This window comes from Gossypium arboreum, chromosome 5, assembly GCF_025698485.1.
Source record: "Gossypium arboreum isolate Shixiya-1 chromosome 5, ASM2569848v2, whole genome shotgun sequence".
Lineage (NCBI taxonomy): Eukaryota > Viridiplantae > Streptophyta > Magnoliopsida > Malvales > Malvaceae > Gossypium > Gossypium arboreum.
Window position 1 is genome coordinate 75,183,143 of NC_069074.1, and position 72,089 is coordinate 75,255,231.

The 72,089-nt window shown below is 38.9% G+C and overlaps 1 protein-coding gene and 2 non-coding genes across 3 annotated transcripts; all 3 read right to left on the minus strand.

Moving 5' to 3' along the window:
* Positions 1 to 5,554: 5,554 nt before the first annotated feature.
* On the minus strand, positions 5,555 to 5,661 carry LOC128293475 (small nucleolar RNA R71). Its single transcript, XR_008283656.1, has one exon. It is a non-coding gene; the product is annotated as a small nucleolar RNA R71 (small nucleolar RNA).
* Positions 5,662 to 22,884: 17,223 nt separating this feature from the next.
* On the minus strand, positions 22,885 to 24,620 carry LOC108451654 (uncharacterized). The gene is made up of 3 exons (XM_017749319.1): positions 24,414 to 24,620; positions 23,868 to 24,174; positions 22,885 to 23,111 (listed from the first exon to the last, which is right to left on the minus strand). Exons 1-3 carry the CDS (start codon positions 24,618 to 24,620, stop codon positions 22,885 to 22,887), a joined length of 741 nt encoding a protein of 246 aa, XP_017604808.1.
* Positions 24,621 to 56,761: 32,141 nt separating this feature from the next.
* On the minus strand, positions 56,762 to 56,867 carry LOC128293588 (small nucleolar RNA R71). Its single transcript, XR_008283769.1, has one exon. It is a non-coding gene; the product is annotated as a small nucleolar RNA R71 (small nucleolar RNA).
* Positions 56,868 to 72,089: the final 15,222 nt, after the last annotated feature.

Here is a 72,089-nt window from a genome sequence, read left to right on the forward strand (position 1 = left end):
TAAAGCTGACATGTGTATCTTAGTTGATTATAGGTTTGGACAGCGTGGATCTTAGCTAGTTTTTGAAAAAAGGTGTGTAATTGTACACCCAATTTTTCTACTGTCAAAACGTTGGATAAAGGTGTGTATTCACACCACTATGTTACTGTGAATCGGCAAAAGTCCAAAAGCAGAAAAGCTGAAACTTAGACATTTGAGGCCTCACAAGCATTCGAACGCTCGTGTGGTAAATAGAGCCCACAAATCATGGACGACAGACTGTAGAGGCTGCCACGAGCGTTCTTGTGGGCTTGGACTTTTATGGGCCTCATTGGATTGAGATGGGCTGTGTGGGCCCAATGGGCTCGTGAGCCCCACACGGATAAAATTTATGATAAGTGACAAATAATGGAGTGGGCTATGGTGATCGCATAGTCTCGACTGAATTTGGGCTAAATGGGCCACACTAGGGTGTGGGCCCACTTGTGCCGAGTAATTGGCCTTGGGCTTATTCACACTGTTTTGGCCATATGGGTTATTTGAGTCGTTAGAGACGACAGTAGACCTTTTGAAGGGTCGTTATCTGTATCGAGACCCTAAAATTAGTTCAATGACTGAAATACCCAGGAGGGGTAAAATTGCTATTTACCCTTACCGACAAAATGACCATTATACTCCTAGTCTTAGGTTAATTGATGTGTGTATAAAATACTGCATACACGTAATGTTTATGACACGACATACTACATGGGGTTGGGTTTCTAATTTGGAGGAAGCACTGTATTAGTGGCTTTAGCATGTAATTACTGCTCTAGTGGCTTTGCTACGTTCTCGTTATTAGCGACTTTCTTTGCGTTTACGATAGCTTGACTTATTGCGATATTGGTGTGTTAATTTGGGTAGGTCGATTCAATCCCCACATGGTGTGTTGGTTGGTACGGAAAGTGTGTTGGTTGGATTGGGGTGGGTTACATGACTGCACTGTACTGATACTGAATTGGGTTAAGGCCCACACCGTTACTGTATAGGGCTAAAGCCCAGACTGTTCAGTTACTAAATTGGGCTACGACCCAAACTGTTCTGCATGTACTGTTTACTGTCTGACTGTTTAGGGGATTACACACTGAGTTTTTGCAAACTCACTTTTTCTTTTAATTTTACAGGTATTCCCCAACCTTAGACGATTTGGAGCTGCGAGGGACTCGGAGGTGGCCACACGATTGCGAATGATTTATTTATGAGTTTATTCATTTAAAGATTTTATATTTGGGTTTTACTTATGTAATAAGACCGTTTGTGGGTTTTAATTTTTAATTGGGCTTTGAATTATATATTTTTAAACTGCTAGTCTAGGTAAAGATGAGTTTTTAAAACAATTACTGTTTTCTAAAACACGCATTTTAAGCTTCATCGACTTAAGAAGCTTCCATGTTTTAAATCAATTTAATATAACATTGATAGTTAATAAGGTAAATGTTTTGATGAGAACTTTTGTTAAAAAATAATAAAAGGATTTAAATTTAGAAATAAATTTTTTACTGAAAAGATCAACTCCCGAAAGACACTTCGATGTGACACGCCAGATTCGGCTATAACGTCTAGACCGGGTTTGGGGTGTTACAATCCATTTCACAAAATAGTCCCCCCATTAGCTAGTTCATGCTACAAGGGTTCCAAAAGTACAAAAATGATAAAAAATAGGCATCTAAATCACTTACTTGCAAGAAGATAGCTTGGCTGAAATTTTAAAGCTTCAAAACCCTTACTTTTTTGAAAATTTTAATAAGGAAGAAGATGAGAAAGAGATGATATCATTCTTTGTTTATTTTATTTTATTTCTAGTCAATTTGGTTACCATAATTTACCTAACCATTTTGACTATTTTAATTCCTTGTCTCATGGCCGGCCATCACTCATTTAAAGGCTTAATTTCACTTTAAAGACCCCCAATTTTGGTTCTTTAGCTATTTGGTATATCTATCTAATAAAATAAGACTTTTGCCCTTATGCGATTTAGTCCTTTGTACAATTAAGCTCATAAACGCTAAAATTAATTCACCAAGATTTTCATGCACTCATATAATCATGCTATAACACAAAATAATATTAAAAATAATTTCTCCAGTTTCAGAATAGTGGCTCCGAAACTACTGTTCCGACTAGGCCAAAATCGGGCTGTTACACATTGCTATCACTTTATACTCATTTCTTTTAGTTATATATTCGGTGGGTTGTATCATGTTTATGCTTTTTTCAAGATAACAATTCAAAATTTTGTCTTGACATCCATTTTCCATATCTCGTAATTGGGAGATGTTGCAATGGATAACAATATGTAGATTGACTTGAGCATGAAAACTAGAGAGAAATTTTCTTCGTAATCGACACCTTCTTTCTGAGTATAACTTTTTGCTACAAGTCTGGCCTTATAAGTTTTCACTTTCCATTTGCATTTCTTTTCCTCTTGTAGATCTACTTACAACCTATGGGTTTTATCTCAACTAGTAAGTTTATTAGTTCCCACACTGAGTTGGAATACATAGAATCCATCTTAGCTTTCATAACTATTTTCCAGAGTTTGGAATCAACACTCTGCATTGTTTCATCATATGTGAGTGGGTTATCATTTTCCTGTTCAATAGACTCAATGTTAAGAACTCTTCTACTAGATTGGAAGAACTCAGACCTACGAGAGACCGTCCTACTGCAACAAAGCACCCTATGTTGCTGATCGTTTGTAGGTCCACTATTAGGAGTTGGTTCTGGAACCGTTTCAGTAGGGTTTTGTATATTTCCCAAAATTTCTTTGAGTACCCCTTTACTCTAAGGTTCAAAGTTATTCATGTAACTTTGTTTAAAGAAAGTAGCATGAGTTGACACTATAACATTTTGGTCTTTCGGGTTATAAAACAAACCACCATTTGTTCCCTTTTGATATGCTACAAATATGCACAATTCTGTTTGTGAGTCCAACTTTTTTGCATCTTTGTCCAATACCTGGGTTGGACATCCCTAAATCATATGGAGGTCCTTGCCATGTCACAATTCGTATGGGGATTTCAATGCTGTCTTAATTGGCACATCATTCAGAATATAGCAAGTCGTTTGTACAACATATCCCCAAAAAGAGAATAACAGCTTCGAATAACTTAACATCGAATGCACCATGTCTAATAACATTTAACTTTTTCTCCCTGCCACACTATTCTGTTATAGAGTCCTCAAAGTGGTTAACTGAGATAAAGTCTAATTCTCTATGAGGTACCTTAAGAACTCATTAGATGAATATTCCCTGCCTTAATTAAACCGAAGTGCCTTTATGGGTAAGCCTAGCTGTTTATCTACTTCTGCACGAAACTCTTTAAATTTATTAAAGGTTCATTTTTGTGGTACATTAAGTATACATACTCATATCTGGAATAGTTGATAACTCTTGAAAAGAGTTATATTTAAGGACTCTAAATAGAATTAATTGGTTGTAATTAAGTGAATACATTTGCATTTTAAGGATATTTTTAGAACATTGCATAACAAAGCTCGGATTGTGATATAATGGTCATTATTTGTTACTTTTATCACTTGGGGAGGAAAGGTATGGTTTTGTGTGAATACAGGTGTAGAAAGAGTAAGAAGATGAAGGGGGAAAATAAAGGAAGTGAAATATTGCCGTTGCAAATTGTGAAATTGATTGGCAACAGATTTGCCATGGTAATTCTGAGATGACTCAGCACTTTATTCGTGTCATTCTCAGCTAGCTGTGCGTGTACCAAAAAATCCAACCTAAAAAAAGGAATGAAAAAAAGTGTGCTAAGGTGGGATGGATCTACCTAACAAAGGAAGGAGAGAGAAGAAGAAGAAAAAGGATAGAAGAATTTGTGTGAGAAAGAGACTGGTGATAGCAATCCTTTCTCTGCATAGAGAAAAACTCCGTTGGAGAATTTCAGAGAAAGAAAGGGTTGCAACTACAGAGAGTAGAATACATACGTGAAGAAAGGGAGGAGACATCTATCCTGGATTCACGTATGATTGGAAGATAAAAGAGAAGATAAAGTGTGGTGAGAAATCCTGCAGTTTTGCATTTAGTTTTCCTGATTTCTGTGATTCAAACTTCTTTAAATATTGATGAATGATTTAAATTTGGTGTTTACTTTTCCACCCATGAACTAAACCTTTTTTGGGTTGGAGTTATTTGGGTAAATGTTTATCATCTTTAATGCTCATGATTTGAGATTACCTATATTATTGTTTCATTTAATTTATGCCTATTTTAAATACTTGCATGCAAGCTCTATATATAGCTGATTGTATGGTGTGTTCATAGATGTATTTTTAATTTTGAAAAGGTTAAATATAATGGATCTAGAATCGTTTGATGAAAATGAATATTCGACAGAATATTCGTAGCACTCTAGACATAGATGTTGCAAGTTGTGCAGAGAAGAACGTTCTTTGAAGTTATTAATCCAGAGTTCTGTAGACATATAGTAGCTTAGATTTTTAGCTTAAAATCTAGCTATCAAAAGAGGTAGGTTACAGTAGTAACTCTCTAAGCAGTTGATTAGACAATATTTTTCCATGACATTATTTTGATATGAGCATTTCACCTGAATAATTCCAGCCCTATTCTTTCAACAACAAAATTACTATTGCTTTTCTCTGTAATTTGCCACACATTATATTTGCCATATCAATTCTCTGTTTTTAGCATAAAATTACATTAATTCATTATACCAACATCTTATTCAATTTAAGAGTATTTCCTACTATTTAATATAGTTAATAGGATTATAATAATCAATCTCATACCAATTTCTAATCCCTGTGGAGACAATACTTACTTTTCACTTTATTAATTGAATGACATGTACATTTACACAATTGCATTAGTTATTTACACGTAACAAGTTTTTGGCACCGTTTTTGGGGATCGACAACATTGGTAAAAAGTTGATTTGTTATTATTCTTGTTATTTTTGTTAGAATAGTTAATTAGTATTTTATTTTATTTTTCAGGTTGGTACTAGTGCATGAGAAGAAGTATCCAAGAGGATACATAGTACTTTTTGATCCTGACATTGAAAGGACGTTAAGGCGAAGAAGGAAAGCATTAAAAGAAATGAAGAGGATTATAAATGATCCAATGAGAGAAGATTAGGTACTCCAGAATGAAAGGAATGATGATATTCCTCAAATATTAGATGATAGAGATAGACTTATCAGGGAACATGTAGTGCCTACTTTGGGTGATCTAAGTCTAGGAATTGTTAGGACACATATTTAAGGTCTACATTTTGTAGTAAAACCAATAATGTATCAGATGCTACAGATGGTAGGGCAGTTTAGTGGTTTACCAACTGAAGATCTCAGATTGCACTTGAGACATTTTCTTAAAGTCTGTGACTCATTCAGGCAGCAGGGTGTTCATGAAGATGCCCTTAGATTAAAATTATTCCCTTATTCATTGTGAGATCATGCCAGATTATAGTTGAATGCATTACCATTAGGTATGGTGGCATCTTGAAATGAACTATGTCAGAGATTTTTGCTTAGGTACAATTCTCCCAACATGAATGCCAAGCTAAGGAATGACATTACATTGTGCAGGCAATCTGAAGATGAGACATTATACGAAGCATGAGAGTGTTTCAAGGAATTAATTAGAAAATGCCTAATGCATGGTTTTCTGTATTTGACACAAATGGAAATGTTCTAAAATGGATTAAATGCTCATACACGAATGATGGCAGATGCATTTACTAATGGGACATTGCTTGAAAAATCCTACAATGAAGTATATGAAATTCTGGAAAGAATAGCAGATAATGATTATCAGTACCCCATTACTAGAATTGGTACTGGTAGAGGAGTTGCTGGAGCAATGGAACTTGATGCGATTACATTGTTAACAACTCAGGTATTATATTTAATGAATATAATTAAAACTTTGAAAAGACCTTCTGTAATGCAAGAGATAAAGGCTGCAGAACAAGCATGTGTATACTGTAGAGAAGATCATGTTTTTGGTGAATGCCCATTTAATCCAGCCTCTGCGTATTACATAGGAAATTTTAATCGTAGCAACAACAATCCCTACTCCAACATCTACAATCCATGGTGGAAGCAACATCCAAATTTCAGCTAGAGTAATCAGGGAATCGGAAATGCCAACACTGTTAATAGAAAAAAAGCTGCTAGTGTACCACCTAGACAAAGTCAACCAATGCCGTAGAAAAATGTGCAACAAAGTTCATCATCTTCAACATCAGCTATGGAAGCTTTATTAAAAGACTATATGGCTAAGAATGATGCAATTATTTAGAGCCAGAAAGCTTCTTTAGGAGCTCTGGAGAATTAAGTGGGACAAATTGCCACTGCATTAAGCTCCAGACAACAAGGAGCATTGCTTAGTGACACAGAAAGTTCTAGAGCTCAAGGAAAAGAACAATGTAAAACCATAACACTCCGGAGTGGCACTTAGCTGCCAGAAGTTGTGAATGATACCTTGTCTGAGGAGGAAAGTTCTGAAGTTCTTGGAAGCACAACTTTCGAACTGTATAGCACCCCTAACCCGTATCCATCATCGAAATTGGGTTACGGAGCATTACCGGAGATTACATTTCAAAACAATCAAAAATTTAATTTATATATATTACACAATATCAATCATAGCCAATGAATAACATACATATTGTCCCTTATACGAGCCCTCGAGGCCTTAAAAAAACATTAGAAACAAATCGAGACTAAATAGGGAACATAAAGAATTTTTCAGGAAAAGATTAAAAGTTTCAAAATTGCAAGGGTTACATGGCCGAGAGACACGTCCGTGTCTTAGGTCGTGTGGACATTTGAAGAAGGGACACATGGCAATGTTCCAGCTTGTATAACTCTCTGACTTGGGCCACATGGCCAAGCCACATGCTCGTGTGCCAGGCCGTGTAACTCTCAAAATGCAACCTTCAAAAACCTACAGGGGACACGATTATGTCACCTGGCTGTGTGTCACACACGGCTGAGACATACGCCTATTTCTCTGACTGTGTGGATGAAAAATAGGCCATTTCCAAGCCATATTTCTCACCCATTCATGCACACACCTATAACCAATTTACCACATGTAACAAGCATCTCAAAGTACACCAAAACCATATAACAACAAGCTATCCAAATTGGTACATATTCATACAACCAATATGCACAAAAGGCACCTCAATCACAAAAATTAAACATGTATAACTAAATGCTTAGTTTAGCCAAAACTTGTAACACCCCAAACACGGCCTAGACGTTATGGCCACATTTGTGATGTCACATTGAAGTGAGTTTTGAAAAACGTAGTTCTAATAGTGAAGTCTGTTTGTTTTAAAACCTTATTTATGATCCTTATGAAAAGTGATCTTATTTTATTTATTTGTTAAATTATAGGTTCATTAAGCAAAACATGAATCATATAAAATCATTATTACGCTTTAAAACATTGTTCGTTGTGGAAGCTTTTGAAACCAGAGAAAGCCAATTACCTTTTTAAAACTCGAATCCTAAATCTAGAAGATTAAATAAATCCCTAAATAAAATGAAACTTTAAAATAAACTTATTACATAAAATTTACCCATATAAAACTAGTTTTACTAAATTCAAACAAAACGTAATCAGTGGTGTGGCCATCTCTGAGTCCCTAGCAGCACCGACCCGCCAAGGATTACCTGCACAGATAGGCGAAAAAGGTGAGTTTTGGAAATTCAGTATGTAATCCAAATTTATCAAATAGTCAAACATACAGTGTTGAACAGTCTGGGCCTAAGCCCATATCAGTTGCAATATCAGTGTGGGCCTTAGCCCAATACAATAACAGTATCAGTGTGAGCCTTAGCCCATTTCAGTACAGTATCAGTAATGCATACAAAGATCCTACCCATCCATCCTCTACACTCCACTCCGTCTAGCCCTACACTCCATGTAGGGATAAAATTAACCCACTCATCCTTACATTCCAAAAAATTGTACCAGTCTCGGTACTAACAGTATTTGCAGCAGAGCTGCCAGTATAGGCTTATAGCTTTTCAGTACACTTCCTCCAATGTCATATATCCCAACCCATGCAATGCAACATAATATAAATGTTCATACAATAAAGATGGCATGCTCAATAGTCATACAACATACAGGGGTATATTCGTCACTTACCTCATAGAGGTATAACAGTCATTTCATAGATTAGGGTCCAAGCCCCTACTACAGTCCATGTGGACGCACTCACACGTGTGGCCCATTAAGCTCAATAATGGCCATGGCCATGTGAACTACATAGCCTGGCCCATTATACTTCAAACATCCGTGTGATTTACTCATATGGGACCCACTGCCCGTGGGGCACACATGGCCCATTTCATCCCAACGTGGCTCAACACGACCTACGCCCACGAGATCACTCGTGGTGGTCTTTATAGTCACATGCTTGCTCTTATGCATTTAGATGACCACACGGGCGAACGACACCCGCATGGCATCAATGGTAGTAATTTTTCGGCTTTTGCAGTTTAACAATTTAAGTAGTGTCTGTTACGAAACATGCGTTACAACCAAGAGTTTTCCAAACCTACATTCAGTTACGATAATCTATTAGTCGGTTAATACTAGGGTTAATCATCCCTCTTTATTCCTAACTTAATCTATTATCCAATACTTTCCTTGAACGGATAAGTGATTAGCCCTGTTAAAACTGTTGACGAATGTTTAATAAAGAACTCTTTGATGAATACTGCATAATAAATAGTTTTCATTAATCATGTTTACTTATACATGATCAGTAACAGAGAAAAGGGCATTCGACCAATACTTAGGATTCCAAGCCAAAATACCCCAGTCTAAAACAACAACAACGAAAACACTACCTTCAATCGAGAGACAAACGAAAGATTCTGGTCGCTTCTGTAACACTTGCACACTTCTCTACGCTCGAGAAGTATTGTGACACCCCGAATGTGACCCTAGTCGGAGAGTGGTTTCGGGACCACGAAACCGAGTCACAAGAATAATTAAGTGTTATATTCCGTGCTTATTGTATGTGGAATTGGTATGCGTAAATATTTCGTGTCTCGATTTTTATTAATTAGGTGCTAATTTATAAGAAAGGACTTAGTAGTGAACTTTGAAAGTACGATAGGGAAATATGTGATGACTAATTAAAGCATGCATGCAAAATAATGGACTTGCATGTCAAATTTCCCTTTTACAAATGATGGCCGGCCATGACAAAGTGATATGGGCTAAACATGTCATGAAACATGTTTTGTTGGGCATTAGGGAGAAATCATAAACAAATAAGCATGGGTAAGAAAAGAATGAAAAAAAAAATGTGTGTGAGAGTAGCATTCCCCCATTGCCGTGCAACCAAGAAGAAAACAAAAAATTTGTTCATCCTTTCTCATCTTTTGGCGAAAATCATAAGGAGGAAGAAAGGGATTTTTGCTCCATTTTTGGTTTAGAAGAGAACTAGAAGGAGACTTGGCCATACTTGTACCAAGATTAAGGTATGTATGAGGTTGTGTTTGGAGTTTCATGCATGACTTGGTTACTAACTTGATGTGCATGTTAGCCATGGCTCAAATCTTTGTTATGCCATGGAAATGGTATTTGGGCAAAGTTGTTATGGTGATAAAGCCATTGCATGCTAAGTGTGAAGCTTGATGATGATGCATGCAATGATGGATTTTCTATTCATGAGTAAGATTTTGAGTTTTCTCTTTGTTTTATCATGATTAAAGTTGAAAAGGAGCATGATTGTCATATTCGCCATGATGCATTCTTGAGCATGATTCATGCTTCTTGCATGTTAGTTAAAAATTTGTGTTTTGGATGGCTATGGACACCTTGAAAATTCGGCCATGCTCATATATGCATATATATGATTGCACATTATGTTTGGTTATGAACTAAGTGATGAATATATTGATTTAAAGAAGAAAATGTGGAAGAATGCTTGTGAAATTGCAAGCACAATTGACCTAACACACATATAAGTGCTTGATGCTATATTATAAGTTTTGGGCCACAATGTGCAAAGCATTAATTAGTAGATTGCATGCTGTTTTTGTGAGGTATTAAGTGCAAAATTGACCTCAACATGTACATGAATATTCGGCCTTGGGTAGCCTATTGAAGGCCTTAGCATTTCCTTGATGCTCAAATAAATTGTATTGAATTGCTTGATGTAGTATAAAATGTGCATGACCATTGTGTATTCAAGCTAAAGAGTGGCCATATGACCATTTAAAATCCTTGTCATATTCGCCATAAGCAAGCACAATGAGATTTTAATAAATTGAATTTGTTTGAATTAGCTCAAGAGCTAAGAGGGCCACAATTGGACAAGGGAAGGAAAAGGTGATCGAATAGCCGAAAAAGCCGTTCGACAACATCCGAGGTAAGTCCTCAAGAAGTGACCTTACTTGAATTATGTGAGATGAAATATGGATGTGTATGATTATTGATTATGTGTGTATGAGTATTTGAATTCCACGGGCTAAGTCCCAAGGCGAATATGCTAATGATTATAATTGTGTTTGAGCCTTAGTAACGAAAATGAAATATGTATGTCCAATGATTATTGATGTATGTGTGCATGAGAAATTGAATGATATCGGGCTAAGCCGAAGACAACTATGCTGGAAATTATATCCGGGTTAAGACCGAAGGCAATTGTGCTAGTGGCTATATCCGGCTAAGGCAAGAAGGCATTCGTATGAGTTACTCTATCCGGGCTAAGACCAAGGCATTTGTGCACGTGATTAAATCCGGTTATATTCGAAGAATCTTGGGCTGGAGGTGAGTGTTGGTTGCGAAATGAATTTAATTAGTACACTCGGAAAGCCCAAAGGATAAGGTACGTTATATGTGCATTGGAAAGTCGATGTGTTTGAGCAACATTCGCTCAATCGACTAATGAATTTCAGTTATTGAATTGATTGATGCTTTGCGAACTTATATAATGATGAAGTATGAAGTAAGAATGTGTATTAATGAAATGATGCATTTGGCTATGTGAATGTATTGCTGTAAATTTATAGTTCATTATATTCCTTGAGACTTACTAAGCATAAAAATGCTTACCCCGTTGCTTTGGCTCTTAGTTTTCTAGATTTCGCTCGAGGCAATCGGATTTGGGATCTTGAAGTCGAAGTCATCCACACTATCAAGCCTCCATTTTGGTATAAATTTTGGTTGAACTTGAGATGGCATGTATAGGACTACCCTTGTTTGTTAAATATGTTGTAATGTAAGTATGTACGGTAGTGCGAAAATGGCTCGAAAAGGGAAGCATGAACTTAGACTAATTGCGGGTTGTATGTGTATATTTTGTGTCATGATGTGGCTATGGCTTGGAAATGGGAATGTTGGTCATATGATCAGCCATTGGCATGGTTAAAATGATCATATATGAACCTATGTATGGTAAGGCTAGTTGAATCATGGAGACCACCAAATAGGTAAGTCCTATCTTAAAACAGATGCTGCCAGCTGCAGTGGCATGAATGTGAAAAATCACCAAAATTCATAGGAATGGAATTAGATAGTGAATAAGCTATGTAAATGAACCTTGATGAGTCTATTTTCATATGGAAGAAACGAAACGGTCATAGGAGTTACAGGTTAAGAGATATTAAAGCCATTGTGAGACAGGGCCAGAATGGTTTCTGGGTTCCCTGTCGCAACTTTAAAATTCACTATAAATTATCCAAAAATAATTAGGAGATATACCTTATATGTACAGATTCCATTTTGAGTCTAGTTTCATTAGAAACAAACGACACCAGCATTAAAGCCCTGTACAGAGAGATATTCAAGTTATACCGCGCGAAGGTCAGAGCAGTCGATCCCTGTAACAGGGGTAACTTTAACTAATAAACTGTACCAATTGGCCCGACCAAAAATCCTATAAATAAATCCATGGATGGATATATGAGTATAAATTCAGGGAAAATTTACGAAACCAGTTTCCGAGTTTTGAAACTCGAGATATGATTTTTAAGGCGACAGTGACGCAGTTTTCCAGCCTGACTGGAAATGTCAAATTGGTGGGCAAAAACATGTGAACTTGGTTTGTTAACCCTCGGGTCCGACACGGCGATGGTCTCGGGTTTGGGGTGTTACAATTTTATTGGTATCGAGCCACGGTTTAGTCGATTCTAGGACTACCGTGATGTGTTTGGGTCTAGCTATACATGCCATTAAATGATGAATCGATAGTGTGATGAATTCGACAATTTGACTTCATGTTTGTTTATAGCAATGGATCCCGATCCCAACCGGCGATAGCGATGATGTGGAGAGTGTGGCGCTTTGCTCGCGCAAGGGACAGCGCCGCGGACTCTCAACCTATGGCCGATAATCCTAATGACGAGGCTAGGCAAGCCTTTTATAGTGTGATGAGCGAATGGTTTAATCAATACATTCGAACCAACACGGCTGTTCCACCACCTCCATTCCCGACTAATGCAACCCCGCACCTACAATACCTCCGAATCGACCAAATAAGGTCGGGTAAGCCCCGAATCGATAGGATTCGAAAACATGGGGCCACTGAATTTAAGGCTACGGATGATGATGATGCCGAAGCGAGCTGAATTATGGTTAGATAACACTATCCGGGTGCTTGATGAGCTATCCTGTACACCGATGAGTGCTTAAAGTGTACCATCTCCTTGCTACGAGTCCGCCTACTATTGGTGGAGTACTCGACTTGTGGTGCCTAGAGAACAAGTGACTTGGGAATTCTTTCTAACCGAGTTCAAAAAAGTATATTAGTCGAGATTCATCGACCAAAAGCGGAGGAATTCCTTGATCTTAAGCAAGGTTCTATGTCCGATTACTGACTACGAACGAAAGTTTGTGAGGCTTAGCCGACGCGAGAATGCATTTCGTCCGAAGCTATTATGTAAAACGCTTGAGGATGGGCTGAATGATGATATAAGGATGTTTGTTGGCATTCTCGAGATCGAGAGTTCGTAGTACTTGTTGAGCGAGCTTGTAAAGTCAAGAGCTTAGAAAGGAGAAACAAAAAGCTGATGTGGGGATTGGAGAATTCGAAAGAGGTCCTCGGAAAGTCTCTTCAACAAGCATCGAAGAGATTTCGAGATGATGCGAGCCGGTCTAGAGGCGTTTGGGCTTTTCTAGACGAGGACGCGATCGACCCCTGTGACCACACGAGTCACCTCGATCGCGGTGGCGGAAATGATCGCCGAGAGAGGCGGAGTGTCCACATTGTGGCAAATGGCATTCGGGAGCTGTTGGTTTCGTGATCGCTCTGCTATAAGTGTGGATCGGCCGACCACTTTATGAAGGATTGCCCGAGGATGCATGAGCAGAATGCAAGTCGAGTGCAAACCCGGGTGCTACCATCGCTCGAGGTAGACCACCTAGAAATATGGGCAATGTCGATGGCGGTCGAGAGGATCTAGAGATGCTACCATCGATCTGAGGCTCGTGCTCTGCTAGGACTTATGCCATCTGCGCACGCCGAGGATCTTGCCTCTCGGATGTTATTACCGTACTTTCACTCTTTTCAATACAAATGTAATTGCTTTGATTGACCACGGTTCTACTCATTCATATATATGTGAAACCTTAGCATCCATAAGAAGACTGCCCATTGAGTCTCTTGAGTTTGTAATTCGGTGTCAAACCCTTGGGTCATTACGTGCTTGTTAACAAAGTGTGCAAGAAAAGTCCCTAGTGTTCCGAGGTTCTTGTTTTCCGGCGGACTTAATGCTTTTGCCATTCGATGAGTTCGATGTTATTCTTGGTTTGGATTGGTTGACCATGCACGATGCGGTTGTAAATTGCAAGAGCAAGACTATCGATTTGAAGTCTTGCGAATAATGAAATAATTCGGGTTGAGTCCACGGACTTAAAGGGGTTGCCACCGTAATATCGGCGATGTTGGCCCGAAATATGTAAGAAAAGGGTGCGGCGTACCTTGCGTCGTACTCGATGACAAGGAATCGAGAAGAAACCGAATCTGTGCCCGTGGTTTGTGAATACCGGATGTTTTCCAGAAGAATTGCCGGGTTTACCACATTCGGAAATAGAATTTGGCATCGAATTGGTACCGGTACCACTCAATTCGATAGCTCCGTGTCGTATGGCCCCAACGGAATTAAAGGAGTTGAAAGTTCGATTGCAAGAATTGGTGGATAGAGGTTTTGCTCGCCTGAGTTTTTCGCCTTGGGGTCTTGTAGGTCTTTGTTAAGTGAAGAAGAAGGATGGAACCATGCGATCGTGCATCGACTATCGTCGACTTAACAAAGCGACGATAAAGAACAAATATCCGTTGCCACGTATTGATGACTTGTTCGATCAAGCTGAAGGGAGCCTCGGTGTTCTCGAAAATAGATTTGAGATCGGGCTACTATCAATTGCGAATCCGAGATTCGGGCGTGCCCAAGGCGCCTTGAGCGAGATATGGTCACTACGAGTTCTGGTGATGCCGTTTGGGCTCACTAATGCCCTACGGTATTTATGGATTTAATGAATCGAATCTTTAGACCATATTTGGATTGATTCGTAGTCGTGTTCATTGATGACATCTTGGTCTATTCAAGAAATGAGACCGAACATCTTTGAACACTGCGGTTAGTCTTGCAAATTTTACGGGACAAGCAATTATATGCTAAGTTCAAGAAGTGTGAGTTACGGTTAAGAGAGGTTAGCTTCTTGGGTCATGTGGTATCTGCGATCGGGTATTCGAGTCGACCGAATAAAATTTCAGCCATACTAAATTGGAAGCCTCAGAAATATTACGAGGTTGAAGCTTTTGGGGCTTGCCGTTTATTCTTGACGTTTTGTAAAGGGTTCTCAACGATAGCCACGCCGATGACGGCTTACTCCAAAAGGATGTTAAGTTCGAATGGATGGAGAAATGCCAAAAAGCTTGATCAACTGAAAACTTATTTGGTGAAGCCCCAATTCTAGTGCAACCCGAGTCCCAAGGAGTTTGTTATCTATAGCGACGCCTCTCTACTTGGGTTAGGTTGCGTATTAATGCAAGAAGGTCGAGTTGTGGCCTGTCGTCGAGGCAATTAAAGCCACATGAGAAAAATTATCCGACTCATGATCTCGAATTGGCGCCATCGTATTCGCCTTAAAGATTTGGCGACATTACTTATTTGGTGAAAGGTGCCATGTATACTCGGATTACAAAAGTCTCAAATATTTGATGACCCAAAGAGACTTAAATCTGCGACAAAGACGTTGGCTTGAGCTGTTAAAGGATTATGAATCGATCATTGATTATCACGGGAAAGGCGAATGTGGTTGCGGATGCCTTGAGTCGTAAATCGTTATTCACTTCTGACGATGAATGTGCACTTGTCCGTCCGATCCGACGGTGTGTTAGTGGCTGAATTGAAAGCCAAACCACTATTGACACACCAAATTCGAGAAGCTCGAGAAAGTCGACGACGAGTTGGTTGCAAAAGCGGGCTGCGTGTGTTCGACGAGGACTCGGAGTTTCAAATCGACGATGACGATTGTTTGAGGTTCAAAAGTCATCTGTGTGTCCCAAGGAATTGAACTCATTTCGATAATTCAATGAAGCCCATTGTAGCCAAATGGCAATCCACCCGGAGTACGAAGATGTACAATGATTTGAAACGTCGATTTTGGTGGCATGGTATGAAGCGAGACATCTCGACTTTGTTTCAAGATGTTTAATATGTCAACAAGTGAAAGCGGAACATCGGTGCCTTGAGGATTACTTGACCAATCACGATACCCGAGTGGAAATGGGATCGAGTCACAATGGACTTTGTATCCGGACCGCCATTGTCGACAAGTAAGAAGGATGCGGTTTGGGTCGTGGTAGATCGATTGACTAAGTCGGCCCACTTTGTCCCCGTCGTCGGATTTTCAATGGACAAATTAAGCGGAATTGTCGTTTCTCAGTTGTGAAATTACACGGGTACCTATTTCTATCGTGTCGGATAGAGATCCGAGATTTACCTCGCGGTTTTGGAAAAAGTTGCAAGAAGCTTTGGGTACCAAGTTGCATTTCAGCCGCCTTTCACCCCCAAACCGATGGTCAATCCGGCGGGTAATTCGGATACTTGAGGATATGTTAAGATGTTGCGTCCTTGAGTTTAGTGGTTCATGGGAGCGGTATTTGCCGTTGATTGAATTCGCTTACAACAACAACTTTCAATCGAGCATTAAGATGGCACCTTATGAGGCTTTATGCGGCGTAAATGCCGTACACCATTGTTTTGGTGAGCTTGGTGAAAGCAAGATTTTCGGTGGATTTGATTAGGGATCTGAGCAAAGTGAAAGTAATCCGTGAAAGTTTGAAGATAGCCTTCGATCGTCGAGAAGTCGATGCGCGGATATGAAGCGTAAGGATATCGAGTATCGGTGGGTGATAAAGTGTTTCTCAAGGTATCGCCTTGGAAAAAGATACTCGAGTTCGGTAGTAAGGGCAAGTTGAGCCCGAGGTTCATTGGGCCATATGAGATATCGAGCGAGTCGGTCCGGTGGCATATCGTTTGACTTTGCCCCGAACTCAAAAGGTTCACGATGTCTTCCACGTGTCGATGCTTGACGTTATAGATCCGATCCAACGCACGTGATTAGTCCATCAGAAATTGAAATTCAAGCTAATATGAGTTATGAGGAAGAACCAATTCGTATCCTATCACGAGAAGTGAAAGAGTTGCGAAACAAGCGGGTTCCGCTAGTGAAAGTGTTATGGCTCAAGCACGGGATAGAAGAAGCTACTTGGGAGACCGAGAACTCTATGAGGGAGCGATATCCGAACCTATTTACCGGTAAGCTTTTGGGGCGAAAATCTCTTGAGTGGGGAGAGTTGTGACACCCGAATGTGACCCTAGTCGGAGAGTGGTTTGGGACCACGAAACCGAGTCACAAGAATAATTAAGTGTTATATTCCGTGCTTATTGTATGTGGAATTGGTATGCGTAAATATTTCGTGTCTCGATTTTTATTAATTAGGTGCTAATTTATAAGAAAGGACTTAGTAGTGAACTTTGAAAGTACGATAGGGAAATATGTGATGACTAATTAAAGCATGCATGCAAAATAATGGACTTGCATGTCAAATTTCCCTTTTTTACAAATGATGGCCGGCCATGACAAAGTGATATGGGCTAAACATGTCATGAAACATGTTTTGTTGGGCATTAGGGAGAAATCATAAACAAATAAGCATGGGTAAGAAAAGAATGAAAAAAAAATGTGTGTGAGAGTAGCATTCCCCCATTGCCGTGCAACCAAGAAGAGAAAACAAAAAATTTGTTCATCCTTTCTCATCTTTTGGCGAAAATCATAAGGAGGAAGAAAGGGATTTTTGCTCCATTTTTGGTTTAGAAGAGAACTAGAAGGAGACTTGGCCATACTTGTACCAAGATTAAGGTATGTATGAGGTTGTGTTTGGAGTTTCATGCATGACTTGGTTACTAACTTGATGTGCATGTTAGCCATGGCTCAAATCTTTGTTATGCCATGGAAATGGTATTTGGGCAAAGTTGTTATGGTGATAAAGCCATTGCATGCTAAGTGTGAAGCTTGATGATGATGCATGCAATGATGGATTTTCTATTCATGAGTAAGATTTTGAGTTTTCTCTTTGTTTTATCATGATTAAAGTTGAAAAGGAGCATGATTGTCATATTCGGCCATGATGCATTCTTGAGCATGATTCATGCTTCTTGCATGTTAGTTAAAATTTGTGTTTTGGATGGCTATGGACACCTTGAAAATTCGCCATGCTCATATATGCATATATATGATTGCACATTATGTTTGGTTATGAACTAAGTGATGAATATATTGATTTAAAGAAGAAAATGTGGAAGAATGCTTGTGAAATTGCAAGCACAATTGACCTAGCACACATATAAGTGCTTGATGCTATATTATAAGTTTTGGGCCACAATGTGCAAAGCATTAATTAGTAGATTGCATGCTGTTTTTGTGAGGTATTAAGTGCAAAATTGACCTCAACATGTACATGAATATTCGGCCTTGGGTAGCCTATTGAAGGCCTTAGCATTTCCTTGATGCTCAAATAAATTGTATTGAATTGCTTGATGTAGTATAAAATGTGCATGACCATTGTGTATTCAAGCTAAAGAGTGGCCATATGACCATTTAAAATCCTTGTCATATTCGGCCATAAGCAAGCACAATGAGATTTTAATAAATTGAATTTGTTTGAATTAGCTCAAGAGCTAAGAGGGCCACAATTGGACAAGGGGAAGGAAAAGGTGATCGAATAGCCGAAAAAGCCGTTCGACAACATCCGAGGTAAGTCCTCAAGAAGTGACCTTACTTGAATTATGTGAGATGAAATATGGATGTGTATGATTATTGATTATGTGTGTATGAGTATTTGAATTCCACGGGCTAAGTCCCAAGGCGAATATGCTAATGATTATAATTGTGTTTGAGCCTTAGTAACGAAAATGAAATATGTATGTCCAATGATTATTGATGTATGTGTGCATGAGAAATTGAATGATATCGGGCTAAGCCGAAGACAACTATGCTGGAAATTATATCCGGGTTAAGACCAAGGCAATTGTGCTAGTGGCTATATCCGGGCTAAGGCCGAAGGCATTCGTATGAAGTTACTCTATCCGGGCTAAGACCAAGGCATTTGTGCACGTGATTAAATCCGGTTATATTCGAAGAATCTTGGGCTGGAGGTGAGTGTTGGTTGCGAAATGAATTTAATTAGTACACTCGGAAAGCCCAAAGGATAAGGTACGTTATATGTGCATTGGAAAGTCGATGTGTTTGAGCAACATTCGCTCAATCGACTAATGAATTTCAGTTATTGAATTGATTGATGCTTTGCGAACTTATATAATGATGAAGTATGAAGTAAGAATGTGTATTAATGAAATGATGCATTTGGCTATGTGAATGTATTGCTGTAAATTTATAGTTCATTATATTCCTTGAGACTTACTAAGCATAAAATGCTTACCCCGTTGCTTTGGCTCTTAGTTTTCTAGATTTCGCTCGAGGCAATCGGATTTGGGATCTTGAAGTCGAAGTCATCCACACTATCAAGCCTCCATTTTGGTATAAATTTTTGGTTGAACTTGAGATGGCATGTATAGGACTACCCCTTGTTTGTTAAATATGTTGTAATGTAAGTATGTACGGCCGTGCGAAAATGGCTCGAAAAGGGAAGCATGAACTTAGACTAATTGCGGGTTGTATGTGTATATTTTGTGTCATGATGTGGCTATGGCTTGGAAATGGGAATGTTGGTCATATGATCAGCCATTGGCATGGTTAAAATGATCATATATGAACCTATGTATGGTAAGGCTAGTTGAATCATGGAGACCACCAAATAGGTAAGTCCTATCTTAAAACAGATGCTGCCAGCTGCAGTGGCATGAATGTGAAAAATCACCAAAATTCATAGGAATGGAATTAGATAGTGAATAAGCTATGTAAATGAACCTTGATGAGTCTATTTTCATATGGAAGAAACGAAACGGTCATAGGAGTTACAGGTTAAGAGATATTAAGGCTATTGTGAGACAGGGCCAGAATGGTTTCTGGGTTCCCTGTCGCAACTTTAAAAATTCACTATAAATTATCCAAAAAGAATTAGGAGATATACCTTATATGTAAAGATTCCATTTTGAGTCTAGTTTCATTAGAAACAAACGACACCAGCATTAAAGCCCTGTACAGAGAGATATTCAAGTTATACCGCGCGAAGGTCAGAGCAGTCGATCCCTGTAACAGGGTAACTTTAACTAATAAACTGTACCAATTGGCCCGACCAAAATCCTAGAAATAAATCCATGGATGGATATATGAGTCTAAATTCAGGGAAAATTTACGAAACCAGTTTCTGAGTTTTGAAACTCGAGATATGATTTTTAAGGCGACAGTGACGCAGTTTTCCAGCCTGACTGGAAATGTCAAATTGGTGGGCAAAAACATGTGAACTTGGTTTGTTAACCCTCGGGTCCGACACCGGCGATGGTCTCGGGTTTGGGGTGTTACAAGTATTACCCCTAAAGAATACTAGAGTCATTAGAGAAAGAGATTTGGCATTAAAAGAAAAGAAGGGAAAACCGAAAGAGTAGAATCAACCAGGGACTTACCAGTCGATATTCAGCCAACCACCAAATAAGGGAGAAAGAGTTGTGAAAGACAAGAGAAGAAGAAAAGGTAAATATTTGGTTTAAAAACAACAGAGAAAGCAAATGCTAGAGGCCGAAAAAAAGAAAGGAAGAAGATGGGGGTTCGACAAGGGTAAGGAAATACAGAAAGAAGGTGAGGAAGAGGGAAAAAATTGATCTAGCAACCTACACAATTGAAGAGCCGCCCAAAAGGTCTGATACAAAAATGCATACAAGTCACAAGTGGCATTCGGCTACCAATAAACAACAAAATCGAGAAATGACAAAAGGAAAAGAGAAGAAAAATAGAAAAGAGGTGGGACTATCGAATTGAGAGCACAAAACCAAAAGAAATTTCGGCACCAAGTTGCCTAGCCATCCTACGACCAAATGGCTTAGGAGAGTCCTCATTCGGCACCACTACTACCACAACTTCCAACTTCCTCGATTCTCTCCTAATTTCCCTTTTCACCAAACTCAAACCGATAACTCCCTCATCCAATCCCACTATTCTCTCGTCAAATTCGGCTATTCACTCCCACACAACCACTCCACCCTAAGAGTTTTGGTCAACCTCAACCACCTACCTTGCGAGAGCAGCAAAATATTACTCCCTTGCGCTTAGGGTAGTTCAAACTCAAGACCTCTAGACACACACCATACGCCACATGCCAGATGACTAGCAAGCCCTTCACGCCATGCAGCATTCATATTAATTTAGAAGTCTATTAGCAGTAAACAAGGGTTTATTCAAACAGAAACTAAAATTTTCTCTAAAGCCTAGTTTTGAACCCAGGTCCTCTCAAACTACTAAGGACCCTTAACCACCATAACACATAAATCTCATGCAACATAACATGTCATTAAAATACTGAAGATTTAGGGCATTACAACTCTACCCCCTAAAAGATAATTTCGGTCTTGAAATTTGCCTAATCAAAACAGATGAGGGAAATGTAGTCGCATCGCCTCCTCGGGTTCCCACGTAGCTTCTTCATGACTGTGATTACGCCATAGCACCTTAACCAGTGGAACTGACTTCCTTCTCAGAACTTTCACATCACAGTCTAAAATCTGGACTGGCTCTTCCTCAAAGGTCAAATCCGGTCTAACCTTAATCTCCTCAGTCGAAACAATGTGTGTAGCATCAGAGTGATATCGCCTCAACATAGAGACGTGAAATACATCATGAATCCAGTCCAACTCTGGAGGTAACTCAAGTTGATAGGCAACCGGTCCCACACGTTTCAATATACGATATGGCCTAATGAACCTAGGCCTTAACTTGCCCTTCCGACCAAACCTCAATACCTTCTTCCATGGTGAGACCTTAAAAAACACCAAGTCTCCCACTGAATACTCAATCTCCTTACGCTTCATGTCCGTATAAGACTTTTGTCTGTTCGAAGCTACCTTCAGCCGATCTTAAATCAACTTCACCTTGTCTTCAGTATCAAAAAATAAACTCAGGGCCCAGAATACGCCGCTCACCCAACTCAGTTGAAGAAGAAGGAGTACGACACCTACAACCATATAATGCCTCGTAAGGTGCCATCTGTATGCTAAACTGGTAGCTATTGTTGTATGCAAACTCTGCCAATGGTAAGTAATCCTCCCAACTGCCATGGATGTCAATTACACAACTCTTTAACATATCCTCCAATATCTAAATCACCCTCTCCGACTGCCCATCCGTCTGGGAATGAAACGCAGTACTGAAGTCCAAACTTGCACCCAATACGTCATGTAACTTCTTCCAAAATCGAGAGGTGAAGCGAGGATCTCTATCGGATATGATGGAAACTGGTACCCCATGCAGTATCACAATTTTAGACATATACAGCTTAGCCAACTTCTGCAATGAGTAATCTGTATGAACGGGTATAAAATGGGCAGATTTAGTTAGTCAATCAACGATGGCCTATACTGAATCCTTCTTAGTAGGCGTTAAGGATAGCCCAGTAACAAAATCCATAGTTACTCTCTCCCACTTCCAAAGCGAAATCTTAACTGGCTGAAGCAACCCTGAAGGCAACTGATGCTCCGCCTTAACTTGTTGGCAAGTTAGGCACTCACTCACAAAATTAATAACTTCATGCTTAAGCCCTGACCACCAATACAACTCCCGAAGGTCTCAGTACATCTTATTCCTGCCAGGATGCATGGCATAAGGACTACTATGCACTTCCTGCAGTATAGACTACCTCAAATCAGTATCTTTTGGTACACAGACTCTCCCATGGAAACAAAGTACCCCTTCGCTATTCATCCCAAAATCTAAAGTTTCCCATTCTCAATTTGTCGGAAACGAGAACCCAGTGACTCATCCTCCAACTGCTTACTTTTAATCTATTCAATCCACGTCGGTTTAACTTGAAGTTTGGCCAGTAAACTACCATCTTCGAATAAACTGAGACGAGCAAACATCACCTTCAAATCAGTAACAGGCTTATGGCTTAGTGCATCAGCTACCACATTAGCCTTACCAAGATGGTACTCAATCGAACAGTCATAGACCTTAAGCAGCTCGATCCACCTACGCTGCCTAAGGTTTAGCTCCTTCTGAGTTAGGAGATACTTGAGGCTTTTGTGATCCGTGTAAATGATACACTTCTCACCATACAGGTAGTGCCTCTAAATCTTCAGTGCGAAAACCACCGTTGCCAACTCCAAATCATGTATCGGGTAGTTCGCTTCATGCATCGTAAGCTGACGAGACGCATATGCCACTACCTTACCCTCTTACATCAACACACATCCTAAGCCAACATGTGATGCAACGCTGTAGACAGTGAAGTCCTTTCTAAAATCTTGCTGTATTAAGACAGGGGCCTCAGCCAAAACTTTCTTAAGTCTCTCAAAACTTTCCTGCTGCTTATTAGTCCATTTAAATAGTACCTCTTTACGCAACAACTTAGTCAGAGGTGCAGCAATCAACAAAAATCCCTCAGCAAACCATCTATAATACCCTGCCAATCTTAGAAAACTTCAAATCTCAGATACTGACTTAGGTTACTTCCAATCCAGAACCGCTTCAATTTTTCGAAGATCAACCCAAATCCCCTCAGCAGATACCACGTGACCTAGAAAAGTTACCTCACGTAGCCAGAATTCACACTTGCTGAATTTAGCATACAACTGCTTCTCCCTCAAAATCTACAGAACAACCCGAAGATGTGCATCGTGTTCCTCCTCAGTCTTTGAATACACCAGGATGTCATCTATTAACACCACTACGAATCAATCTAGATAAGTCTAGAACACTCAGTTCATCAAATCCATAAAAGCCACTGGTGTATTCGTTAGTCCAAACGGTATCACTAGGAACTCGTAATGACCATAACGAGTCTTAAATGATGTCTTGTAGACATCAATCTCCTTGACCCTCAGTTGATGATACCCCGATCGGAGATCAATCTTAGAGAAGATCGAAACTCCTCAAAACTGGTCAAATAAATCATCAATCCTCGGTAGGGGGTACTTATTCTTGATAGCCAATTTGTTCAATTGCCAATAGTCGATGCACATCCGCATGGTTCTATCCTTCTTCTTCACGAATAAAATCGGTGCTCCCCACGGAGACACACTAGGGTAGATGAACCCTAGATCCAGTAACTCTTGAATTTGTGTTTTAAGCTCCTCAAGCTCCTTCAGTGCCATTCTATAAGAGGCAATAGACACCGGAGCTGTACCAGGCAAGAGCTCTATTCCAAACTCAACTTCACGGTTAGGAGGTAACCTCGGAAACTCATTGGGAATAACATCCGAAAAATCCTTTACTATTTTGATATCTTTCATAGACGAAATCTCAGAACCTGAAGCACTGACGTAGGCTAAATACGCCTCACAACCCTTACGCACCAATTTCTCAGCCCTAGATGCAGAAATCACATTTGACAGATAATTCCAAAGCTCTTTAATTATAATTACCTTACCACCCTTTTCAGTTCTCAGTATCATCTGCTTTGCAACACAATCCAAATTTGCCTGATGCTTAACCAGCCAGTCCATGCCCAATATTATGTCGAATTCCTTAAAAGGCAATTCCACCAAGTCAGTTAAAAAGATCATTCCTTGAACCTCCAAAGGTACATCCTTAAATAATTTGTTCACTCTCACTGACTACCCTGATGGACTCAACACGGTAACCTCACTCGTAGTGTTTTTACATATCACACCGTACGCCTTAGACATAGTGCATGCAATATAAGAGTCCGTAGACCCCACATCAAGAAATGCAATGTAAGGTATGCTATGAATAAAGAACGTACCTGTAATAACATTTGGGATGTCTTCGTCCTCTCGGTGACGTACAGCATAAACCAGTGTTGGCTGCCTCGCCTCAATATGTCTAGCACTTTTGCCCAGTGCTCCTCGACTATGGCCTGTATCATTTCCACCTCTAGCCAGACCACGGCCTCTCGGTGGCTGCTGATAACCTCTTGTGGCTTAACAATACCCATACCAGTAGCTTGCATCTGATCGGGCCTCCATGGACAATCCTTGATATGGTGCTCTAAAGATCCACACCTCAAACATACCCCTATCCGTACCCAGCACTCGTCTTGATGGCGTTTCCCACAAATAGTACAAGGTTGCGGCCCAAAAGTAGCAACAGGGGCCCAACTCTAACTGGTCCATCAAACTTGGCCTTTTTCTTAGGCCTCATAACTAAACCTGAGGGCTCCCAAACCCTCTTATTTCTACCTTTATCCTTTTCGCGATTATGGCACTCAGCGCGCTTCATATTCTCAGTGATCTTCGCCTTTTCCACTAACACAGCAAAATCTCGCTCCCTTTATGGAGCTATCAAAACTCGTAGATCATCTCTGAGGCCATCCTCAAAATACATGCAACGCTCATACTCAGTTGCCACCATGCCTCATGCATAGTGGCTCAATTACAAAAATCTGCCTCATATTCAACTACGGACTTATCCCCTTGGGTTAGACTCAGAAACTCCCTTCTGCGGGTATTTACATAGCTAGATCCCATATATTTCCCTTGGAATGCATTCTTGAAAAACTCCCAAGTCAATCGATCGGGCTGAGTACCCTCTTTCAATGTAAGCCACCATTGATAGGCTTCACCTCGTAGTAATGAGACCGCTCCTTTTACTTTTTACTCGGGAGTGCAGTCGAGGTCATCCATGATCCTCTCTGTGGCCTCAATGCAATATTCAGCCACATTAGGGGCAACTCCAGTGATACCCCTAAAGATCTCAGCCCCATTAGACCTGAGACGTTCCATTACCGACCCACGGCCCACAGTACCAGTATTGGGCCTAGTGACCTTCTCCAAAATTCGCAGCATAGCCTAGGACAGTGTGTCTTCCCCAGCTGCCCGATCATGTGACCTAGTCTTAGTCACAGGTGAATTCGAAGCATGGCTTAATGCTGAAGACCTAGCTCGAGCACCTCACGGCCTTTGCCGCAGCCTCTTGTACCTCTTCCACAGTACCTCTAGTGCTCATTATGTAGGTATTATCTGTATTAACAGTTTTATGCATCAGTTTTACCGTTCCAGTGTTTATTAACGAATGTTTTATAGAAAATAGCATCAATAATTTAGAGTCGTTTGGTTTCACAGCTCGTAGTCTTACTACAGTTTCAGGTTACCCTAATAAAGGTTTCATTATAGTCTATTATCTATGATAATCTCAATATTTCAGTTAAAACATATAGTAGTTTTAGAGAACTTATAGGATCAGCGCCGAAGACTCGGTAGACCACACATTCAGAAGTATTACTTCAAAAATTCTTTACTATTATTTGAAAACAGTTCCTTTGAAAATTTATGTCTTTTTGAAAAACCCAAATCCACAGCCTAGTTTTGCAACCTGGATCTGATACAACTAAATGTAACACCCCAAACTTGACCTAGACATTATGGCCGCATCTGCAGTGTCACATTGAAATGAGTTTTGAAAAACGTAGTTCTATTAGTGAAGTTCGTTTGTTTTAAAACGTCGTTTATGATCCTTATGAAAAGCTATCTTATTTTATTTATTTGTTAAATTATAGGTTCATTAAGCAAAAAATGATTCATACGAAATCGTTATTACGCTTTAAAACATTGTTCGTTACGGAAGCTTTTGAAACCAGTGAAAACCATTTACCTTTTTAAAACCAGAGTCCTACATCTAACAGATATAAATCAATTTAAATAAATCCCCAAATAAAATGAAACTTTAAAACAACCTTATTACATAAAATTTACCCATATAAAACTACTTTCACTAAATTCAAACAAAACATAATCATTGGTGTGGCCATCTCGAGTCCCTCGCAGCATCGGCCTCCCTAAGGATTACCTGCACGTATAGGCGGAAAAGGTGAGTTTTGGAAACTTAGTATGTAATTAAAATTTATCAAACAGTCAAACATACTGTGTTGAACAGTCTGGGCCTAATCCCATATCAGTTGCAATATCAGTGTGGGCCTTAGCCCAATACAGTAACAGTATCAGTGTGGACCTTAGCCCATTTCAGTACAATATTAGTAATGCATACAAAGATCCTACCCATGTATCCTGTACATTGCACTCCGTCCAGCCTTACACTCCATGTGGGGATAAAATTGACCCACCCATCCCTACACTCCAGAAAATAGTATCGGACTCGGCACTAACAGTATTTGTAGCAGAGCTACTAGTATAGGCTTATAGCCTTTCAGTACACTTCCTCCAATATCATATATCCCACCCCCCATGCAATGCAACACAATATAAATGTTCATACAATAAAGATGGCATGCTCAACAGTCATACAACATACAGAGGTATATCTATCATTTACCTCATAGGGATATAATAGTCATTTCATAGATTAGGGTCAGGATATACTTACCGACTGCCAGTAGGTCAACAATCGTCACGAGCGACCCATGCAACCTTAACAGTTTTAACAGCAAAGATAGGCTCAAGCCCCTACTACAGTCCATGTGGGCCCAATAGCTCGTGGCCCATTAAGCTTAGTAATGGCCTTGGCCGTGTGAACTACACAGCCTGGCCCATTATACTTCACACATTTGTGTGATTTACCCGTGTGGGAACCACGAGCCCGTGAGGCCCACACGACCCATTTCAGCCCAACGTGGCTCAAAACGACCTACGCCCACGAGATCGCTCGTGGCGGTCTCTACAGTCACATGCTCACGCTTATGCGTTTAGATGACCACATGGGCAAACGCCCGCCCGCATGGCATCAATGGTAATAGTTTTCTGGCTTTTTCCATTTAACGATTTAAGTAGTGTGATTACACACCTGTTGTGAAACGTGTGCTACAACCAAGAGTTTCCCAAACCTACATTCAGTCACGATAATGCATTAGTCAATTAATACTAGGGTTAATCACCCTTCCCTATTCCCAACTTAATCTATCATCCAATACTTGCCTTGAATGAAGAAGTGATTAGCCCTGTTAAAACTATTGACGAAGGTTTGATAAAGAACTCCTTGATGAACACTGCATAATAAACGGTTTTCATTAATCATGTTTACTTATACATGATTAGTAACATAGAAAAGGGCATTCGGCCAATACTTAGGATTCCAAGCCAAAATACCTCAGTCTAAAAAAACAACAACGAAAACATTACCTTCAATCGAGAGACAAGCGAAAGATTCTGGTCGCTTCTGTAACACTTGCGCACTTCTCTACCCTCGATAAGTATTACCCCTATAGAATACCAGAGTCATTAGAGAAAGAGATTCGACATTAAGAGAAAAGAAGGGAAAGCAGAAAGAGCAGAATCAACCAAGGACTTACCAGTCGATATTCAGCCAACCACCAAAGAAGGGACAAAGAGTTGAGAGAGACAAGAGAAGAAGAATAGGCAAATATTCTGTTTAAAACAATAGAGAAAGGAAATGCTGGAGGCCGACAGAAAGAAAAGAAGATGGGGGTTTGACAAGGGTAAGGAAATACAGAAAGGAGGTGAGGAAAATGGAAAAAATCGATCTAGCAACCTACGCAATTGAAGAGCCGCCCAAAAGGTCTGATGCGAAAATGCACACAAGTCACAAGTGGCATTTGGCTACCAATAAACAACAAAATCGACAAATGACAAAAAGAAAAGAGAAGAAAAATAGAAAAGAGGTGGAACTATCGAATTGAGAGCCCAAAACCAAAATAAATTTCGACACCAAGTTGCCTAACCATCCTATGACCGAATGGCTTAGGAGAGTCCTTATTCGGCACCACTACTACCACAACTTCCCACTTCCTGGATTCTCTCCTAATTTCCCTCTTCACCAAACTCAAACCAATAACTCCCTCATCCAATCCCACTATTCTCTCCTTAAATTCGGGTATTCACTCCCACACAACCACTCTACCCTCATAGTTTTGGTCAACCTCAACCACTTACCTTGCGGGAGCAGCAAAATATTACTCCCTTGCTCTTAGGGAAGTTCGAACTCAAGACCCCTAGACACACACCACACACCACATGCCACCTGACTAGCAAGCCCTTCACGCCATGCAACATTCATATTAATTTAAAAGTCTATCAGTAGTAAACAAGGATTTATTCAAAAAGAAACCAAAATTTCTTTAAAGCCTAGGTTTGAACCCAGGTCCTCTCACACTACTAAGGACTTTTAACCACTATAACACGTAAACCTCATGCAACATAACATGTCATTAAAATACTGAAGATTTAGGGCGTTACAAAACTTACCATTTTGTACACATATCAAATCCACACTCATATGTACCTAATTTACCATTTAACATTTAACATCATAAGCCATAAATACCAGCTACATTTTTAATACCAAAATGACCATGTTCAACTTCCATCAAAAGGCCACATACATATATCCACATATCAACCATTTCAATCAATCAAAATACCAAATTTACAAGCCAAAACATAGCGGCTAAAGCATCAACCAAAAACACCTATATATGTGCATGTTTATCTAATTATCAATTAACTTGGTTTCATGCCAAAACATAACATAATTGATACATAATAAACATACCATTTTGACCATCTAAAGATACAGATCTAACCATATCCAGATGGTTCCAACAATAAACATGTATACAAACCTTATTTCAATCATGCACATCTATTCAAAACCTTTCCAAAGCATACCATATCTTGACCATGTTGAGGTCAATTCATCATATATCACTTTGGCCATTGAAACATGCTTTAACGCATTATCAAATTAACACATATGAACAAGGCCCCAAAAGTACCAAGGCTACATCACCGCAAATGACATATACATGCCAAACCTATCAACTAACATTCAATCAATCATCAACCATAAGTCCACCTATACATGCCATTCTAACCTTAACCAAGACATCAAAATCTACCGATATAATTTTTGGATAGAGTGATGGATCTCCAACGAGCTTCCAACCCGATCAAGCTTTCGATAATCTAAAAAGTAAGGGAAAAAAAATTTCGTAAGTAATGAATGCTTAGTAACCTTGTATAAACTTTACTCATATCAATCCATTTCAAATTTGAAATTTATACGTATCAAGAATAATCTTATACCAATACCACAAGATTCATGATGTAACACCCCTTACCCGTATTCAACGTTGGAACAGGGTATGAGGCATTACCTGTAACACCCCTAACCCGTATCTGTCACCAGAATAGGGTTACGAGGCATTACCATATAATACACATCATTCATATACATTTATACATTCATAATCAATATCCATTCAACTCATCCACAATGTCCCTTATAAGGTCCTATGAGACCTTAAAACATGCTTAAAAGTGGTTCGAGACTAAACCGATTGCATTTGCAAACTTTGGGGAACTTATAAAATTTTCAATCATTCACAGGTCACATGCCCGTGTGAACAAGCCGTGTGCCTCACACGGCCACCAGACACGCCCGTGTCACAGACCTGCCAAAACAGGGCATACTTACTGACTTGCACCACACGGCTGATGACACGCCCATGTGCCATGGCTGTGAGAAAACTGGAGGGGTTACTGACTTGGGTCACACGGCCAGCCACACGCCCATGTGCCAGCCCGTGTGCCACACACGACCAATAGACACCCCCATGTGTCTAGACCGTGTCAAACCTGTAGGGTATACTAACTTAAATTTGAAGGGTACCCCAGGGTGTAAACCCCTAACCCGCACCCATTGCCGAAATGGGGTTACGAGGCATTACCGATCATAAAACAATTCAGAACAGACTTTCATTTCAAAGTTAATCCTCTAGTAATAATTATTTTTTTTTTTAAAAGCAACTAACATGCTTCCATCCTATAATTCATATAATTACCAAGATTTTATTTAATCAATACAACAAAGAATCATGAAAATCGGATGTTAAATTCATAATCAAATATATGTCATTTACATAACAATCATACATTGTACTATAACAATTATGGCACTCAGATAATTTAAATATAAAATATCTATTATCTTACTATTTTATACACATACTAATTAGTAAGCAAACACATATCATTCCATCTTATAAAATGATATATTCCATTATAGCATTTGTTTACCTAAATACAACACTTGTATATCATAAATACATGTAAGTAATAATCCACTTAGCATATGCCAAAATATATCATCAACTTAACCAATTAAACCACTCAAATAAATTATTCAAAACGTTCCATTAATGAGTCATTGAAAACGATACATATCATATTCAGCTCATGTCTATTTGGCAACCAAAATTTACTTATACATATTAATCGATTTTCAAATAATTATCAAATCCATGTAATCAAACATATCATTATTTTATAACATAAGCATATCCCAATGTACCACAAATGAATAACATTCATTTTACTAATTATTGCATTACATATTATAACTCGAACACAAACATCATTTACTCCATAACCGAAATACCTCCTTTTATCAATATACATATATATCTTGAGTTAATAAATATGTCATACCATTTCTTCTTGTGCAAAGATTATATACATATATGCATGCAGGTGCCGAATCACCAAGATGTCTATAACCCTTTCACATATTTTCACCATATAACCAAGTTCGCAAGTACATTATACTAACTTCCAAATCAATTCATGTTACAAGTTATGCTTTATAAGAATAAATCAATAACCAAATGTAAACATATGTTCAAAGCATGAATCTTACATTCCATGTAATAAACATATCAAACTTATATCATGTTCGGATATAATCAAACAACCTTTAATACCAAATCACATTTAACACATTGACCAAATACAATAATCAAATTCACATATACCTTTACCTATGCATACCATAGCCGAATCAACCACATTTTCATCCATAATCATTAACCATTTCAAAGCATATAATACCTACAGCAAATACTATACATTCATAGCATGTAACATTATAACCATGATGTACATAATCCATAAGCAACATAACCAAATTCAAACATAAAAGTTAAGCCATTTTCGCATGACTTAGATTACATGTAACCATAATTCAAAATTTCGAAGCATAATCCAGCTATACATGCCATAGATTCGGAAATTCACTTATAAAGATACCAAAGACAGTCGATAGTGTGATAAGCTTCTCTGACGATTCCCGAGCTCGCAACTTGAATCCAAAATCTATGAAACAAAGCTAAACATGAACACACACAGAGTAAGCTTCCATAGCTTAGTAAGTCATAAACAAGTAAACACCTAAATGACATAATCAAATCTTTTAAACTAAACCAAATTTTACTATCATAATTACTTTAAATCTTAAGCTTACAATTTCATGTATTTTGTATATACTTTCACATATAAACTGTTCATGGCCGAATGTACATATACATATTCTGATAAACTATCATTCGATTTCCAAGCCAAAATATCTTTATCATAGCTAGTACATATACACTTTGTGCATATATTCATAAATCAAAGGATAACAATCACATACATATTTACATTATATGGCCGAATACACACACACACACACACACATATATATAAGCAAAATATCTTTCAATTTCAAAGCTAAATATCATTATGTGAACACATATACATATACTCGTCAATCAAAATATAACATCATATGCACATACATAACAAAGGCCAAATATACTTCACAAGGCACACATGTTCATATTAGTAACTTACTTACCTAATTTCAAGTAGGTAATAAATCAATTCATACCTGATCATTTTAGTTTTTTTTTGCACATTCGATCACAACCTGTCGCTGCCCGATGAACCATTCAGAATTGGATAGGACACTCAGATAATCACACATATTGTACAATGCCAACATCTAAGACATGGTCTTACATGTAATCGCATATTGATGACACTGTTCCAGACAGGGTCCTACTCGCACACATATATCGAAGTCACATATCGATGCCAACGTATAAAACGTGGTCTTACTCGCACACATATATCGATGCCATTGTCTTACTCACTCATCAGATATCGGAATCCTATATCATGACATATGTATTCTAGCTATTCATAAGGTTCATACGAGGCTTTCGGACGTCGTAACTTGGTCGAAAAGAATTTATAATCATGGATGCCAAACTTGAACACATTCGACTATTAGGTATATATATTCACATATTTAATTTCAACATGTATAATTTGCATTTAATTAAAATTGACAACATCAACTCGCTTATAAACTTACCTCGGACGATGTAAAACAGAGCGGGACGACTAGTCGACAACTTTAGTTTTCTCCCGATCCAAATCTGATTTCTTTGGTTCTTAATCTAAACATATTCAAATTAAACTTGTTCAAACATATTTTCATTCAATTTAGTCCAAAAACACATAAATAGGCAAATTACTATTTTACCCTGACATTTTACACTTTTTACAATTTAGTCCCTATTACACAAAACACAATATATGCAAAATTTCACTACACCCATGTTAGGCCGAATGTTCCTAGTGTTCATACAAGTCTAGATATTTCATTTATTTCACATTTTAGTCCCTCAATTTATCATTTTTGTAATTTAGTCCTAATTACTCAAAATCATCAAAAACTCTAATACAAAACATGTTAACACAAAACATATCTTTCATATTTCATCATCAAACAAAAAAAATCACAAGCTTTAAACAATGGCATAACTCAAAATATTCACCAAAATAAAAAATTCAAGCATGGGTCTTGTAGATAACTTAGCAATGATCTCAAAAAAGTAAAAAATTATCAAAAATCGGGCTAGTTACATGCCTTAATCAAGATCAAGCATGGCCGAAACCTAAGCTTCCTTTTCTTTTCTTTATGTTTTCATATTCGATCACAAAGAAAAATAATGAACATGTAACACCCCTTACCCGAGACCATCGCCGGAGTTGAGCACGAGGTGTTACCAGACTTATCTTACTTGTTCGGGGCATAAATTTTTTTTAAAAAAATTAATTCCCTCGCATTCATCCAATAAATCCCAAAAAAGGGCCTTTGAGGCCATAAAACATGCAATTAGAATGGTTCGGGACCGAACCGGGAAAATTAAAAAAATTTCAATTACTTACACAAATCAAAACAATTTATTTCACTATTTATAATAAAACTGTCCATCTGCGTAATAGTCACTAAATTAATTATAACTCGAGTTACGAAACTTGAAATTTAAATCCATAAATTTTTCCTAAAACTAGACTCATATATATTATTACCATAGTGTTTTCAAAATTTTTGGTTTGGCCAATTAGTACAGTTTATTCATTAAAGTTTCCCCTATTTTGCAATTTAGCGGACCTGACCTCTCTTCACTAAAAATTGATTATCTCATTATACAGAATTCAGATAATGTTTCCATTTGTTTCTAATGAAAATAAACTCACTAAGGAACCTACACATATAAATTATGACTTATAATTCTTTTTTTTAAATTTCTAGTGATTTTCTAAAGTTGGAACAGGGGATCACGATGTAACACCCCGAACCCGAGACCATCGCCGGTGTCGGACACGAGGGGTTAGCAAGCCAAGTTCACTTGTTTTGCCCATCCATTGGACATTTCCAGTCAGGCTGGAAAAACTGCATCACTGTCGCCATAAAAATCATATCTCGAGTTTCAAAACTCGGAAACTGGTTTCGTAAATTTTCCCTGAATTTAGACTCATATATCCATCCATGGATTTATTTCTAGAATTTTTCGTCGGGCCAATTGGTACAGTTTATTAGTTAAAGTCACCCATGTTACAGGGATCGACTGCTCTGACCTTCGCGCGGTATAACTTGAATATCTCTCTGTACAGGGCTTTAATGCTGGTGCCGTTTGTTTCTAATGAAGCTAGACTCAAAATGGAATCTGTACATATAAGGTATGTCTCCTAATTCTTTCTGGATAATTTATAGTAAATTTTTAAAGTTGCGACAGGGAACCCAGAAACTGTTCTGGCCCTGTCTCACAATAGCTTTAATATCTCTTAACATGTAACTCCTATGACCATTTCGTTTCTTCCATATGAAAATAGACTCATCAATGTTCATTTACATAGCTGATTCACTATTTAATACCATTCCTACAAATTTTGGTGATTTTTCACATTCACGTTACTGCAGCTGGCAGCATCTGTTTTAAGGTAGGTCTTACCTATTTTGTAGTCTCCATGAACCAACTAGTCTTGCCTTACATAGGTCCACATATGATCATTTTAACCATGCCAATGGCTGATCATGTGACCAACATTCCCATTTCCAATTCATAGTCACATCATGACACCATATATATATATACAAACCGCAAATAGTTTAAGTTGATACTTCACTATTACGAGCCATTTTCGCATGGCCGTACACATATACATCATAACATATTTAAACCAACAAGGGGTAGTCCTATACATGCCATTTCAAGTTCAACCAAGAATTTATACCAAAATGGGGGCTTGATAGTGTGGATGACTTGACTTCAACGATCCCGAGTCCGATTGCTATCGGCGAAATCTAGAAAACCGAGAGCCAAAGCAATGGAGTAAGCATTTTTATGCTTAGTAAGTCTCAAGGAATATAATCAACTCTAATTACAGCAATACATTCACATAGTTAAATGCATCATTTCATTAATGCACATTCACATAATCATACTTACTTCACCATCCCAACTCTTATGTTCATACACAAATAACGGCTTCATTAAGGCCGATAACTCGTTCCATCATAGGAGCGGATATTCACACTCTTACTCCTAGCGCATAAGCACACACCGCACTTACCTTGTCATTGGGAAATTTCACAAGTGCATTAGCTGAAATTTTCCAGCAAGCTTATAATTTTCAAATCACATACCTTGAGTTTAACCGGATGTCGCTACTCGATCAATCGCCTTGGGACATAGCCGGTTATGGTAACCCGCACCAAGGCCTACGGGACTTAACCCGGATATCACGATTTGCACAAATGCCTTGGTCTTAGCCGGATAGAATGACTTCGCACGAATGCCTTGGTCTTAGCCGGATGTAGCCACTAGCACAATTGCCTTGGTCTTAACCCGGTTATAATTTCCAGCATAATTGTCTTGAGGCTTAGCCCGGATATCATTCAATTTCTCATGCACACATACATCAATAATCATTGGACATACATATTTATTTTCGTTACTAAGGCTCAAACACAATTATAATCACTAACATAATCGCCTTGGGACTTAGCCCGGTATCATTCGAATACTCATACACACATAAATCAATAATCAATACATCCATATTTCATTCCACATAATTCAAGTAAGGTCACTTCTTGAGGACTTACCTCGGATGTTGTCGAGCGGCTTTTACGGCTATTCGATTACTTTTTCCTTCCCCTTGTCCAATTGTGGCCCTCTTAGCTCTTGAGCTAATTCAAACAAATTCAATTTATCAAAACCTCATTGTGCTAGCTTATGGCCGAATATGACAAGGAATTTAAATGGTCATATGGCCACCCTTTAGCTTGAATACACAATGGTCATGCACATTTTATACTACATCAAGCAATTCAATACAATTTATTCGAGCATCAAGGAAAAGCTAAGGCCTTCATTAGGCTACCCAAGGCGAATATACTTGTCCATGTTGAGGCCAATTATGCACTTAATACCACACAAAAACAGCATGCATTTTACTAGTTAATGCTTTGCATATTGTAGCTCAAAACTTACAATATAGCATCAAGCACTCATATGTGTGCTAGGCAGAATGTGCTTACAATTTCACAATTATTCTTCAACATCTTCTTCTTTAAACAAACTTATTCATCACTTCCTTCATAACCAAAACATCATGTGCAAACATATATATACATATATGAGCATGGCGAATTTCAAGGTGTCCATAGCCATCCAAAACACAAATTTTAACTAACATGCAAGAAGCATGAACCATGCTCATGAATGCATCATGGCGAATATGACAATCATGCTCCTTTTCAACTTCAATCATGATAAAACAAAAGAAAGCTCAAAATCTTACTCAAGAGTAGACAATCCATCATTGCATGCATCATCATCAAGCTTCACACTTAGCATGCAATGGCTTTATCACCATAACAACTTTGGCCAAATACCATTTCCATGGCTTAACAAAGATTTGAGCCATGGCTAACATGCACATCAAGTTAGCAACCAAAACATGCATGAAACTCCTAACACAACCTCATACATACCTTAATCTTGATGCAAACTTAGCCAAATCTCCTTCTAGATCTCTTCCAAACCAAGCATGAAGCAAAAATCCTCCTTCTTCCTTAGTTTTGGCTCAAAGAAAGGATGAACAAAATTTTTTCTTTCCTTCTCTACAACTCACGGCAATGGGGGGGATTACCACACTCACACACATTTTTTTCATTTTTTATCACCCATACACCTTTGTTTATTATTTCACCCTAATGCACCAACAAAACATGTTTCATGACATGTTTAGCCCATCCTCCTTGTCATGGCCGGCCACCACCTATAAAAGGGGAATTTGACATGCAAGTCCATTACTTTGCATGCATGCTTTAATTAGTCATCACACATTTCCTATCATACTTTCAAAGTTCATTACTAAGTCCTTTCTTGTGGAATTCACCCTTATAACACTAAATCAATCATCATAAAATGTCATACATGAGCACACACATATTATAGGCATCAAAATAAATTTTTAATTATTTTTATGCCTCGGTTTTGTGGTCCCGAGACCACCTTCCGACTAGGGTCAATTTTGGGCTGTCACAACTCTCCCCACTTAAGAAATTTTCGTCCCGAAAATCTTACCGTAAATAGGTTTGGATATCGCTCTTTCATAGAGTTCTCGGTCTCCCAAGTAGCTTCTTCTATCCCGTGCTTGAGCCATAACACTTTTACTAGCGGAACCGCTTGTTTCACAACTCTTTCACTTCTCGTGATAGGATACGAATCGGTTCTTCCTCATAACTCATATTAGCTTGAATTTCAATTTCTGATGGACTAATCACGTGCGATGGATCGGATCTATAGCGTTGAAGCATCGAAACGTGAAAGACATCGTGAACCTTTTCGAGTTCAGGGGGCAAAATCAAACGATATGCCACTGGATCGACTCGCTCGGATATCTCATATGGCCCAACGAACCTCGGGCTCAACTTGCCCTTACGGCCGAATCTGAGTATCTTTTTCCAAGGCGATACCTTGAGAAACACTTTATCACCCACCTGATACTCGATATCCTTACGCTTCAGGTCCGCGTACGACTTCTGACGATCGGAGGCTATCTTCAGACTTTCACGGATTACTTTCACTTTCTGTTCAGCATCCCTAATCAAATCCACCCCGAAAATCTTGCTTTCACCGAGCTCAGTCCAAAACAATGGTGTACGACATTTACGACCGTACAAGGCCTCGTAGGGTGCCATCTTAATACTTGATTGAAAGCTGTTGTTGTAAGCGAATTCAATCAACGGCAAATACCGTTCCCATAAACCACTAAACTCGAGGACGCAACATCTTAACATATCCTCAAGTATCTGAATTATCCGCTCGGATTGACCATCGGTTTGGGGGTGAAAGGCGGTCTGAAATGCAACTTGGTACCCAAAGCTTCTTGCAACTTTTTCCAAAATCGCGAGGTAAATCTCGGATCTCTATCCGACACGATGGAAATAGGCACCCCGTGTAATCTCACAATCTGAGAAACGTACAATTCAGCTAATTTGTCAATTGAAAAATCCGTACGTACGGGGACAAAGTGGGCCGACTTAGTCAATCGATCTACCACGACCCAAACCGCATCCTTCTTACTTGCGACAATGGCAGTCCGGATACAAAGTCCATTGTGACTCGATCCCATTTCCACTCGGGTATCGTGATTGGCTGAAGTAATCCTGAAGGCACCTGATGTTCCGCTTTCACTTGTTGACATATTAAACATCTCAAACAAAGTCGGAGATGTCTCGCTTCATACCATGCCACCAAAACCGACGTTTCAAATCATTGTACATCTTCAGTACTCCCGGGTGGATTGCCATTCGGCTACAATGGGCTTCATTGAATTATCGAAATGAGTTCAATTCTTTGGAACACACGACGACTTTTGAACCTCAAACAATCGTCATCATCGATTTGAAACTCGAATCCTTGTTCGGAACATACTCGGCCGTTTTGCGCCCAACTTGTCGTCGACTTTCGAGCTTCTCGAATTTGATGTATCAATAGTGGTTTGGCTTTCAATTTAGCTACTAACACACTATCGGATCGAATGCACAAGTGCACGTTCATCGCTCGTAAGCGAATAATGATTTACGACTCAAGGCATCCGCAACCACATTCGCCTTTCCGGGTGATAGTCAATGACCAGCTCGTAATCCTTTAACAGCTCGAGCCAACGTCTTTGTCGCAGATTTAAGTCTCTTTGGATCATCAAATATTTGAGACTTTTGTGATCCGAGTATACATGGCACCTTTCACCAAATAAGTAATGTCGCCAAATCTTTAAAGGCGAATACGATGGCGCCAATTCGAGATCATGAGTCGATAATTTTTCTCATGTGGCTTTAATTGCCTCGACGCATAAGCCACAACTCGACCTTCTTGCATTAATACGCAACCTAACCCAAGTAGAGAGGCGTCGCTATAGATGACAAACTCTTTGCGGACTCGGGTTGCACTAGAATTGGGGCTTCATCAAATAAGTTTTCAGTTGATCGAAACTTTTTGGCATTTCTCATCCATTCAAACTTAACATCCTTTTGGAGTAGCCGTCATCGGCGTGGCTATCGTTGAGAAGCCTTTTACAAATCGTCGGTAATAACCGACAAGCCCCAAAAAGCTCGAACCTCGGTAATATTTCTGGAGGCTTCCAATTAAGTATGGCTGAAATTTTATTCGAATTGACTCGAATACCGATCTGAGATACCACATGACCCAAGAAGCTAACCTCTCTTAACCGAACTCACACTTGTTGAACTTAGCATATAATTGCTTATCCCGTAAAATTTGCAGCACTAACCGCAGTGTTCAAGATGTTCGGTCTCATTTCTTGAATAGACTAAGATGTCATCAATGAACACGACTACGAATCGATCCAAATATGGTCTAAAGATCCGATTCATTAAATCCATAAATACCGCAGGGCATTAGTGAGCCCAAACGGCATCACTAGGAACTCATAGTGACCATATCTCGCTCAAGGCGGTCTTGGGTGCGTCCGAATCTTGGATTCGCAATTGATAATAGCCCGATCTCAAATCTATTTTCGAGAACACTGAGGCTCCCTTTAGTTGATCGAACAAGTCATCGATACGTGGCAACGGATATTTGTTCTTTATTGTCGCTTTATTAAGCTGACGATAATCGATGCACAGCCGCATGGTTCCATCCTTCTTTTTCACGAACAACACTGGCGCACCCCAAGGCGAAAAACTCGGGCGAGCAAAACCTCTATCCACCAATTCTTGTAACTGAGCTTCCAACTCCTTTAATTCCGTTGGTGCCATACGATACGGAGCTATCGAAATTGGAGTGGTACCAGGTACCAATTCGATGCCAAATTCTATTTCCCGAACAGGTGGTAAACCCGGCAATTCTTCAGGGAAAACATCCGGGTATTCACAAACCACGGGCACAGATTCGGGTTTCTTTTCTGATTCCTTGTCATCGAGCACGTACGCAAGGTACGCTTCGCACTCTTTTCTTACATATTTTCGGGCCAACATTGCGATATTATAGTGGCAACCCTTTAAGTCCGTAGACTTAACCCGAATTATCTCGTTATTCGCGCACCTCAAATCGATAGTCTTGCTTTTGCAATTTACGACCGCATCGTGCATGGTCAACCCATCCAAACCAAGAATAACGTCGAATTCATCGAACGGCAAAAGCATCAAGTCCGCCGGGAAACAAGAACCTCGGAACACTAGGGGACTTTTCTTGCACACTTTGTTGACAAGCACGTAATGACCCAAGGGTTTGACACCGAATTACAAACTCAGAGACTCAATAGGCAAAGTCTTCTTGGATGCTAAGGTTTCACATATATAAGATTGAGTAGAACCGGGGTCAATCAAAGCAATCACATTAGTATTGAAAAGAATGAAAGCACCGTAATGACATCCGGAGAGCGAGATCCTCGCGTCGCCAGTATGGCATAAGTCCTCGCGGGAGCACGAGCCTCGGATCTGATGGTAGCATCTCTAGATCCTCTCGACCGCCAACGACATTGCCCATATTTCTAGGTGGCCTACCTCGGCGATGGTAGCACCCGAGTTTCCACTCGACTCACATTCTGCTCAAGCATCCTCGGGCAATCCTTCCTAAAGTGGTCGGCCGATCCACACTTATAGCGGGAGCGATCATGAAACCAACAGCTCCCGAATGCCATTTGCCACAATGTTGACACTCCGCCTCTCTCGGCGATCATTTCCACCATGGCGATCAAAGTGACTCGTGTGGTCACGGGTCGATCGCGTCCTCGTCTAGAAAAGCCCAAAGTGCCTCTAGACCGGTTCACATCATCTCGAAATCTCTTGATTGCTGTTGAAGAGACTTTCCGAGGACCTCTTCGAATTCTCCAGTTCCCACATCAGCTTTTGTTTCTCCTTTCTAAGCTCTTCGACTTTACAAGCTCGCTCAACAAGTACTACGATCTCTCGTATTTCGAGAATGCCAACGAACATCCTTATATCATCATTCAGCCCATCCTCGAGCGTTTACATTATAGCTTCGGACGAAATGCATTCTCGCGTATCGGCTAAGCCTCACAAATTTTCGTTCATAGTCGGTAACCGACATAGAACCTTCTTAAGATCAAGAAATTCCTTCGCTTTTAGTCGATGAATCTCGATGATATACTTTTTTTTTTTGAACTTGGTTTGAAAGAATTCCCAAGTCACTTGCTCTCTAGGTACCACAGAAGTCGAGTACTCCACCAATAGTAGGTGGAATCACGTAGCAAGGAGATGGTACACTTTAAGCACTCATCGGTGTACAAGATAGCTCATCGAGCACCGGATAGTGTTGTCCAACCAAAATTCAGCTCGTTCGGCATCATCATCATCCGTAGCTTTAAATTCAGTGGCCCCATGTTTTGAATCCTATCGATTGGGGCTTACTTGACCTTATTTGGTCGATTCTGGAGGTATTGTAGGTCGGGGTTGCATTTGTCGGGAATGGAGGTTGTGGGACAGCCGTGTTAGTTCGAATGTATTGATTAAACCATTCGTTCATCACACTATAAAAGGCTTGCCTAGCCTCATCATTCGGATTGCTGGCCATAGGTTGAGAGTCCGCCGGCGCTGTCCCTTGTCGGGAGCAGCGCCACACTCTCCACATCATCAGCTATTGCTCGGTTGGGATCGAGATCCATTGCTATAAACAAACTCAAAGTCAAATTGTCAGAAATCACCACACTATCGATTCATCATTTAATGGCATGTATAGCTAGACCCCAAACACCTCACGGTAGTCCTAGAATCGACTAAACCGTGGCTCTGATAACAATAAAATTGTAACACCCCGAACCCGAGACCATCGCCGGTGTCGGACACGAGGGGTTAGCAAGCCAAGTTCACTTGTTTTACCCATCCATTGGACATTTCCAGTCAGGCTGGAAAAACTGCGTCACTGTCGCCTTAAAAATCATATCTCGAGTTTCAAAACTCGGAAACTGGTTTCATAAATTTTCCCTGAATTTAGACTCATATATCCATCCATGTATTTATTTCTAGAATTTTTGGTCGGGTCAATTGGTACAGTTTATTAGTTAAAGTCACCCATGTTACAGGGATCGACTGCTCTGACCTTCGCGCGGTATAACTTGAATATCTCTCTGTACAGGGCTTTAATGCTGGTGCCGTTTGTTTCTAATGAAACTAGACTCAAAATGGAATCTGTACATATAAGGTATGTCTCCTAATTCATTCTGGATAATTTATAGTAAATTTTAAAGTTGCGACAGGAACCCAGAAACTGTTCTGGCCCTGTCTCACAATAGCTTTAATATCTCTTAACATGTAACTCCTATGACCATTTCGTTTCTTCCATATGAAAATAGACTCATCAATGTTCATTTACATAGCTGATTCACTATTTAATACCATTCCTATAAATTTTGGTGATTTTTCACATTCACGTTACTGCAGCTGGCAGCATCTGTTTTAAGGTAGGTCTTACCTATTTTGTAGTCTCCATGAACCAACTAGTCTTGCCTTACATAGGTCCACATATGATCATTTTAACCATGCCAATGGCTGATCATGTGACCAACATTCCCATTTCAATTCATAGTCACATCATGACACCATATATATATATACAAACCGCAAATAGTTTAAGTTGATACTTCACTATTACGAGCCATTTTCGCATGGCCGTACACATATACATCATAACATATTTAAACCAACAAGGGTAGTCCTATACATGCCATTTCAAGTTCAACCAAGAATTTATACCAAAATGGGGGCTTGATAGTGTGGATGACTTCGACTTCAACGATCCCGAATCCGATTGCTATCGGCGAAATCTAGAAAACCGAGAGCCAAAGCGGTGGAGTAAGCATTTTTATGCTTAGTAAGTCTCAAGGAATATAATCAACTCTAATTACAGCAATACATTCACATAGTTAAATGCATCATTTCATTAATGCACATTCACATAATCATACTTACTTCACCATCCCAACTCTTACGTTCATACACAAATAACGGCTTCATTAAGGCCGATAACTCGTTCCATCATAGGAGCGGATATTCACACGCTCTTACTCCTAGCGCATAAAGCACACACCGCACTTACCTTGTCATTGGGAAATTTCACAAGTGCATTAGCTGAAATTTTCCAGCAAGCTTATAATTTTCAAATCACATACCTTCGGAGTTTAACCGGATGTCGCTACTCGATCAATCGCCTTGGGACATAGCCGGTTATGGTAACCCGCACCAAGGCCTCGGTACTTAACCGGATATCACGATTTGCACAAATGCCTTGGTCTTAGCCGGATAGAATGACTTCATACGAATGCCTTGGTCTTAGCCGGATGTAGCCACTAGCACAATTGCCTTGGGTCTTAACCGGTTATAATTTCCAACATAATTGTCTTGAGGCTTAGCCCGGATATCATTCAATTTCTCATGCACACATACATCAATAATCATTGGACATACATATTTATTTTCGTTACTAAGGCTCAAACACAATTATAATCACTAACATAATCGCCTTGGGACTTAGCTTTGGGTATCATTCAATACTCATACACACATAAATCAATAATCAATACATCCATATTTCATTCCACATAATTCAAGTAAGGTCACTTCTTGAGGACTTACCTCGGATGTTGTCGAGCGGCTTTTACGGCTATTCGATTACTTTTTCCTTCCCTTGTCCAATTGTGGCCCTCTTAGCTCTTGAGCTAATTCAAACAAATTCAATTTATCAAAACCTCATTGTGCTAGCTTATGGCGAATATGACAAGGAATTTAAATGGTCATATGGCCACCCTTTAGCTTGAATACACAATGGTCATGCACATTTTATACTACATCAAGCAATTCAATACAATTTATTCGAGCATCAAGGAAAAGCTAAGGCCTTCATTAGGCTACCCAAGGCGAATATACTTGTCCATGTTGAGGCCAATTATGCACTTAATACCACACAAAAACAGCATGCATTTTACTAGTTAATGCTTTGCATATTGTAGCTCAAAACTTACAATATAGCATCAAGCACTCATATGTGTGCTAGGCGAATGTGCTTACAATTTCACAATTATTCTTCAACATCTTCTTCTTTAAACAAACTTATTCATCACTTCCTTCATAACCAAAACATCATGTGCAAACATATATATACATATATGAGCATGGCGAATTTCAAGGTGTCCATAGCCATCCAAAACACAAATTTTAACTAACATGCAAGAAGCATGAACCATGCTCATGAATGCATCATGGCGAATATGACAATCATGCTCCTTTTCAACTTCAATCATGATAAAACAAAAGAAAGCTCAAAATCTTACTCAAGAGTAGACAATCCATCATTGCATGCATCATCATCAAGCTTCAAACTTAGCATGCAATGGCTTTATCACCATAACAACTTTGGCCAAATACCATTTCCATGGCTTAACAAAGATTTGAGCCATGGCTAACATGCACATCAAGTTAGCAACCAAAACATGCATGAAACTCCTAACACAACCTCATACATACCTTAATCTTGATGCAAACTTAGCCAAATCTCCTTCTAGATCTCTTCCAAACCAAGCATGAAGCAAAATCCTCCTTCTTCCTTAGTTTTGGCTCAAAGAAAGGATGAACAAAATTTTTTCTTTCCTTCTCTACAACTCACGGCAATGGGGGATTACCACACTCACACACATTTTTTTCATTTTTTATCACCCATACACCTTTGTTTATTATTTCAACCTAATGCACCAACAAAACATGTTTCATGACATGTTTAGCCCATCCTCCTTGTCATGGCTGGCCACCACCTATAAAAGGGGAATTTGACATGCAAGTCCATTATTTTGCATGCATGCTTTAATTAGTCATCACACATTTCCCTATCATACTTTCAAAGTTCATTACTAAGTCCTTTCTTGTGGAATTCACCCTTATAACACTAAATCAATCATCATAAAATGTCATACATGAGCACACACATATTATAGGCATCAAAATAAATTTTTAATTATTTTTATGCCTCAGTTTTGTGGTCCCGAGACCACCTTCCGACTAGGGTCAATTTTGGGCTGTCACACACGAAGTCACTCTGAACCAGTCTTACAAAAATTTAAATATCTCAGAATATAGACTTCCTTTGCTTGCTATGTTTCTTTATCTCATTCGCCATTTAATTCCATTTCTACAATTTTTAGTGATTTTTCAAAATCATGACACTGCTGCTGTTTCCTAACTGTTCCATGGCCAACTCTTACTCTTTCATAGTTTCTTTGCATCAAACCTCATTTAGGCATACATAATACCAAAACATGTTCTTATTTAGCTATATCATAAGCTAATCATTACCAAGTATTCACATGCCATTCTTTAATCATATCATAAGGAGATACACACACAAAATAGCCAAGTCCTTTTACATGCCATAACTTAAAGTATTTCTAGTCACAAAATACCGAGATAACTCGTTGATAGTGTGAGGCGATCTCTGACGTCCTTTCGATTTTTTGAGTTGGCTTTGAGATACTATAAAAAAGAGAGAAAAAAAGGGAGTAAGCATAAAGCTTAGTAAGTTTGCATGTAAATAAATAACAACAATCTAAATGAATTATCAAGATAACCTGAACCTTTCGAACATGGACTTATCTTACCTTCCCTTTGGTACACTCTTTAAATTTTCCGTTGAACCACTTGGAATACTAAGGATACACGGGTACCTTTCCTTTTTAAACTTACCATTGCCATGGCTTGACATGGTCTTACATGGTATCCTTGCCTTATGAACTCACCATTGCCATGACTTGGCATGGTCTTACATGGGATCTTTGTCTTATCGTAGTTTATCAATGCCATGTCTTGACATGGTCTTACATGATTTCCTTGCCTTGTAAAACTTACCAATTCCATGCCTTGGCATGGTCTTACTTGGTATCCTTAAACCCTAATGTCATGACATTTGTATCCTACACATTCTTAAGGTTCAACCGGGACTTTTAAGTATCATTTCTCCATCATTTCTTGCTTGAATCATCAAGGAATAAATTTACAAAATAAATATATAGATACTGAAAAATAACATCATTAATTATAAATAATAAAACATTGCATTCATTTACCACAAACTTACGTCGATACAAAATACGATCAAATATTTTGATTTAGTCCTCAACCTTTTTCTTTCCTCAGTCTAACCCTGAATTTCATTCTTCTTGATCTATAATAGCAAATTTAAGTTATTTAATATTCACATTTATCAAAACACTCCTTAACTCTAACTTTGGAAAAAATATGATTTTGCCCCTAAACTTTTGCATATTTACACTTTTCCCCCAAGGCTCGAAAATGAAACTTTATCCCTAATTATTATGTTTTATGACATGCTGATCATTTATTTACCTACACCAACATCAAATTACCACTCTAACATGTACTTATGACCATTAAATATTTTTACCGATTATGTCATTTTACTCGTTTTCGTTTAAAATCGCTTAGCGCAAGTCATTTAACATAATTTCAAGCTTCATATTCTACCATAAAACATCAAAATAAACATATTTCACATATGGGTATTTTTCCAAATATGAACCCTAGTAAAATTCTTACTAGAATGAGCTAAATCAAGTTACTGGGTGATGTGATATGAATCGTGATAAGTTTTATAATTTATGAATGTCCATTCTCGAAAACTAACTATTATCACGACAAAGGCAACCGCACCTTATCGAACAGTAGTATAGCTTATGGCAAGACCAGGATGTCTAACCCAAAGGAACTAAAAGTACTAGTATTAACTTTCTTTTTATTATCTAGCCTAAAAATAAAGGGGTTTGTTTTATCTAAACTAATTACTAAACTAAGAATACACAGGAAGTAAATTGGGGAAATAAATTTTGGGAAAACTGAATGATTTGGACACTACTAAGGGAAAAATCCACTTAGACTTCACTTGTTATTGACTCTGAATCAGACGATTTATTCACTTGACTTGATCCGTAGAAATCCCTAAGTTATATTATTATCTCTTTCAAGACTAACAACATCTAACCCTAGCTTGATTAATTGAATTCTCTTTTTAATTAAAACCCCCAGTGTTGCATTAACTCGATCTATGGATTCCTTTATTAGGTTTCACCCTAATCCGGCAAAATTATGTCACCTTATCTCTAGGCGTGCAATCAAATCCACTTAATTATGTTAGATCTACTCTTAGATAGGGACTTTTGCTCCTCTGAATAAGCACATCAACACTTGCATCAATATCCTGGAATATTAAAGCAAGAACTAAGGACTCATAATTAAGAATAGGTCAAATATTTATTATATAATTCAGATAATAATAACAAGATCCGTCTTAGGTTTCATTCCCTTTAGGTATTTAGGGGGTTCAGTTCATATTTATGAAAGAAAATATCTCAAAAGAATAATGATAACAAAACATAAAGAAAACACAAGAACTTTTGAAGGGAATTGAAGGGAGATCTCCAGTCTTGAAGGTGAATCTGGCTTCTGAGATGGATCAATTGGCTTTCCTCGAGTAATTCCTTGCCTCCTACTCCGTGTGTCCCCTTTAATCCTCCTCTCGTGTGTTTAAATAGGCTTTAAAATGCCTAAAAGCCCTCAAGAGTGGCCTTTTCCGAATAGGACTAAACTTGGGCTCGACATGGACATGACCGTGTGACACGCCCATGTTTGATTTCTTTAATCCGTGTTCAAGGCTATTAAATAGACACGGGCGTGTGGTCTACCCGTGTACGAAAGTCTAGGTCGTGTTGACTTCACATGTTGGTCCATTTTCTTCGTTTTCGACCCGTTTCTCACTCTTTTTACTCTCCTATGCTCATCTAAGTATAAAATATGAAATTAAAGGATTAGGAGCATCAAATTCACCAAATCTAAGGATAATTCATCCAAAAATATGCTCTGCATAGGGTAAAAATATGTATAAATTATGGTTTATCAAATACCCCCATACTTAAGCGTTTGCTTGTCCTCAAGTAAAATCCTCAACTCACAATCAAAATAAATTCTTCTCAACTTATAATTCTCATCAATAGTCTCTCAAAATAATCCATAAGTAGTCACACATTGAAAATTGAACTCGAAGAATATCAAAGTTTCAAGCATTCTAAGTTGAGCATTTTATTACGAAAATATAGGTGTCACCCCTCATCTAAGTAATCACCTTTGATTCAAAATATCACAGAGTTTCACATCCTCACTTAATATTCACTCAAATCACTCGAGGTGTTTAAGGACAAGAAATTTAGCACTCAACAGTCAATATGAAAAGTTATTACCATAGGCTTGCATGAAAATCAAATATCCACCACTTTATATTGAGATGATACATCAATCAAAAGGTCTTTTAGAGGGTTGTAACTTGGCTTTGGTTAGGGGGTGTGGTCACAAGCTGAAAAAGAAGGTTAGAATCGAGATTGAATTGAAAAATTACTTAACTAGAAAAACACTACAATTGATAATTTACATTCCTAATTGAGCTTTTCTTCATGGATATGGAATTAAATACTTAGGCTCAAAAAACAAAGAAGTACTACTAATATGTATGTATGTATGTATGTATGTATTTTTTTTAAGAACATGTCAAGTAACATAGGCTAGCTATCTAAAATAAAACATAGCTAAGCAATTTATTCAAATCAAATCTTGACAAAAACAGGGATCAAATTAATTTAGGGGATTTCAACAATAATGAGTTATGGGTTAATATTGAGGGTAAATCAATTAATGGCTTGTTAGGCTAAAGGGGGTTTACTAAGGATTAATTATGGAGGGAGCTTTTATGGAGTGAGTGGGTTAAAACTAGATGCCTTTATCATCTCAACAAATCAAATCAAAGGTATGGTCTTGACATGCTTAATCAAGCAAGTTCTAGAATAACGATTAGATATTGACGCACTCAAAGCAACAATAAAAGTGAGCATGAAAGAAATAATATATGCTCTAAGGGCTCAAGATCTCACAAAAGTTATGGCTTTTTGATGTTTAACCTGTGAATTTCAACTCAAGATAATACCTAAACTTGGGGAAACAACCTAAAATTTTTTTAATTTTCAAGAATCAACTTTTCATGATTGATTCCTTAATTCCTTTAAAGTTTAAATAGTCAATGCATAAATGCCTATGTTTTAATTCAAGACATATCAATAAAAATAATAAATTAATCAAGATTCATTCTAATAGTGATATGAGTGATTCACGTGAGAATAAGACAAAATTCAGGGATTTTTCTGATATAAATAACCCCCCACACTTATGATGTACATTGTCCTCAATGTACAAAGATAGTATTACTGAAAAATATAGATATAAGAGAGGAAGAGAAGTGAAACTTCCTGAATTTGTGGATGAATTCCTTGAATTGTAGTTATTGAGAATAATCGGCCAAGGCAATGATGAGAGTGGAGGAGGATACTCCGATGGTGGTAGAGGTTCGTTAGTCCATTAGTCCTGTGCCAAAAGAATATTATATCTGGTAGTAGCTATGGTCGTGGTCGAGCAGGACATGGCAGTCGTGGAGAACCTTTTCCAGTGGAGTTGCAATTTCTTAAGTAATAGTGAGCTTTGGAGCTCTTTATAACTGCGATAAAATCACTAACTCTTTAGGAAATATAAAGAAGCATAATTACTCGTAAAGAAATAGCTGAAAACATAAATTATCTAATATTAATTATAAAACCTAAAAATGGAATAGTATTAAATGGAAGTAAAATAAAAAGTACTTTAAGAAGATAAATAAAGATAAAAGTGAAAATAAAAATAATAAATAAAAAGTCTTTAAACATCGTCATCGCCGGATGGATCGTGAGGTGGTGGTGGCGAAGAGATGTGTAGGTGTTGACAAATCTGATCTAGAGTAGCATCAATGTGATCAAAGCACTGGAAACACTGCTACTCAAATCGAGTAAGGCGCTCAGAGATGTTAGAGTATGAAGCCGCCGCATGAACTAGATGATGAATGGGTGGTGGCTGAGACGGTGAGTCCTCATGACGTGGAGGGACATCATCAGTAATGTCCTCTGGGTCCTCCTCCTCGATGGGCTGGACCAGGTGGTACTGGGGAGGGTCAACTCCACGTCGTCGCTCGATCATCCTCATATGTAGCATACTCGAGATGCCCTGTGGGGATATCTGACAATGAGGTTGAGGGAAGATGCTTTCACCGCCGTGTTGAGGAGGCCAAAATACCGCGCCAGGTGAGTCACATAAGGGCCGATGGATATGACTCCCTTCTTATGCGGCTCCGTCTGATGGCAAATGGTGAGGCCAATGAAATAGGCAAGGTCGAAGATGTGCCCGTTCACCATACTCCATAAAAGTAGGCGTTGTGAGTGTTGATGATGCCGGTGCTCTCTCACCGCCCTGTCAGGGTGTGGGCCAAGATGGCGTGTAAGTACCTCAAGGATGGGGCAAGGGCCAATACCTTAGAGCGGCTGGGGTCATAGGTGGCTGAAGCAGGAACGAAGGCCCTCCAGCAGTTAGAGGAAGACAAGTGGATGTGGCGATGGAGGGTGTCAAAATCATCATCGTCCATGAACTCTTTCGTATAGAGCCCTAAAGTGACGCCGAACTCAGGTACGCTCAACTGGCAGACTAAACCGCCGAGACGGAACTGGACCCTTTCGGGATCATTTAACTTTGTCATAACTACTTGAAGATGGAAGGTCGAGTAGAGTTTGAGTGTGAGTTCGAGGTACATCAGCTCGATGATCTCGAAAAAGAGCCCCCATGGGTCAGTCGTCAGAAGGGCTCGGATCGCATCAGCTAGTTGGATTTGTTCAATTGCTGCCCAATCAATGCAGCGACCCAAACTTAGGGGTCGGGCCCATAGTATCTGAAAAAGTTCCTCATGTGGTCCCGAGGGAAACTGGAGGAATGGATGCCTGATTTCGGCAGTGGGACCCGAGGAGGATGCTGCTCCTTTTCATTTCTTTGAGGCGGGGACGGCAGTCTTTTTACCTTCTGGGTTCGTCATTGTATTTGCAATGAAAAGACGAAGTTATGAAAATAATCCCTAAGAATAGCATGGAAAAGGTATACAAGCACATTAGAACTAGATGGAAATACCTCATAGGTGTTACTGACTAAATAGAAATATCAAATCATTATTATCATTCGGAATATTAGAATAGTGTCAACTAAATACCTAGTGACTGGATATGGGAATATGGACTATGGCATGAAATCTATGGAAACACAAGAAAGAATGAATGTATCACAATGTATTGACTAAAATGGAAAAGAATAACAAGCATAAGCATGACTATAGTGAGAACTATGAATATTAATAAAAAATTATCCAAATAAATAAAGAAATAGCATAAGATTAGTGAAAGAAATGAAGGTAATAGGGAGGAAAGAATAGACAAACGCAATAGTTCTTGGTGGAGGGAGGAGTTAGTCATTTGAGGAGAGTTGTCAGCCAGCCACGAGCATGGGAGTGAGGGTGTGTGAAGAAGTTGCGGCGGCTAGGATAGGGGTTTTAGGGAAAAGGGATGATGAATAGTGAGGGGTTTATATAGATATTGGGGTACACGGCCGTGGGGCACGCCTGTGTGCCCTAATTTTAGCCCGTGTGTATCGTGATTTTCAAATTTGGGTGCGTCTGAAATTCGGCCCATGCCCGTGTTCTTTGGGCGTGTTGATGCACACGATCGTGTTGCACAGCTGTGTTCTACTTCGTTCACTTCTCCCACGTCCGTGTATGTATGTCGATGCCGTGTTGTTTTGTTAGTCTTGACCATGAGCACACCCGTGTTGTTTTCTCAGTTTCAACCATGGCCTCTAGACACGGGCGTGTCGCACGGCTATGTTGTTTTGACAGATTCAACCATGGCTATGTCGCACGCCCGTGGCAACTTATCGACTCTCGTGTTAGGAAAAAATTTCGCTCTGTTTTCACATGGCTGTATCATACGGCCGTGTCTCCGCCCACGGTATGATCACAGCCTAAGGCACGCCCGTGTGCTGGCTGTGTGGATTTGGACAATCTATGTTCAAAGACTTAGTTAATGAATTAGATGTTAAAAACTAAAATTAAAAGAAGTTAACACTGTTAGTGCTCGGGTTGCCTCCCGAGAAGCTCTTATTTATAGTCTAAGCTCGACTTACCTCTCTGTTGTGTGGTCATGTTGGTACGAGGAGTTTACACTCCTCATCCCTGTTATCAATTTTATCAAAATAAGGTTTTAGACAAGTACTATTTACCTTGCACGTACCGAATTTGGGATGAATTACCTCGACTGTGCCGTATGGTAAAATGCTAAGTACCGTAAGAGGGATTTCTCCATTAGGTTCAGAGGTGGCAATCCGAGGGTTTGCTGCATCTAATAGTACTTTGTCTCTAACCTTAAGTTGATTTGGTGAAATATTTAGCTTGTCATGGCATGGTTTTGGTTTATCGTGTGATCTCGATTTCTGTGCCCATCACTCATCTAGTTCCTCGACCTATAGCCTTCGTTCTTCATAGATGGGTCCTTTGTCGTTACTCGAACATGGCTTAGGTGTGTTCTTTGAACGTGTTTCCTGCAAAGAAGGTTTTACCACATGATTAGTATTAGTAGTACGATTTATAAAATCACCCTCGATATTTGATTTGTTACTTGAATTACAAGCTTGAAGAGTGGTTGTTTCCTCACCCACACGAAGTGTGAGTTCACTTGTACAAACATCAATTATAGTTCTAACAGTTGCTAAAAAGGGCCTTTGTAACACCCCTAACTTGTATCCGTCACCGAACTAGGGTTACAAGACGTTACCAAACACAACACAATTAAATACAATCATTCAAGTCAAAACATGCATAAAAATTATACCAACTTATTTATAATAATTATAAAACTAGATTAGTAACCATCTATTCAATTATGTAAATCACAATCACATACAAAAGAAAATTTTTTATTTATTAAATCACTTATTCGTTCCAACTAACAAACATCATATCATATTACATAAATATTATTACTCCAATAGCTAAATCATATGAACAATAATCACATCATTCAAGTTTCTAGATAATAGTCAAATATATTTTATTTTATCCATTTATAAACATCTATTTCATAAGTACATTTCTAATCAAACCACATACATATATAAATACATCTAAGCATATTCAGATATATATCAATATAACCAAACCAATAAGTTACTCACAAAACCAATTAAATATGATAATGTCAATGTGACCAAACTGAACATATAAGCATCAAATAAAACTTATATTACCTTTTGTTTTACCAATACAAAGTTCACTATTCATTTGGTCATTTATTTCAATGCATTACCCGAATATAAACATACCTAAAATCATGCTATGTTCAAGGTTACATTTTCTTTATTTTACCCTACCATTTCATATGCGTATAACTTTCCATGGAAATGAATTAATATACATATATACCAACCATAATTTACACATCAAACCAAATCATTGTATACTTATACATATACAAATGCCAAATCATGACTAACTTACTTACATAACATTTATATTTTATCACCTAACCAAATACAAATATATTTATCCAAACACAAAACCTACATACCATGTAATAAATATATCAAAATAAACTCTTATCAAGTTCGGACATAACTGAATTTCCATTTATGCTAAATCACATGTAACACCTTAACCAAATATCTCAACCGATTTCACATGTATATTTTATCTTAGCAAGAATCATGGTCGAATCAACTAACATATTTAAGACAATATGTACCTTGACCGATTCATCATCCACATCCAAATTCATCAACCATTATCAATACATATAACACATATAAACGTAACTAAAGCGTCACATACTTTCATAGCATATTAGCCATTTTCGTATGGCTTTATACACAACCCAAAATTAACATTTCCAAAACATACTTTAGCTTATACATGCCATAATCTTTAATTTAACTTATAAAAGTACCCAAAATAGAGGATAGTGTGATGAGCTTCGTAGACGATCCCGAACTTGAAGCTTGACTTCTAAAAATCTATAAAACAAAAACAAATATTCACGTGATAAGCTACTGTAGCTTAGTAAGCTATAAGCAAATAAACAACTAATGATATAACTATCTCATAGTAAATTTAACCGAACTATGCTAATATGAGTATACTTAGTCTCAAACTACCATATTCATTCATGACATTTCATTTTATACAAAATTCTCACCTTGGCCAAATACCTATAAAACCAACATAAATAATTCATATTCCATTTACAATCCAAGACATCATTAAACAATCGAATTCACATATATTCATAACTTTTACTCAAGCATCATAATATATATACCATCGTATGTACATTATCCAAATGACCAAATATACTTGGTACCATGATAAACCGTAATTTATACATATTTTTACCCCATGCTTGACACATTTTATGAATGATTTTTCCTTAGAATTGGTGAATTTGATGCTCCTAATGCTTTAATTTCATGTTTTATACTTAAGCAAGCATAGGAGAGCGAAAGGAACGAGAAACGGGCCAAAAATAGAGAAAATGGGCCAAAGTACAAAATCAACATGGCCTGGACTTCCTCACGCGGGAAGACCACACGGCCGTGCCAATTTGGTAGAATTGAACCATGACTCACATGGGTAGAACACACGCCTGTGCCATTCTAACAGGTTCGAGCATGGCCTGAAATAATCGCACATGGGTGTGTCACACGGGCGTGTCCCTGCCGAGCCCAAATTGTGTCCAATTTGGAAAAGGCTAATTTTGAGGGTTTTTAATTTTGAGGGTTTTTAGGCATTCTAAAGCCTATAAATACGCTTTAAAGGAAGAGAAAAAAGGGGAGGCGCAGGAAGGAAGGAAGGAATTACTCGAAGAAAGCCGATTGATCCATCTCAGAAGCCGGATTCATCATCAAGACTGAAGATCTCCCCTCAATTTCCCTTTAGGAGTTTTGGGTTTTCTTTGTGTTTTGTATTCATTATTCTTCTGAGATGTTTTCCTTTTTAGTTATGAACTAAGTCCCCTTAATACCTAAGGGGAATGAAACCTAAGACGAATCTTGTTATTATTTTCTAAATTGTATGATAAATATTTAACTTGTTCTTAATTATGTGTTCTTAATTCTTGTTTTGATATCCTAGGATACTGATTCAAGATAAGCTCTTATTCAGAGGAGGAATAGACCTGTCTAAGAGTACATTTTTCATAATTAAGCGAAGTTGATTGCGCGCTTAGAGATAGGGTGACAAGATTTTGCCTGATTAGGGTGAAACCTAATAAGAGGATCCATAGATCGAGTTAATGTAACCCTAGGGTGTTAATTAGAGAAAAGTCTCAATTATTCAACCTAGGGATTAGACGTTATTAGTCTTGAATAGGGATAATAACATAACTGAGGGATCTCTGCGGAACAAGTTAAATGAATAAATTGTCTGATTCGGAGTCAGAATAATAAGTGAAGTCTAGGTGGATTTTTCCTTAGGTATTGTTTTAATTCAATCATTTTTCCAAAAGTAATTCTGCAATTCTATTTTCTGTGAATTCTTAGTTTAGTTAATTAGTTAGTTAAAACAAACCCCATTATTCTTAGGCTAGATAATTAAAAGACAATCATTACTAGTACTTTTAGTTTCCTTGGGTTCGACAATCCGGTTTTGCTAAAACTATACTACTGTTCGATAGGTACACTTGCCTACATCACGATAATAGTTAGTTTCAAGAACGATTAAGTATAAATTTATAAAACTTATCACACAAAGTCACGCGATCAAGTTTTTAGCGTCATTGCCGGGGAACTAAGATATTAGGAACACACAATTTTTATTACTTTAGCCATTTATTTTCCTTGCAAATTAATTTTATTTTAATATTATTATTATTTATTAATTTATTTTTTCATTTTATTTTTATTATTATTTATTAATTTACTTTTTCTTTCTCTTGGCAGGTTTTTTATAGTTTATGACTAGAAGAAACCCGTCAGGACCACTACTTTTTGACAAAGAAATCGATCGCACAGTTCGCAGAAACCAAAGAGAAATAAGGTGAAGTTTAAGATACACAGAGAACAAGCAAGAGGATGATACTTCAACAACAACCGAGGAGATGGTTGAAAACCAAGAAAATTTGCTACCTCCTGCAATTGCTGTTAATCAGAATCCTGCTCCTCGTACTATGTATGATTATGCTAAACCTACTTTAACAGGAACTGAGTCAAGTATAGTTAGGCCTGCTATTGCTGCGAATAATTTTGAACTAAAACCTGCCACTATTCAAATGATATAGCAATTTGTTCAGTTTGATGGTTTGCAATATGAGGATCCAAACACTCACTTGGCAAATTTCCTGGAATTCTGCGATACATTTAAAATTAATGGTATTTCTGACGATGCCATTTATCTTCGGTTATTCCCTTTTTCATTAAGGAACAAAGCTAAATAGTGGTTGAACTCGCTACCACGAGGGTCAATTACTACTTGGGAACAAATGATTGAAAAATTTCTATTAAAATATTTTTCACCGGCTAAAACAGTCAAATTACGTAATGATATCTCTTCGTTTGTGCAGATGGACTTAGAAACTCTTTACGATGCATGTGAGAGATACAAGGACCTACTGCGAAGGTGTCCTCACCATGGATTACCCCTATGGTTGCAAGTTCAAACATTCTACAATGGTGTGAATCCCTCGACAAGGCAAATGATTGATGCAGCAGCCGGAAGAACCATCAACAACAAAACACCTGAAGAGGCTTACGAATTTATTCAAGAGATGTCACTGAATAACTATCAGTGGCAAGTCATGAGGACTAAGCCAACTAAAATAGCAGGTGTTTATAACATCGATTCGGTTACTATGCTGTCAAACCAGGTAGAACTTCTAAATAAAAAGATTGATGGTTTACTTGGGTCTACTCAGGTACATCCAGTAATGAGGTGTGAGACGAATGGAGGAGGAGTATGCACAGAGTATCAGCCCCTCAACCCTAGCATCGAGGAGGAATAAGTCCAATATATGGGTAACAATAACTCTAGATCCCAAAATAACCCATATAGTAACACTTATAATGCAGGTTAGAGGAACCATCCCAATTTCTCGTGGGGCGGTCAAAGAAATCAAAGACCACAACATCCTTCGGGTTTTCAACAACCACCCTATCAATAGGAAAAGAAACTGAACCTTGAAGAGATACTATCTAAATTTATCTTGGTGTCCGAAACTCGTTTCCAGAACACCGAGATAGCACTTAAAAGTCAACAAGCGTCGATCCAAGGGCTCAAAACTCAGGTAGGCCAGCTGTCCAAACTAATCTCTGAACGACCACAAGGTAGCTTTCCAAGTAATACTGAACCAACCCAAGGGAGCAGCTCAACGTGATTAATGTTTAAGATGAAGAAGGAATCGTTGAGCCTGAGCCAGAACCGAGACAACAAACTGTGGTGAGCAGAGATCAAGGTGAGGTACGTCATGATAAAAACAATTCAGTGAATGTCGAATATAAACCTCGTGTGCGATACCCCAACGCGACAAGGAAAGACCGCTCAGATGAATAATTTGGTAAATTCCTTAAACTCTTAAAAAAATTATACATTAACTTACCGTTTATTGAAGCTCTATCACAGATGCCAAACGCAATGAAATTTTTAGATGAGCTTTTAGCAAATAAGTGAAAGTTGGACGATGCGTCACATGTGGAGCTAAATGCAGTTTGCTCACCTATTCTCCAGAATAAATTACCCAACAAACTAAAAGATCCAAGGAGTTTTACGATTCCTTCTTAATTGGTAGTTTAAATGTTAATAATGCATTAGCTGATTTAGGGGCTAGTATTAACGTCATGCCCTACAAAATGTTCAAAAAATTAGGTCTTGGGAAACTCCAACAGACTAGGATGAGTATTCAATTAGCCGATAGATCTGTTAAATATCCTAGGGGTATTATAGAAGACGTACTTGTGAAAGTAGATAAATTCATATTTCCTATTGACTTTGTTGTGCTTAACATGGACGAAGATGTGGAAGTGCCTTTAATTTTAAGGCGCCCATTTTTAACCACTGCTAGGGCTGTAATCGATGTGGGTGACGGTAAATTGGTACTTAGAGTAGGTGACAAGGAGATTATCTTTAAAATTTATGATCCTATGAGATTTTCTAGGGAACAGGATAATTCATGTTATTTTATTGACTCTATTGATCATACTACTCAAGACTCTTTTCAGGAATACAGAAGGACATGACGAAACTATATCTAGCTCAAGAAGAGGAGACAGAAGATGAACCTAACGAGCATTCTTTAAGACAAGTAGAATATGAGGGCATTAAGATAAATGAGGAATTTAAGCCAAAACCCTCTATTGAAGAGCCTCCCAAACTAGAACTTAAACAATTACCAAACCACTTGGAATACGCATTCCTTGGAAATAATTCTACATTACCAGTTATTTTTGCTTCTAACTTGCAACCCAATGAGAAAGAGGAATTAATCCAAGTATTAACATAAAAAGGCCATAGCGGGCAAAATTTCTGACATTAAAGGAATCATCCCTTCTTTTTGCACCCACAAAATTTTGATGGAAGATGAATACAAACCGTGTGTGCAAGCTCAAAGACGACTGAACCCCAACATGAAGGAGGTTGTTAAAGCCGAGGTAATTAAACTTCTAGATGTTGGAATTATTTATCCTATTTTTGACAGTTCTTGGGTAAGTCCAGTGCAGGTTGTCCCTAAGAAAGGAGGTATGACGGTTGTGACCAACGAGAAGAATGAATTAATCCCAACAAGGACAGTCACAGGATGGAGAGTTTACATTGACTACAGGAAACTGAATGGTGCCACAAGAAAAGATCACTTCCCCTTGCCATTCATTGACCAAATGTTGGAAAGATTATCCGGGCACATGTATTACTGCTTTCTAGACGGATTATCTGGCTACTTCCAAATCCCAATAGCTCCTGAAGATCAAGAAAAGACGACATTCACATGCCCATATGGTACGTTCGCTTATCGTAGAATGCCTTTTGGATTATGTAATGCTTCTGCCACTTTTCAGTGTTGTATGATGGCCATCTTTGATGAACTTGTGGAAGATATCATGGAAGTATTTATGGATGATTTCTCGGTATTCGGTAACTCTTTCCATCCCTGCCTTAAAATTTTAAAACGAGTTTTAATAAGATGTGAGGAAACAAACCTTGTGCTTAACTAGGAGAAATGTCACTTCATGGTTCAAGAAGGTATTGTATTAGGGCATAAAATTTCTAGTAAAGGGATTGAGGTGGACAAATCTAAAATAGAAACAATCGAAAAATTACCCCCTCCTAGTTCAGTTAAGGCTATTAGAAGCTTTTTAGGACATGCTGGTTTTTATAGAAGATTTATTAAAGATTTTTCTAAAATAGCTAAGCCTTTGACTAAATTTCTAGAATAAGATATACCTTTTAATTTCAATTAGGAGTGCTTAGAAGCATTTAATACTTTAAAGGATAAATTAATTAATGCTCCAATTATAATTGCACCTGATTGGAACTTACCATTTGAATTAATGTGTGATGCGAGTGACTTTGCAGTAGGTGCAGTATTGGGACAGCGAAGAGACAAGCATTTTCAACCTATCTATTATGCTAGCAAAACTTTGACAGTTGTACAAGAGAATTATACTACTATGGAAAAAGGATTGCTAGCTGTGGTTTTTGCATTTGATAAATTCTGATCATATCTCATATTGTCTAAAGTCATTATTTACACTGACCATTCCGCCCTTCGCTACCTTTTAACTAAAAATGATGTAAAAACTCGACTCATTCGATGGATTCTCCTATTGCAGGAATTTGACTTGGAAATTCAGGATAAGAAAGGAGCTGAAAATCTCGCGGCTGATCGTCTGTCCAGGCTTGAGAACTCCAATACCAAGGAACTAGATGAAGTTGAAATAAATGAGTCGTTTCCTGAAGAATAATTTTTCGCTATATCTGACTCTCAGGTACCTTGGTTTGCAGACATCGCGAATTTTTTAACCGCTAGCATTATCCCAAAAGGGTTAACACATTCTTTAATGATGTGAAAAAATACTTTTGGGACGACCCCTTTCTTTTTCGTAGATGTGCAGATCAAGTCATTAGAAGATGCGTTACAAGATCTGAAACATCAAAAATACTGGAACATTGCCACTCAGGGCCAACACTATAGTGGAACTAAGACCGCACATAAAATACTTGAATCAGGTTTTTACTGGCCCTTGTTATTCAAAGATGCTAACAGGTATGTTACTTCATGTGACAAATGCCAATGGACAGGTAACATATCTAAACGTGATGAAATGCCTCAAAACTATATGCTTTCATGTGAAATATTTGACGTTTGGGGTATCGATTTCATGGGCCCATTCCCCAGTTCATTTGGGAATAAATACATCTTTGTAGCAGTTGATTATATGTCCAAATGGGTGGAAGCCCAAGCTTTGCCTACTAATGATGTTAGAGTGGTAGTGCATTTCCTTAAGAAACTCTTCTCGAGGTTCAAAACACCTAGAGCAATTATCAGTGACAGGGGCACTCATTTTTGTAATACCCAATTTGAAAAAACTCTTAGGAAATACGGAGTTCATCATAGAACAACCACCCCATACCATCCACAAACTAATAGACAAGTTGAAGTGGCAAATCGAGAAATCAAACGGATCCTTGAAAAAACAATAGAATCAAATAGAAAAGATTGGGTAATGAAAGTAGATGATGCCTTATGGGCTTACAGACCTGCTTTTAAGACCCCTATAGGGCATCACCTTACAGACTTGTTTATGGAGAAAGTTTTCATCTACCATTCGAACTAGAGCATAAAGCTTTTTGGGTTATTAAATTTCTAAACCTTGATCCCGAACTTGTAGGAAAAATAAGTTGATCCAGCTAAACGAGCTTGATGAGTGGCGAACCAATGCATACAAAAAATCATGCCTATACAAGGAAGCAACAAAGCGGCGCCACGACACTTGTTTAAAGCAACAAAAACAATTTGAAGTTGGAGATCTTGTCCTGCTATACAACTCAAGACTCAAATTGTTTCCTGGGAAACTTAAATCAAGATGGTCAGGACCTTTGGTAATTCAATCTATTCTTCCATATGGCACAATAGACGTAAGTCACCCATCACACGGTACTTTCAAAGTAAATGGACATCGTCTCAAACTTTATAATGGTGAGAATTTTAAAGACGAAGGAGAGGAGCTATGACTCCATAAACCACCCTGAATAAACTAATAAGGTAACAGTCGAGCTTAGACTATAAATAAGCGCTTCTCGGGAGGCAACCCGAGTACTAACGGTTTTAAATTATTTAAATTTCAATTTTTTAAACATCTAGGTCACTAACAGAGTTTTTGAGAACAGGTTTCCAACTCCGCACGGCTGATCACACGGCCGTGCTTCAGGCCGTGTGGCAACCACAGACATAAACACGGCCATGCATTATGGCCGTGCGAAAATAGAGTAAAAGTTATCTTTCCCAACACGTGATGCGATAAGTGGCCACGGGCATGCGACCTAGCCGTGGTCAAATCTACCAAATGAACACGGATGTGCGATATGCCCGTGTCTAGCACCCATGGACGACATTGTCAAAATAACATTGGCGGGCGCAGAGTTACACGACCGTGGGAGAAGCGAACCACATCACACACGGTCGTGTAACATGATCATTGAGCCAAATGACCTAGACAAACGGGCGTGCCCGAAGGTCGTGTGATGACATGTCACTTCATGACAAACACAGGGGGGGACACGATCCACACGGACGTGTGAACTGGTCGTGCCACTTGAAAAAAATTAGATTATCTATTTTATTTTATTTTTCTTTTATTAATTTTTGAAGATTCTTTTGTTTTTAAAATGGCTTATCTTTATGATTACTATCAAATTATTCCCCCAATTCTCCTTTTGTCCTTCAGAATCATGTTTGTCCTCCAGCTGTATTTCCAGCAACTCGCTCTCGCTAATCTAGGAATTTCATCCATTCTTAACTTAGGAAGTTTCACTTTTCTCCCTATCTTATTTTTATATTCTTATATCTATCTTTGTACATTGAGGGCAATGTACATCTTAAGTGTGGGAGGTATTCATTTCATTGTCAGAAAAAATCCCTGAATGACTGTTTTGTTCTCTTGAAAAGCTCTCATATCATATTTAGGATAAATTTTGATTGATTTATGATTTTGATTGATATATCTTGAATTAAAACATAAGCATTTATGCATTGATTGTTTAAACCTTAAGACATTAGAGAATCAAGCATGATAAGTTGATTTTTAAGAATTTCAAATTTTAGGTTGTTTCCCCAAAGTTTAGGTATTACTTTGAGTTGGAATTCACAAGTTTTAAACATCAAAAAGCCATAATTTTTGTGAGATTTTTCAGCCTTTTGAGCATCTATTAATTCTTTCATGCTCACTTTTATTATTGCTTTTAGCGTCAGTATTGAACTGTTATTCTAGAACTTGCTTGATTATGCATGTCAAGACCACACTATTTGATTTAATATGTCAAAATGAGAAAGGCACTTATGATTAACCCACTCATGCCAGGAAAAGCCTACCTCCATGATTAACCCTTAGTTAACCCCGTTGAGCTAACAAGGCATTTCTTGTATTACCCTTAATATTAACCCTTAACCCATTATTGTTGAAATCTCCTAAATTAATTTGATCCCCATTTTTGTCGAGATTTGAATTGAAATAGTTGATTAACTATAATTTATTCTACTTTTTAATTTAACTTGTTCTTCAAAAAAAACATGTATACATATTAGTAGCAGTAATCTTCTGAGCTAAAGAAGTTAAATTCCTTATTCTGAGAAAAGCTCTATTGTACGCAATTGATGACTAGCTATTTTTCTAGTTAAGCAATTTTCCAATTCAACCTCGATTCTAACCTTTTCTTTTAGCTTGAGACCACACCCCCTAACCAGGCCTCGTTATAACCCTCTAAAGACCTTTTGATTGATGTTTTATCCAAGTGGTGGAGATTTGATTTTCATGCAAGCCTATGGTAATGACTTTTCATTATGGACTATTGAGTGCTTCATTTATTGCCTTTAAACACCTCGAGTGTAACATCGTGATTTTCGGGTTCTTTACGATTCTTGATATTTTAAGTAAGTTTCTAAAATTTGGTATGTGATTATGGAATTCATAATTTGGGTATGTAAATGGGCTTATGGAAGGCCCATGAGTTGGCGTAACATGCATCACAAAAGGATCTGTAGTAAAGTGGTGCCCTTATATAAAGTTGTGGGTAACATGCATCACAAAAGGATCTGTAGTAAAGTGGCAAGGGTGACGCCACTAAGTTCCTAAAAAGGTGGCGTGTGGAGCATAAGAGAAGACCTGGGATCGATTCCCTGTGTTGGCAAATAGGAGTATTTATTTTTATGTGCAGGAAGGGTAAGTGTTGGAACCTAAATGGATTCTGTAAGAGGAGAGTTGGATCAAATCAAATGCATAGATTAAGGAGGGATAAGGGGAGAGATTTTAGGGATTTGAGAGGGGGATAGTGTTAACCGATTTGAGGGGATTAGGGAGGGAATTTTGGCAGAGGGGTTTTAGGTGGGGATTTTCGGCTTTAGAGGCTAGGTTGTGCCATTTTCTCCTTTGGTGTGTAGCTTTTTTCTCTTTTTTCTTTTCCAGCCGAATTTACCTCCCTCCCATTCAACTTTTCTTCCTTCTCCTTCTTTCAAACTAGCCCACTATTCCCTCCATTCACCCATTGTTTCTTTCCTTTATCTCTACTTCTGCCGAAATACAGTAAACGCCGAAATCAGTGAAGACAGGGGGTACCGAATCTTTGTGACCAGCAACCTTTTCTTTCCTTTTCAATTGTTGGCATTCAATTCCTTTACCTTTTAGGTATCCGGATTCAAGAGGAGAAAGACTGTGGTAAGTGCTCGAACTCTAAACAATTCCTAGAGTAACTTTTGGCCAAAAGCCAAAACCCCTCTAGTTTAGAGAGGTGGCCGAATATGGGTATAGGCCTTATGGGGTCTTCTTTTAATATTTTTGTGGTTTATTTAGTGGAGGAGCAGCAAGGTGTAGTGTCGACTTGGAGTAGCTTGGATCACCGGAGTGGCTAGACCTAGTCATCAATCACGGCAAAGGTAAGATTCCTAAGGCCATTATGGATGGTGGCCGAATGTGTAATTATTAGTACTAAATGATTTTTGGGTTCGGTTCAATTATGGGAAGCTGATTAGTAACGATGGATTATAGGAGAAATCGTGTAGGAGATCTCGTCGAGGAATATCGCCAAACAGGTGTGTAACGAACCCTCTTTCATAAGCTTAAAGCGATAAATGCCGAAAAGCCGAAATGCCGAAATTCTGGCATTTCGAGGACTTGTGAGCAAGCGAATGCTTACTAGTGAGTTAGAATCGATGAGATGATGATCGGGAACAATGGAATGGTAAGAACGTGATTTTTTGGTATTCACGATAAGTTGGGCCTCGAGGGGCTGCAATAGGGCCCAATAGGCTTTCAGGCCCACTTGGGTAAAATTGGTAGAAAATGGGAATCTGTTAAATTGCATGTTAAGACTATTATCTTTATTATGGATATGGGCTAAATGGGCCTAGATGACAAAATCGGCTAAGTAGGGCCCATTAGGGTTTTAGGCCCAATAACTCGATTTCGCTAAAAATAGGCCAGAATCACTGTTTGCACCCATGAATTGTTAGTAATCGTTAATGAGCATGGAAACCCTAATTTTTGGTAAGATTACAAGATTACCCTTATAACATGAAAATGACCGTTTTGCCCTTAGGTAAAAATGACCATTATACCCCTAGGGGTTATGTATGAATTTAATACATGGGATTTTGATAAACATGGTATGTATGATATGCACATGACATGTATGATATTCACATGATATGTATGATATGCACATGATGTAATCATAAATGCATTGGGTTGGGTTTTTATGTGGATGGAGGAAGTGAAAAAGGGCTTATGCCCCAGTTATTAAAGGGCTTATGCCCCAGTTATTAAAGGGCTTATGCCCTAGTTATTAAAAGGGCTTTTGCCCCAGTTACTCAAAGAGGCTAGGCCTCCAGTTATATGATAAAGCAGCTATGCTGCTAGTGGAGAGTTATGGCGGGGTGGGTTGAGTTAATCCCCACATGGTGTGTTGGTTGGTACGGGTGGAGAGTAGCGGATGGTGGGTTAAGTAGTCTCCCCAAATGGGCTTGCATTCTCTCATTGACATTACATGTGATATTGAAATGGGCCTATGGGCCATACCGTTTACAGTAAAGGCTTCGGCCCAAAAATATGAAATATGAAAGGGCTTCGGCCCAGTGTTATGAAATATGAAATATGAAAAGGGCTACGGCCCAGTACATGTTGAGATTGGATTTGGGCTTAGGCCTAACAGGCTGTTATTGTTTTGGGCTCTAAAAGGGGCTTGCTGTACACTGAGTTTCCAAACTCACCCCCTTTCCTTAACCTTGCAGGTGAGCCTTGATGTGGGGACTTGGGCCGGAGGGGATTTAAAGTAACCACGGTGATTGTCTTTGGACTTTTAAATAATTGTTGGTTTTCATTAAATTTCCTTTAATTATTATTTATTTTTGGGTTGTAAGAAGTCCATTTTAACTTTCTTTTTATTTCTTTTCGGGATTATTTTAATTTTAATAACTTTAAACCTGGTTGATAATTATTCAAATGGGCTAGACTTAAGACGTGTTTTCAAAGCGATACTTGTTTTCAAAATATCTTAACGCCACGATTAATCGATTTATCAAAGACGTCCATTTAAACAAATTTAAACTCGATATAACAAAGTGTGGCTATGGTTATGGGCATGTCTAGGATTGGATCCAATCAAAGAGCTTGGTACTTAAGCAGCCTTCATGGCTCACCTCCTCTGTCTCGGATACCTACCTGGTGCCCAGCTTCCATACACTTTGTTAACTCAACAAAATATATGGTTTTTAAAACACTAAAACAGAACGTGGGTTTTCAACTCCAACGTGGCACGTCAGATTCGGCCATAACGTTTGGGCCGGGTTTGGGGTGTTACATTTAGTGGTATCGGCTGTGGATCAGGTCTAAAAAGTTTTTGAAAATTTAGGCCTAAGAAGGTTATTTTTGGAAATGGTTTTTGAAAAGTTCATTTTGAAGATGTTTTGCAGAGCATATATGTTAAAATGGTCCAATTTTTTCTGTTTTAAATCAAGAGTTTCAAAATAAAGGGACGTTTTCAAATCAAATTTTTTAAATTTTTATTTTCGGCGATCAAAAACATGGTGTTCAAGTTTTGGATTGGAGAAAAAAGTGGCGCACTAAATCCCCGACACCAAGTCTGTAAGTATATTTTCTTTACGATAATGATATGATATTATGAATAGTACTGAGACTCTACTATGATACTATAGATAGGGGAAAACTGTGAAACTGTAGAAATGAGACTGTAGCTAGACTACGACGATACGAAAACAATTCTTGAACTGCTACATATCCATAAGACATTTTCTTAATAAACAGTGGAACAGTATACTAATTTCATAAAATTCGTAAATCAAATAAGTCGATATGAGTACAAGAGGAGTTCGTGGACGAGGCCGCGGACGTGGTCACGGAAGGGTGCAAGCTGAATCTTCATCCTCAGGGCATAGGCCAGCTGAGGAGCCATCTGTGCCACAAGCAACGGAGACTGTGTCTTATGATCGGGCTGCGGGGGATGATGCTTTGTCCCAAGCCATGTTAAGGGTTTTAGAAAGAGTTGCTGGAGCTAGTACTGGGACAATGAATAGGGGGTCTATATCGGAGCAACTCCGGGCCAACGGAGCAGAAGTATTTAGGGGTGTATCTGGAGTAGCCCCAAATGTGGTAGAATATTGGCTAGAGGCAACAGAATGGATCATGGACGATCTAGACTACTCAGTGGAGCAAAAACTGCAAGGAGCTGTGTCGCTGCTACGTGACGAGGCATACCGATGGTGGATCACCGTAAGGGAGAGTACCCCAAGGAGCAAGTAACCTGGGAATTGTTCAAAACTACTTTTAAAGGGAGGAATGTTGGAGCAAGCTATGTGGATGCTCGTCGGAAGGAATTCTTGAATCTGACTCAGGGTGATAAGACTGTAGCAGAGTATGAGGTAGAATTTTTTAGGCTGAGTCGATATGCTAGTGGGATAGTGGCAACTGAATATGAGCACAGTGTCCGATTTGAGGATGGTCTCCGCGATGAGCTTAGGATATTGATAGCTCCACAGAGGGAGCGTGGTTGTGCTGCATTGGTAGAAAAGGCTAAGATAGCCGAGGAGGTGAAGCTGATCGAGCGATGTAATCGTGAGAAGGATCAACCTGATTCAAGAGGATTTTAGACCTTCAAGTGCCACGAATCAAAATGTTAAAAGAGCAAGGATGGAGGAACTGATTCGAGCAGTTCCAGTAAATACTTATAAACCGCAGGCTTGCAGAGACTGTGGTAAGGTGCATATGGGGGAGTGCTAGAAACGAACTGGAGCATGTTTTCGATGTAGGTCTAGGGAGCATAAGTTCAGAGAGTGTCCTCGGAGGACAGCTCAGGAGCTAGCTAGAGAGCAAAGGGATGTCCAACCACGGCGAGGAGGACCACTACCATAGAGGGGTCGTGGGCAAGGTAGAGGTGGCAATGGTAATGGACGAGGACGTGGGGCACCTGGCAGAGGTGCTTGGATAGGTCAAGCCCGACAATGGCGTTGGTTTATCTTTGCGACATCGTAGGGAGGGTGACGCCTCGATGTTATAACTGGTACGTTCTTCATTCATAGCATGCCTTACACTGCTTTGATTGATGTGGGTTCCACTCACTCGTATGTTGCTTGTGATGTATCCGGGGCTTTGGGTGTGCTTCCTGAGGAGACTGTGAGTGGGGTATCGGTGATAAGCCCATTGGGACATTCGATTAAGGTAGATAAACTTTTAGGCGATCAGTTTAGTGACACAAGATAAAATTTTTGAAGGAGATTTGATGAAGCGCCATTTGGGGATTTTGATCTTATCTTGGGAATGGACTGGTTAACTAAGCACAAGGTGACGTTGGATTGTGCTGCAAAGAGGATGGTACTACGAACTACCGAAGATGAGGAGATAATGGTCATAGGGGAACGAAAAGATTATTTGTCCAATGTTGTTTTGGCTTTAAGAAGTTGATTCAGAAAGGTGGTGAGGCGTACTTGGCCCTTGTAAGTCAAACGGGACTTGAGGAGATAACGGTAGAGTCGGTTAGGACTATTAAGGAATTTCAGGATGTATTCCCAGATGAACTTCCTAGATTACCCCCGAGCAGAGAAGTCGAGTTTGGAATCGACTTATTACCTGGAACAGCTCCTGTGTCCATTGCGCCTTATAGGATGGCACCAAAGGAATTGGTGGAATTGAAAGCTCAGATACAGGAACTGTTGGATAGAGGGTTTATAAGACCAAGTGTTTCCCCGTGGGGCACACCGGTACTGTTCGTAAAGAAGAAAGATGGGACTATGCGAATGTGTATTGACTATCAGCAGTTGAATAAACTGACGATCAAGAATAAGTATTCGTTACCAAGAATCGATGATCTGTTCGACCAATTAAAAGGAGCCTTAGTATTTTCTAAGATCGACCTTCGGTCGGGATATCATCAATTAAGAGTTAAAAAAGTGGATATTTAGAAGACGGCGTTCAGGACTCGATACGGTCATTATGAGTTTCTGGTAATGCCTTTTGGGTTGACTAATGCACCGGCAGTATTTATGGATTTGATGAATCGGGTATTCCAGCCATACTTGGATCAGTTTGTAGTCATTTTTATTGACGATATATTGGTGTATTAACGGAAGAGAAGCATGATGAGCATCTTCGTGCAGTGCTGCAAGTGTTAAAGGAGAAACAACTTTATGCAAAGTTTAGTAAGTGCGAGTTTTGGCTGAAAGAAGTTACCTTCTTGGGACATGTTGTGTCTGCCGAGGGGATCAAGGTGGACCCTCGAAAGATTGAAGAAATTTTGGAATGGAAGCCACCAAGGTCGGTAACAGAGATCCGAAGTTTTCTGGGGTTGGCAAGTTATTATCGGAGATTCGTGGAAGGATTTTCTGTGTTGGCAGCACTATTAACGAAACTTATAAGGAAGGGAGCACCTTTTGTTTGGACAAATAAGCAGCAAGAGGCTTTTGAGAAGTTGAAGAAGGTTTTGACGGAAGCGCCAATGTTGATTCAGCCAGAGTCTGGTAAGGATTTCACTGTGTATAGCGATGCCTCACATGTAGGTTTGGGTTGCGTGTTGATGCAAAAGGGTAAAGTGGTCGCTTATGCTTCACGACAGCTTAAGCCGCATGAGGTGAACTACCCTACGCATGACTTGGAATTGGCAGCAGTAATCTTTGCATTTAAGATATGGAGGCATTACCTGTATGGGGAAAAATGCATCATCTATACGGATCACAAGAGTCTTAAGTACTTGCTGACTCAAAAGGAGCTGAATCTTAAGCAGCGAAGGTGGATAGAGTTGTTAAAGGACTATGACTATTCGATTGAGTACCATCCAGGTAAGACGAATGTCGTGGCTGATGCGCTAAGTCGAAGGGCTGTGGCAGAATTAAAGGCGATGTTTGCTCGTCTAAGTTTGTATGACAATGGAAGTTTATTGGCGGAGTTGCAAGTAAGACCGACTTGGGTAGAACAGATTAAGAAGCAACAGTTGGAAGACGAGTCGTTGGTTTCTCGGTTTCAGCAAGTTGAGAAGGGGGAGAATCCGGACTTTGGGTTAAATAGTGCGGGAGTTCTTTGTTTTCGAGGAAGAATTTGTATGCCGAAAGACTCCGACTTGAGATTGATGTTTTTGAAAGAGGCACATAATGGACCTTGTGCTATGCATCTAAGAGGGAGTAAGTTGTATCGAGACTTGCGAGAGCTATATTGGTGGCCTGGGCTTAAGCGAGAAGTGACCGAATTTGTAGGGAGATGTTTGACATGTCAACAAGTGAAGGCCGAGCATCAACTACCTTCGGGATTGTTACAGCCGGTAAAGATACCACTTTGGAAGTGGGAAAGGGTAACTATGGACTTTGTAAGTGGGTTGCCGTTGACACCTTCTAAGAAGGATTTGGTTTGGGTGATTGTGGATAGACTCACGAAATCTGCTCATTTCATACCTGTCCGAACCGATTACTCACTTCAGAAGTTGGCCAAATTGTATGTGGCGGAGATAGTACGGTTGCATGGTGTGCCAGCATCGATAATTTCGGACCGAGACCCAAGGTTTACATCTCGGTTTTGGCAGAAGTTGCATGAGGCATTGGGAACACGATTGGATTTCAGTACGGCGTTTCACCCTCAGTCGGATGGGCAGTCAGAGAGGGTTATTTAGATCTTAGAGGATATGTTGAGGGGTTGTGCTATTGAGTTTAGAGGCAGCTGGGAGGACCATTTGCTATTGGCAAAGTTCGCGTATAACAACAGTTACCAAGCAAGTATTCAGATGGCTCCATATGAGGCACTATATGGGCGAAGGTGTCGCTCGCCTACTTGTTGGGCAGAATTGGGGGAAAGGCAAATACTTGGACCAGAGTTGGTAGCAGATACTGAAGACAAGATTAAGGTGATCAGGAATCGGTTAAAAGAGGCGGTGGATCGACAAAAGTCTTATGCCGATCTGAAGCGTAAGGATATTGAATATGCAGTAGGGGACATGGTCCTTTTGAAAGTTTCGCCTTGGAAGAAGATTTTGAGATTTGGTAAAAAGGGTAAGTTGAGCCCACGGTTTATTGGGCCTTACCAAATCATTAAGCGGATAGGGCTGGTGGCATATCAGCTAGAGTTACCTCCAAGGTTGGATCGTATTCACGACGTTTTCCATGTGTCCATGCTAAGGCGATATCATTCTGACCCAACTCATATCGTGCCAATTACAGAAATCGAGGTACGGTCGGATTTGACCTTTGAAGAGGAACCTGTGCAAATACTTGATCGCGATATCAAGGTGTTGAGAAGGAGGTTAGTCCCATTAGTGAAGGTACTTTGGAGGAATCATGGCAAGGAAGAAGCTACTTGGGAGACCGAAGAGGCAATGCGTCAGCAGTACCCTCAACTGTTTGGATCAGGTAAATTTCGAGGCCGAAATTTCTTTAAGGAGAGTAGAGTTGTAACATCCTGATTTTCGGGTTCATTATGATTCTTGATATTTTAAGTAAGTTTCTAAAATTTGGTATGTGATTATGGAATTCATAATTTGGTTATGTAAATGGGCTTATGGAAGGCCCATGAGTTGGCCAAAACCTGGTAGAATTTTTAAATTTTGGACTTAGGAGTTAGGGGTTCTGGCTAGGTGCCCTTATATAAAGTTGTGGGTAACATGCATCACAAAAGGATATGTAGTAAAGTGGCAAGGGTGACGCCACTAAGTTCCTAAAAAGGTGGCGTGTGGAGCATAAGGGAAGACCTGGGATCGATTCCCTGTGTTGGCAAATAGAAGTATTTATTTTTATTTGCAGGAAGGGTAAGTGTTGGAACCTAAGTGGATTCTGTAAGAGGAGAGTTGGATCAAGTCAAATGCATAGATTAAGGAGGGATAAGGGGAGAGATTTTAGGGATTTGAGAGGGGGATAGTGTTAACCGATTTGAGGGGATTAGGGAGGGAATTTCGGCAGAGGGGTTTTAGGTGGGGATTTTCAGTTTTAGGGGCTAGGTTGTGCCGTTTTCTCCTTTAGTGTGTAGCTTTTTTCTCTCTTTTCTTTTCCAGCCGAATCTACCTCCCTCCCATTCATCTTTTCTTCCTTCTCCTTCTTTCAAACTAGCCCACTATTCCCTCCATTCACCAATTGTTTCTTTCCTTTATCTCTACTTCTGCCGAAATACCGTAAAA

What these genes read in the sequence shown, in the direction of transcription:
- LOC108451654 (XM_017749319.1), bottom strand. Translation starts at nt 24,620, where the DNA reads ATGCAAGCTACTGGTATGGGTATTGTTAAGCCACAAGAGGTTATCAGC. An exon ending in CATCCCAAATGTTATTACAG is followed by an intron (nt 24,175 to 24,413) that starts GTACGTTCTTTA and finishes TTGCCTTTTAAG; the next exon opens with GAATTCGACATAATATTGGG. An exon ending in TCCGAGGTTACCTCCTAACC is followed by an intron (nt 23,112 to 23,867) that starts GTGAAGTTGAGT and finishes TAAGATTGGCAG; the next exon opens with GGTATTATAGATGGTTTGCT.